Source organism: Sus scrofa, chromosome 15 (assembly GCF_000003025.6).
Source record: "Sus scrofa isolate TJ Tabasco breed Duroc chromosome 15, Sscrofa11.1, whole genome shotgun sequence".
Classification (NCBI taxonomy): Eukaryota; Metazoa; Chordata; class Mammalia; order Artiodactyla; family Suidae; genus Sus; species Sus scrofa.
In genome coordinates this window covers 39,991,617-40,063,705 of record NC_010457.5, presented here as the reverse complement: position 1 = coordinate 40,063,705, position 72,089 = coordinate 39,991,617, and the positions used below count along the sequence as shown (strand labels likewise).

General features: G+C 36.6%; 1 long non-coding RNA gene across 1 annotated transcript; it reads right to left on the bottom strand.

Annotated features, from left to right (window-relative positions):
- Positions 37,091-49,528, bottom strand: LOC110257176. The gene is made up of 3 exons (XR_002339440.1): positions 49,455-49,528; positions 49,322-49,365; positions 37,091-38,402 (listed from the first exon to the last, which is right to left on the bottom strand). It is a non-coding gene; the product is annotated as an uncharacterized LOC110257176 (long non-coding RNA).

Below are 72,089 nucleotides of genomic sequence, written 5' to 3'. Positions count from 1 at the left end.
GGCTCGGATCCCGTATTGCTGTGGCTCTGGCATAGGCTAGTGGCTACAGCTCCGATTAGACCCCTAGCCTGGGAACCTCCATATACTGCAGGAGCAGCCCAAGAAATGGCAAAAAAAAAAAAAAAGACAAAAAGATTAAACTTAAAAATTGTTCTCTTTCAATTGTGTCTTCATGGTCATCTACTAACCACCTTATTACCATGAACAAGTGAAGATAAGCACAGAAGCTAGCACACTGAGAGTGCTTCGGAACAAAAAGGAAAAGAATCTGTGTCTCTAATAATGTTGAATTGTCAAATTAATGACTTGTTAAGTCTAAAACACCATGAATTGAGGTTCTGTTATTTGTAACAGAAAGCATCTTAACTGATACAAAATGAAGCAAATGTTAGGTATATTATAGCAAACAAACACTTGTTTTTAGTCTTATAGAACTAGTTCAGAGGTTGACCAAATGTTATTGTAAAGGGTCAAAAAGTAAATAGTTAGGCTGTGTGTGCCATGTTTTCTGTTGCAATTCCTTAAATCCACCATTGTAGTGCACAAATATTACAAAAATAAATGATGTGACTGTGTTACAATAAAATTTTATTCACCAAAATAGACAGCAGTGACTAGATTTGACCTGTAACATGTAATCTGCTGCTAAGAACTAAGAGATGACTTAAATTGTCTTGGTAATTAGTTAAGAGGTGGGTATTACAGAGAGATTTTGTCTGTATGAAGAAGTAACAGGCTAAATGGGATGATATATACTTATGACGTTTCCTCAAGGAAAAGAATCATACCAAATTATCTAAAAAGGACATCGAAAAGAACAGATACTAGTTCAATCATTGTCTTTTTAGTACAGAAATCTTTGGCAGAGGAGCACATCTGCTTCTAGCAATACGGAGATGAAGATTCTTTGAGATTCTCTACAATACTAAACCACCAGATATTAGATTAAAAAGTGATGATAATATTTCCTGATATATTCATAGTGCAAGGAAAGAAAACACACTCCAGGAGAAAAATAAAGCTATCAAGAATAAGTAAATAAATAAATCTATCAACATATATAAACAAACTGAACCCAGATCTGGCAATGAAGAACTTAAGGACTATGGGGTATGCAGAAGCCCTCTGATCAGTGGCATTCTGTCAGTGACAAGGTGGGGAGGCTCCACTCAGAACCTAAATTTCCACACCGAGACATTAGTCTTAAGGTGGACTAATTTGCTTCAAGGTTAGTACCCCTGAATATGACCAGAAGTACACACAATTTATAAGTTATGGCCTTGAAAAAAATTAATATGTAAAATTTACCTTTATAACAGCAAAGATTAAACCAAGAAGGTGGCAAAGTATCTTTTTTTCCTCATTGAATCAACAATTGATTTACAATGTTAACATCGGGTATACAGCCAGGTGATATATCTATACAGGAACACATAAAAGTATTATATATATGTAATTATATGTATATATATATATATGTTATATAATCAATTTGCAAACCACATATCTGATAAAGGGTTAACACCAAGGAACTCATGAAAATCAGTAGCAAAATATCAATAACCCAATTAAAAAACAGGCAAAGGCGGAGTTCCTGTTGTGGCGCAGCGGTTAACGAATCCAACTTGGAATCATGAGGTTGTGGATTCGATCCCTGGCCTCGCTCAGTGGGTTAAGGATCTGGCGTTGCCGTGAGCTGTGGTGCAGGTCATAGACGCGGCTCTGATCCTGTGTTGCTGTGGCTCTGGCATAGGCAGGTGGCTACAGCTCTGATTAGACCCCTAGCCTGGGACCCTCCATGTGCCACGGGAGCGGCTCAAGAAATGGCAAAAAGACAAAAAAAAAAAAAAAACAAAAAAAAAACAAAAAAAAAACAGGCAAAGGTCCTGAATAGACATTTTTTCAAATACTATCAGGTACATGAAAAGGTGCTCAATACCACCAGTCTTAGGAAAATGCATCAAAACCACAATAGCACCTTCCACCTGTTAGTGTCTATTATCAAAAAGAAAAGAGATGAAAAGTATTAGAAAGACTATGAAAAACAATATGGAGTTTTCTCAGAAAGCTAAGGATAGAGTTACCAAATGATCCAGCAACTCCACTCATGGGCATATATCCAGACAAAACTATAATTCAAAAAGATACATGCACCCCTACCTGCAGCACTATTCACAATAGCCGAGAACTGAAACAACCTAAATATCCAGTGACAGGTGAATTTTAATATCACATCTTATAATATTTTTCTTAATGCCATATATATATATATATACACACACAAAAAAATCTTAATACCATATATATATATATATATATTGTGTGTGTGTGTGTGTGTGTGTGTATACACACAAAAAAACCCACATATATCTACACATACATGTTACAGTGAAAATTACGATATAAAGAGTGACAAACTGGACAATAGAAAAGAGTTAGTTACAAGAAATAGACCTATTCTGAGGAATTTGGCATAGGATAGCGGTGGCACCAGTGACTTCAGGGGAAGGAAAGAAAGGTAGTTCCATGAAGAGCTCTGTGAGAGTCGACTCACAACATGGGCAAATGAGGCTCCGGTCCTACCTCACAAACTGTAGTAATGATTCTGACTATTTTTGACATTTCACTTCTGACAACATTCGAGCACATCATTCCTCCTTTTCCTTTTGCCCCGAAGTGGGCAGGAAGTTTGCATATACACAGCTTGAATAAGGGAAGTCACAGTTCAGCCCCACATCCTAACCAAAATAAAAGCCTCACCATAAAAGGCTCTTATTTATGGTTCTGTCAAGATATATTTGGACCTGCACAGAAGCCATCCTGCTCATTATGTGAGAAATAAACCACTCCATGTGAAAAATATGTGTATAAAATCTAACAACATAATGAAAAATTTGCAAAAGGCATGAACAGACATATAAAAGAGAGATCACAAAGAACATATAAATTTTTGCTCCATTTCACTATTAATAAGAAAATACAAATTAAAATGCAGAAAAACGTAGTTTTGCACTATCAAATTTCCAAAGTCAGGAAATCTGAAAATATAAAGTATTAGAAATGATATAAGTTAACCGGAAGTCCCACATTCTCATAGTGAAGGTGTAAATTGATACAACCTTGTTGGAAATCAACATGGAATTATAAAGCTGAATAGTCACATACTGTTGTGACAAATTTCCAATGCTAGATTTATCTCCCAAGAACCATTTTTACATGTTAAACAGAATATCTACCCAAAAATGATTATAGCAACATTTTTCATAATGAAAAACAAAAGCCACCCAAGAACCAAAAATATCATTCAACAGAAAATTAATACACTGAGCTATAAGTATGTGATGCAGTTTTACAGTAAGAAAAATGAATGCTCTATAGCTACACATAGTAATGTGTGGGATTCTGTGATATGTAGCACAAAAAAAATCTAATCTAGGAGATAAAATACAGCATGATTCAATTATATAGATTAAGAGCAAGGAAAACATAATAATGTTTTATATAATATATATATATATGTATACACACATTATACCTATTCAATTAAATAGTGCAAGATGCAGCACAAAGCTCAGAACAGTGATTACTTTTGAGGGGAGCTAGGGAATGACGAACACAGAAATGCAGTAATTCTGGCTTTCAGGCTGACTATTGATATCATCATGCTCATTTCTAAATTGTGTTCTATTACATATATATCTTATTGATTCTCTTTTATATGTACTGAAGAGCACAACAATTAAAAAGAAACTAATTTAAAAAATAAGAAAACCAAAAGAATTTGAGAGGAAGTAGTAGGGTATAGATTTATTGGTTATAACAAAAAATAATTAAAATTATGAGATGGCTAAGAAGAAATCAAATCTAGTTTTAGCACCTAAGAAGTTAAAAAGAAAAAACAAAAACATTTAAAAATAAATGATTTGGGACATTAACTTCTTTTTTTTTTTTTTTTGTCTTTTTGCCATTTCTTGGGCTACTCCCTGGGCATATGGAGGTTCCCAGGCTAGGGGTCTAATTGGAGCTGTAGCTGCCAGCCTACGCCAGAGCCACAGCAATGCGAGATATGAGCCACATCTGTGACCTACACCACAGCTAATGGCAACGCCGGATCCTTAACCCACTGAGCAAGGGCAGGGATCGAACCCGCAACCTCATGGTTCCTAGTCGGATTCGTTAACCACTACTCCAAGACGGGAACTCCTAACTGCTATTCTTTCTTACTTTGAAAGTACATGTGTATAAATATTTCAAAGCTAAGAAATCAAAAGTTTGAAAAAGTAAGATATAAGACAGTAAACTTATTTCTGCTTCTCTCTTTTTACCAATTTGCTACTCCAAATATATAGCTTCTGATCACTTCTCTAGACAATATATGCCCAGGCTGGAGTTCAATTATCTGCCATTGACATATTATTTATGAGCAAAATAATTCTATCTCACTTAAAGCAAAACAAAATAAGCTATAAACCATATTGTGACAGGGAGGAAGATTAAAATTTTAAATCCATGTCAAATCCCCCAGGATCATAGACCTTCTAAGTATTGTGTTGTGTGCCATCCCATGCACAATTTTTAATGTGTGATTTTTTTTTTCTCACCGGGAATTGAATTTCTAGGCCACCATTCATCATATACATGCTATAGATCTCAAAGTTGCATTGCTTTTCTTTATCACTGGGCACCTGTTATCCTATGGATGTTACTCACAACTTCTTCCTTTCTTTTTGGCCTTTTGTTTCAGGATATAGTAGAGAAATTCCTTTAGAACAGTACTTGAACTTGAACAGAACTTGTTTTTAGCTCCAAAACAAGAACTAAGGCATACTCAAATGAAAATACTGACTTCTCCCTTGAGCTTCTGCCCACCAGAAAGGAAAAGATATTGCTGTCATTTTCCCCTCTTTTAGTTTCATGTTATGGTTCTCTTTCCTTTGATACAGTGGCTACATGTTTCTCTTCAGTTGGCTCTACCATGAACCATCAGCATCTGTTCTTTTTTCTCCTTCCCACTGGGTCCATCACTTTCCTTAGCAAGACCATTGTCAACAAACTCCAGTCTAATCACGTACTCCTAATCCTTTAAACTACGATTCCTTCGTATGGACCTGCTCTTATTTTCTGCTTCAATGGTCTTTGTTCAGCATTGGTTTAAGAGACTTTAGAGAAAACTAGACGTGTTTGTTCATTTTGCTGCATGAGTACATAATATTGTGAACCACTGAGAAAAACCCACATTTTAGCCATAAAAACCCGATGCTCAGAATTCTAGCAGTAATCTGATCATCAGTAGTCTAATCATCAGTTGGAAGTGCAGGTCTATTTAAAGCTTACCTAGACCCCATATGGTTTTCTGGGAAGAGATGATAACTAGCGACTTACTTATTCCTATCTGCCCCTTATGAATCGTTTTAGCGAAGGATTGGCAGAATTCAGAAATTCCTTTTAGGGTTTGTTTTTCCCTAAGCTCCCTTTGAAACCTGGTGTTCATACTGAATAACCTTCATAGATCATAATTGGTGCTATTATTGTAATAATACCAACAACCACAGTAAGCAGCATTATTGGCATCTAATCTGTGTGGTGTCTAGGATTCCTGAAACCATGAGGCATCATGGAAGAGAAACTAGACCTATTAAAAGCATCAGTCCTTCATTTATCTACCTCACAACTTTGTCTCTATTATAATATCTTTCCTTCTTTTTTTTTAAGTCTTCCTATCTTTAATACTACAGAGACCCATGCAGCCTGCTTCACCCAGGGCAGACTTGGCTTATTATACCCACTATACCCAATAATTTTATACATTTGTATAATTATTAATAGAGCCTCTTTTCATTATTACAAGTTTTCCAGTTTGGGGACATTATACAGTTACTTTAAGTTCAAGCAGTTGATCTTACATTTATGAAACCATCCTGAAATGCTGCCAAACTTAGGTTCCATTAAGACAAGGGTAGTCATGAAAGAAGATAAAGTGGAGAATTTTGATAAAGAGCATCATTGCTAACCTCGTTTCCATTTTTTAGCAGCAACATGGTTTAAAATAGTCTCCTCCTTCCCACCCTGCCACATTAGCGGTTAGGATTATATTTGGCTGCCTGGAACAGAAAGCCCAGAATATAACTGGCTTACATATACAAGCGTTTAGTACATGAAGTGAGGAGGTTCAATGAAGAATATCTGGATTTGATATTACAGCTTCTATTTCAGCAGACCAAGCTCTAGCTGAGTAACAAAACTAGCTTGGCTTCCACCCTTCACACCACTTTGAGATCCAAGATGACTGCTCAAGCTGCTGCCTTCCCACTTGCATTGCAACCAAAAGACAAAAAGGATGGAGCACAACAGAAGACACAGCTACATACAGCATGTGTGCCTACCCACAATTACTTCACTAATTACCTATCCCTTTCTTAAGGCCCCATTCTTAAATGCCAGCATAACTTTTGTTATCACAGGTCAGGATTTAGTCACACCTAAGAAGGAAGATCACACCTAAATAGAAAGGGGATTACACAAGTTCTCCTTTAGGTGGGTGTATTACATTCTCAGAAATGTAGAAGTCCTCTTAGCATGGAAGAGTGGCAAGATATATGCTGGGAAGGCAATTGGTCATTACAAGTATAGCCATAGCAGGGAGTTGGAAGTCACAGATTACCAGACCTACACAGGAAAGATGATTTCCATCAGAATGGTGCCTGCTGAATTAAACAAAATATGTTTAATATTGAAAGCCATCTCAACAAAAGCCACTGCTTTAAAATGGTGACATAGCGGTTGATAACTATACTTTACTCCCTGTTTCCTGAACAACAACTGGCTACACATCTTTCTGGGCTTCCCTTGCTTATCATGTCTTCCTTTGACAGGCATGTTCTTTCCTTAGATGCTCAGGACATTTAGTCAGGTTTTAAGCAAGCCTTGTACTTCTAGGAGCCATTCTGATTTTGACTGGGTGTGTCTGTAAAGTTCTACTTTACATGATATAAAATTGGCCATCCAATGTGTAAAAGTCTACCTACCAAAGAGAGGACCTCATTCCCTAGCTCAAAGAGATATTTCCCCAAAATAGGGGTCCAGGGCAGGCTTCCCCAAATAAGCTTCAATGACATGTTGATTATTTTGAAGTAGTTATCTGAGAAACAGCCAATGGGGAAAAGGTATATTTAAAAAATTTCTGACCTCATTCTTCCCCCCTAAAAGGAAATAAATTTCCTGCATGAAGTCATCCTCCCTATGCCAGAAATATAGAATGCATCCTTACCAACAATCAAAGAACTCAAGGCTAAGAAACCAAGTTCATAGAAAAGCTTTGTTAGTTCTTCACTTATTTGCTACACCAAGCCCAACCTTGTTGTGGTCACTTCCAGGACTCCATTTCTAGCAGACTTCCATGTGTACAAATTAAATTGTTTTTTTCCTCTTATTAATCTGACTTATGCCAAATATTAGACCCATCAAAAAAATTCACCAGGGTAGGTGGGGAAATTTTCCTCTCCCCAACAGGACACAAATAAAACACCAGCTCAAGAAATACTTACCCAACATTATATGGGCAACAAACCACGGTTAATTTGAATTTTCTAAAATGCAAACAGCAGTAAGTAAAAGAACTAGCATGAAACCAGATAAGATTCTGTGTGCTTTCTTACAGCAGTGTCTTTGCTAGAGATTCTTTTACATATGTTCCTTTGCTGTAGTTTATGTCTTACTATCCATCCACGCTACACATCCCTCTAAGTTTTGCCATTTAACATATATACATGTGTCTGGAGGGAAACAGAAAACCATGAGTGCATGATTTGGCAAAAGCATGAAATACACAGAATGAGTTATACACCAAGTGTTTATAGATGCTTCAGAAGGGAAGTGCATTTTTAATAACATTTGCTGCAAGATGATATTCCCTAAGGAGAGTAACCTCCATAATCATTCCTCCTCGCTCCTCTCCTTACTGTCTGTCTCAAAAAACCGATTCCCCAGCAAGCCTATTCTTGTTATCTTTGCTGTAAAAGCAGCTCTGCCTTGTGGTAAGCCAGGTGGTCGCGCTGAGATGATGCAGACCGTGTTCACACAATAGTAGAATCAGACATGATTGAAAATTATGGACAGTCCAATTTGTCACAGCTCAGGACAGTAGTCCCAGACTGGTATTTTAAGAACAGGGCTGACATAATCAAGATTCTACTTCTTGTGGGGCCTTGTAAGCGTATTTTACGGAATAAAATTACCAAATGCAATAGGCACTTCTAATTCCACCATAATTGCCTAGACGTCAAAGATAGTCTGTCATAAAGTTCCCACTATAGTGCAGTGGGTTAAGAATCTCACCACAGCAGCTGTGGTCACTGTGATGTCACACGTTCGATCCCTGCCCCAGGACAATGGGTTAAAGGATCCAGAATTGCTACAGCTATGGTCAGATTCAGTCCCTGACCTGGAGACATTCATATGGCGTGGATACAGCCATTAAAAAAAATTCTGTCATTTGGAAACATAATCTATAGGGTGCAAGGTAAAGGCAAGTTCAAAGACCATGAATCAGTGTACTAGACATAGGAAATCCCTAAAAGACTGCCTAACCATACTTCTGTATAAGATAGCACATCATTCTCCAAAAACTACAAGGAAGAACTCCTTTAACACAATCAGTAACAAGGACTTTATGAACACATGGAGTACTCCATTCTTTTATGATAGTGTCATTGATAGATCTGCCCTATGCCACAGCCATAGCAATGCCAGGTCTGAGCCACATTCTGCAAGTTAAGCCGCATCTTGCATTAACAAAGGAACTTTGGAGTTCCTGTCATGGCTCAGAGGTTAACGAATCTGACTAGCATCCATAAGGATTCAGGCTTGATCCCTGGCCTGCTCAGTGGGTTAAGGATCCAGCGTTGCTATGAGCTGTGATGTAGGTCAGAGATGGGGCTCAGATCCTGCACTGATGTGGCTGTGGTGTAGGTGGTGTCGGCCGCCAGCTACAGCTCCAATTCGACCCCTAGCTAGCCTGGGAACTTCCATATGCTGCAGGTGTGGCCCTAAAAAGCAAAACAAAACAAAACAAACAAAAAAAACCACCATGGATCCTTAACCCACTGAGCAAGGCCAGGAATCAAACCTGTATGCTCAAGGATACTATTCAGGTTCTTAACCTACTGAGCCACATTAGGAACTCCCTGATAGAACTTTATGTTGAAGCCAAACTTGAAATGCATATAAACGGCACTCTGTTCTATATGATAGTTATTTGGATCTTCTATCATCCTTAGAGGGTCTCTAAAGAGATTCTGTCCTTAAAAATGTCTCCAACATAAACTCATGTGACATAATTTTAAATCCCCAGGATGCATTCCAGTTTATATAAGCCTTTCTTAAAATATTTTTGCTAAAACTGTACACATAACCCCGGGTTCAGTGGGACTCGAAGTATAACTATTAATACAAGATAAGAGAATATTTTTAATGGGCTATCCAGAAGTCAAATGGATATCTGAAAATGTAATATCTAGCTTTGTTGATTGACTACTCTGAAGGCTCCATCTTACAATAGTTCTGTGAGCCAAGTCCTGGTATGAGACCCACTGTGCAGATCAGGGAACTAAAGGATAAGAGAGTTAAAAGAAACTCATTGAACATAAGCCAGCCAGCAAGTAATGGAATTCAATTGGCTTTACAGCAAGCCGACTGGTGACTAGAGATCCTGCTATTTACTATTACTCTAGTCCGTGGTTATCCAAAGGTGGGCTCTGGATCAGGAGTATCAAAACCCACTAGGAGCTTGATGGAAATGTAAACCTTCAGGACTAATTCCAGGTCTACTGAATTGGAAATTTCGGAGGGTAGATGGATGCCAGTTATTTCCACAAGATCACCCAGCAAGCCTGGTGTATGCTTGAGTTTGACAGCCGATGCCCCACACACCATCCACCCAGGTTCTTAAAAATGCTGTGTGCACATACATCCAATCAAGAAGACTAGAAACAAAGCAGCAAAGTGCCTGGATTGTGAGCTGATGTTCTTGTAAGACATGGACTAGGAGGCTCAGAAATCCTTAAGTGGTGATGCTGAAAACAGATTTTTAAAGAATAACTCACCAGGTAAAAGTTCAACATGACAACTTAGACTGAAGTACTGCATCAACGTAAAGAGTTTCTCTTTAGTTGCTAATGTTCAGTACTTTTCAGAAATTATCTGGGTCTCTTAAAATGGAAGACTGAACCAATACTTGCACCATAAGCATGGTTAATAATAAAGCTTAAACAATCTGTCTATTTATTGAGAATGTCCAGATTTCTCATTTATCTTTTAATTCCTATTAAAAAATTGGTTATCAAAAAAATCCAGTCTGGAATGGCCAGCCAGCTACTCTCTCCCAGATCTGAAGGCGTCCCTGTGAGCAGAGTGGATGTTGGGTAGCAGAGTCCAGTATGGGAAGCTCAAAGAAGAATTGTTTGTAGCGTCCCCATCGAGAAAACCAGAAAACCACAGTGAGCCCCTCACCTCCACGCCCACCCATCCCCACCAGCCCCATTGTGCCAGCCAAGTCTAAAAATCATGTTACAAAAATGTAGGAGATGGGATTAAGATGGCGGAATAGAAGGACTGAAGATCAACTTCTCTCCTAAAAAGAACAAAATTCACAACTAAAGGCTGAGCAATCTTCACCCAAATGGACTGGAAACCTTAAAAAAGATACCCTACTTCAGAAGAAAAAGAAGAGGCCACATTAAGAGGTTAGAGGGGCGATTGTGTGATATAAACAACCACATACCCCCTGGGTGGGAAGCCCCACAGACTGAAAACTAACTGGTTCACAGAGACTCACCTACAGGAGTGAGAGTTCTGAGCCCCGCATCAAACTCTCACGTGCTGGGATCTGGCACTGGGAGAAAGAGCCCCTGGAGTATCTGGCATTGAAGGCCAATGGGGCTTGTACACAGGAGCTCCACAGGACTGGGGGAAATGGAGACTCCATTCATAAAAGGTGCACACAGACTTTCACATGCACTGGGTCCCAGGGCAGAGTGTGGTCTCCACAGGAATCTGGGTCAAAACTGACTGTGGTTCTTGAAGGACATCCTCGGAAAACAGGGGTGAATGTGGCTTGTTGTGAGGGGTGGACATTAAAAGCAAAGCTCTCTGGAATATTCAGCAGCATGCCTTTCTCTGGAGGTGGCCATTTTGGGAAAATCTGGCCCCACCCATCAGTCAGTGCTGAGAAGCCCCAGGGCAAACAACAATCCAGGTGGGATCACAGCCCCACCCCTCAGTAAACAGGCTGCCTAAAGACCCCTCAGGCACCCAGCTGCCACTAATCCCATCCAGAGACTAAGCCCCACCCACCAGAGGGATTAGAATCATCCCCACCTACCAGTGGGCAGGCATCAGCCCCTCCCATCAGGAAGCCTACAGCAAGCCCCTATACTGACTTCAGCCACAAGGGGGGCAGACATCAGAAGCCAGAGAGGCTACAACCCTGTTATCTATAAAAAGGTCACCACACCAAAAACCTGTAAAAATGAAAAGACAGAGAACTATAACTCAGAGGAGGGAGAAAGGACAAACCCCAGAAAATCAGCTAAGCAAGGAGGAGATTCTTAGCCTCCAGGAAAAAGACTTTAGACTGTTGATACTGAAGATGATGCAAGACATTGGAAATAAACTGGAGGCAAAGATGGATAACTTACAGGAAACACTGACCAAAGAGACATACAAGATATAAAACTTAAACAAGAAGAGATGCAAAATACAATAACTGAAATAAAAAATTCACTAAAAGCAGCTAACAGCACAACACAAGAGGCAGAAGAACGAATAAGTGAGGTGGAGGACAGGTTAGTGGAAATTACAGATGTGGAACAGAAAAGAGAAAAAAGATTTAAAACAAATGAAGAGAGTCTCAGAGAACTCTGGGACAATGTGAAACGCACCAACATCCATATTATAGGGGTGCCAGAAGGAGAAGAGAGATAAGGAGACAGAAAAAATATTCCAAGAGAAAATAGCCAAAAACGTCCCTAACATGGAAAAGGAACCCCTCACTCAAATCCAGGAAGCACAGTGAGTACCACATAAAATAAACCCAAGGAGGAATACATCAAGACACATAATAATCAAACTGACCAAAATTAAAGACAAAGAGAAAATTTTGAAAGCAGCTAGAGAAAAGAAACAAGTAACATACAAGGGAACTCCAATAAGGTTATTGGCAGATTTTTTCAGCAGAAACTCTGCAGGCCAGAAGGGAGTGGCATGATATACTTCACCTGATGAAAGGAAAAAACCTCCAACCAAGATTACTTTACCCAGCAAGGCTCTCATTCAGATTTGGAGGAGAAATCAAAACATTCACAGATAAGCAAAAGCTGAGAGAATTCAGCAACACTAAACCAGCCTTACAACAAATACTAAAGGAACTTCTCTAGGCAGAAAAGAAAACACAGCAACAGGAAACAAAAATTCCACAAAAGACAAGGCTCACCAGTAAAGGTATATATACAGTAAAGATACGAAATCATCCATGCACATTTATACCACCAAAATCAGAAATCATGAGAAGAGGTGGGTATAAATGCAGGACACTGGAGGTGAACTTGCAATTAACAGAACAACAACTTAAAACAATCTCATATACATATAGACTCATATCAAAACTTCAGAATAACTGCAAACCAAAAATCTACAATGGATACACAAACAAAGATAAATCAACTCAAATACAACACTAAAGATAGTCATCAAACCAGAAGAGGAGAGAACAAGAGAAGAAGGAAAGAAAAATCAGCAACAAAAACAAATCCAAAGCAATTAATAAAATGGCAATAAGAACGCACATGTCAATAATTACCTCAAATGTTAATAGACTAAATGCCGCAACCAAAAGAGACAGACTGGCTGAATGGATACAAAAACAGGACCCATATATATGCTGTCTTCAAGAGACCCATTTCATTTCTAGGGACACACACAAACTGAAAGTGAGAGGATGGAAGAAAATATTTCAGCAAATGGGGATCAAAAGAAAGCTGGAGTAGCAATACTCATATCAGACAAAATAGAATTTAAAATGATGAATATTTTAAGAGACAAAGAAAGTTCACTACCTAATGATCAAAGGATCAATCCAAGAAGATAAAACAATTTTAAATATCTACGCACCCAACATAGGTTCACCACAATATATAAGGAAACTGCTAACAACAAAAAAGGACAAATTGACAATAACACAATAATAGTGGGGGACTTTAACACCCCACTTACACCAATGGACAGATCATCCAGACAGAAAAATCAATAAGGAAACACAGGCCCTGAATGATGCATTAAACCAGATGGACTTAATAGATATTTATAGGACATTTCATCCAAAAGCATCAGAATACACATTCTCCTCAAGTGCACATGAAAAATTTTGTAAGATTGATCACATCCTGGGCTACAAATCCAACTTAAGTAACTTTAAGAAAATTAAAAACATATCAAGCATCTTTTCCAACCACAATGCTATATGACTGGAAATCAACAACAAGAAAAAATCTGCAAAAAACACAAACACATGGAGACTAAACAACATGCTACTAAACAACCAATGAATCACTGAAGAAATCAAAGAGGATATTAAAAAATACCTAGCAGCAAATGACAACAAAGATATGACACTCCAAAACCTATGGGATGCAGCAAAAGCCATTCTAAGAGGAAAGTTTATAGCAGTACAAGCCCACCTCAGGAAACAAGAAAAAGCTCAAATAAACAAGCTAACTTTATATCTAAAGCAGCTCGAGAGAGAACAGACAAGACCTAAAGTTAGTAGAAGGAAAGAAATCATAAAGATCAAAATAGAAATGAAGAAAACCATAGAAAAGATCAATGAAATGAAAACCTGGTTCTTTGAAAAGATCAACAAAATTGATAAACCCTTAGCCAGACTCATCAAGAAAAAAGAGAGAGGACTCAAATCAATAAAATTAGAAATGAAAAAGGAGAAGTAACAACGGACATCACAGAAATACAAAGGATCATAAGAGACTATTATATTCAACTATACACGAATAAAATGGAAAACCTAGAAGAAATGGACAAATTCTTAGAAAAGTACAATCTTCCAAGACTAAACCAAGATGAAATAGAAAAGATGAATGGACCCATCACAAGCACTGAAATTGAAGCTGTGATTAAAAAACTTCCAACAAACAAAAGTCCAGGACCAGATGGCTTCACAGACGAAGTCTATCAAACATTTAGAGAAGAGTTAACACTTATCCTTCTGAAACTATTTCAAAAAATTGCAGAGGAAGGGATACACCCAAACTCATTCTATGAGTCCACCATCACCCTGATACCAAAAGCAGACAAAGATACCACAACAAAATAAAACTACAGGCCTATTTCACTGATGAACATCGATGCAAAAATCCTCAACAAAATACTAGCAAACCGCATCCAACAATACATTAAAAGGATTGTACACCATGATCAAGTGGGATTTATCCCAGAGATGCAAGTGTTCTTCAATATCCACAAATCAATGTGATACACCACATTAACAAACTGAAGAATAAAAACCATATGATCCTCTCAATAGACGCAGAAAAAGCCTTCAACAGAATCCAACACCCATTTCGGATTAAAAAACCCTTCAGAAAGTGGGAATAGCAGGAACCTACCTCAACATGATAGAGGCCATATATGACAAACACACAGCGAACATCATTCTCAATGGTGAAAACTTGAAAGAATTCCTGCTGAGTTCAGGAACAAGAGAAGGATGTCCACTCTCACCACTACTCTTCAACATAGTTTTGGAATTTCTTGCCACGGCAATGAGAGAAGTAAAAGAAATAAAAGGAATCCAAATTGTAAAGGAAGAAGTAAAACTATCCCTATTTGCAGATGACATGATACTATACCTAGAGAATCCTAAAGACTCTACCAGAAAACTGTTAGAGCTCATCCATGGATTTGGCAAAGTCGCAGCGTACAAAATTAATACACAGAAATTGATGGCATTTCTATACACTGACAATGAAAGAGCAGAAAGAGAAATTAGGGAACCAATCCCGTTTACCATCACATCCAAAAGAATAAAATACCTTGGAGTAAACCTACCTAAAGAGTCAAAAGACTTGCACTCTGAATACTATAAGACACTGATGAAAGAAATCAAAGATGACAGAAATAGATGGAAAGATATACCATGCTCGTAGACTGGAAGAGTTAGTATTATCAAAATGACTATACTACCTAAGGCAATATATAGATTCAACACCATCCCTATCAAATTACCAAGGACATTTTTCACAGAACTTGAACGAAATATTTTAAAGTTTGTTGGGAGGCACAAAAGACCCAGAATATCCAAAGACATCCTGAAAAAGAAAAATGGAGCTGGAGGAATCAGGCTTCCGGATTTCAGACTATACTACAAAGCAACAGTCATCAAAACTGCATGGTACTAGCACCAAGACAGAAATAGAGATCAGTGGAACAGGATAGAAAGCCCAGAATTAAACCCTCACACCTATAGTCAACTAATCTATGACAAAGAGGGAAAGAATATACAATGGAGAAAGGACAGCCTGTTCAATAAGTGGTGCTCGGAAAACTGGACAGCCACATGGAAAAGAATGAAATTAGAACACTTCCTAACACCAGACACAAAAATAAACTCAAATCGGATTAAAGACCTAGATATAAGACCAGACACTATAAAACTCTTAGAGGAAAACATAGGCCAAACCCTCTCTGACATAAATGACAGCAACATCTTCTCAGATCCACCTCTTAGAGTATTGACAATAAAAACAAAAATAAGTAAATGGGACCTAATCAAACTGAATGTTTCTGCACAGCAAGTAAACCCTAAACAAAATGAAAAGACAACCCAGAGAATAGGAGAAAATCTTTGCCAGTGAATCAACTGACAAGGGATTAATCTCCAAAATGTATAAACACCTTCTGCAGCTCCATACCAAAAAAACAAAAAAACCCATCAAAAAATGGGCAGAAGATCCAAACAGACAGTTCTCCAAAGAAGACATGAAGATGGCCAAAAAATACATGAAAAGATGTTCAACATCACTCAATATTAGAGAAATGCAAATCAAAACCACTATGAGGTACCACCTTACACCAGCCAGAATAGCCATCATCAAAATGTCTATAAACAAGAAGTGCTGGAGAGGGTGGGGAGAAAAAGGAACTCTATGGCACTGTTGGTGGGGTTGTACATTGGTGCAACCACAGTGGAAAACAGGATGGAGAGTCCTCAGAAAACTAAAAATAGAACTACCATTTGATCCAGCAATCCCACTCCTGGGCATCTATCCAGAGAAAACCATGACTCGCAAAGACACATGTACTCCAGTGTTCACAGCAGCACTATTTTCAATAGCCAAGACATGGAAACAACCTAAATGTCCATCGACAGAGGAGTGGATCAAGATGTGGTACATATACACAATGGAGTATTACTCAGCCACTAAAAAGAATGAAATACCGACATTTTTAGCAACATGGATGGACCTAGAAACTATCATGCTAAGTGAAGTCAGCCATACAATGAGACACCAACATCTAACGATTTCACTGACATGTGGAATCTGAAAAAAGGACAGACTGAACTTCTTTGCAGAACAGATGCTGACTCACAGACATTGAAAAACTTATGGTCTCCAGAGGAAGCAGACTGGGGAGTGTGGCTATGTGCTTGGGTTATGGGATGGAAATCCTGTGAAATTGGATTGTTATGATCATTACACAACTATAGATGTGATAAATTCATTTGAGTAACAAAAAATTTTTTAAAAATCCAGTCTGTAATTCCGTGACTGAATTTCTTTAACCAAAACTGATGGATGGAAAATGGATTCCTTGTCCTAGAAAGAGTGAAGATAACAAAAATGAACATATTTTCCTGAACTATTTAAGGGAATTCTATATTGAATGAAGTCAAGATCATAATCACATTTTGGGGTAAATCTCTGATCCTTCTAAGACTACTGCTGAATCAGTCACCATGATCATTGGTTATAAGTAATGTTCTTGTTGATATGAAATCATAATGTATGGATATCAGTCTCAGATATAGTGAAGTAATAACTATCAACACCCAATTACAATTTATAGTTGCCATAGGCACAGAACCAGTCAAGATATATCTAGGTGCTCTAATTGGCCCTATAATTTAATAAGACAGTCTCATCAAGGCTTAGGTATACCCGCCAAGCTGCTGCCTGTGGCAGGAGAAAAGTCAACCAGCAATCCCTGTTATCATACATTTTAGGCTGCTTGTTTGCTTAAAATTACTTAATCTAAAAATATCCCCAGGAAGGGTGAACATATTTATTATTTGATTTTAATGGCGGGGAAACATGCCAAGTTAGAATTCCAAGTTCGTGTAGATACACTAATGATAATGCCAATTATTTCCAATTATTCTCCCAACTGTAGATGGTGAGGTGGCAGCTCTGGTTAATAAAAATAGCACTCAGCGGTGGAGTCAGAAGACCTGAGTTGTTCACCACGTACCATCAGTGTGACCTTTGGTGACTCACCCCAACAGCTCTGGACCTAACTGCCTTTTATGTAAATGGTGATACTAACACATTCTCTTTTTACCTCATGGGATATGGCTGCGGATTCACCGAAATTTATAGGGAAAAATCTTGTGTAAAAGCTAAAACTCAGCTTCCATAAATGGCTATAAATTATTTTAATAAAACTACTAGTTTATTCACCTTTCTTCCTATGGATACATTTTCATTCTCCTTAAAAAATGGGAGAATATTTGAATTTTTCTCTATCTCAGGATGTCATGTTTTCTTTTCGATATGCAGAGAATTTTTTAAATTCCCAGATAAGCACAAATAATCAAACCTTTGATTTATGCCATGCTTTACTTTTTATAATATCTCTGAGATTAGGAAACAGATTAACACTCAACTTAGGTCTGTTTATAAGCAGTTTTATATGAGAGATTGTCTTTGCTTGGAATAGATTTAGGGACTCAAATATGACGCTGAGGAGGATTTGCATGTGTCAGATTGCACACGACAAGGTTTGCTTTATGATGAAGATGTTGTATAATGATACAGAATTAAAGGTGGAAAAAAGTCCATTTCCTTTTCTTATATGCATTTATGTTTTATGTTATTATACAAAAAGCTAAGAGTGAAAGAAAATATAAATGTCCTACCATTGCATTTCATCTCCATCACTAGACCTTGCACTTAACTGAGTTTCTAGGATAGCAATATAAAAAGTAAATAAATAAACCTCCAATTTGAATGCACACTTATCTGACTGAGAAGCATCTCCATGCACCTTTCTTCTTGCAGAAATGCTCCCAAACCATAGTGGGACTATTCAAGAAAATAATGAAATGTACTTCATCCTTTCAAATACAATTCCTTATACCATTACTGAGTTTCAGTCTTTTTACTCTCCTCAAATCATATACTTCTCATCTCATTTTTACATAGATATAGATACTAACCTTTTCTTTTATGATGCTATTATCACCATCACCTAAACTTTCTTGGAACATCAGTTGTGTAAAGGGAAATAGGTACTTCCAATAAAGAAAGGGTCTCACTCCTAAGGGAGCTGACAGCATAATGGAATGTTGTTTGTATTAAAAGTGCAATTCTAGCTGAGGTTTTATTTTTTAAATTCCTAGTACTCCAAATTATCACAAAAGTTGAATCTACTCCCTGGTGATGTGTTAGAAGGCAGTATTCACAAGGGCACTAAGTTACTATTAGGTAAGTTTCTACTCAGCAGAGGGCCAAGTTTCTGTTTTTAATTGACTGAATTAATGTTTTCCCATGGTGAGAAAGAAACAGAACTTGAACACTTGGAAATTAAAAAGGTGAGTTATATCTGTTGTACTATCTAATGCAAAAGAGGATTATCATAAGACCACATTTTAAAGGGATCATGTGACTGGCCATCCTTTATAGAGACAAACTTATTACATAATAAATTTGAATCAGAGAACTTACAACACCCAAGGTCATATTTCCTAGAAGTAACCACAGAGAAGAAAAATAATGTTGAGTGCTTTTTGTGGGGAAGTCAAGCATGAGGCTACAAGGCAAGATGAATAGGACACAAAGAAACAAAGATGATATCATTTGTTGGCCAAAGAGAAGTGATTTGGAAATAAGGAGGTGATCTTCATAGTTGCAAAATTATTGTTTCTGCCTGTCACTTTTGGTTTGCTTATTCCTTTAACAAAAATAATCATTTCAGGAGTTCCCATCATGGCTCAGTGATAACGAACCCAACTAGTATCCATAATGATCCCTGGCCTTGATCAGTGGGTTAAGCATCTGGCTTTGCCATGAGCTGTGGTGTAGGTCATAGATGTGGTTCAGATCCCACATTGCTGTGACAGTGGTATAGGCTCGCATGTGCAGCTCCCATTCAGCCCTTGGCCTGGGAAATTACATATGCTGCAGGTGCAACCAAAAGACAAAAACAAACAAACAAAAACCCTCATTTCAAGTCTGACTAAAATTTTGGATAAGAAGTAAGAGTGTCACTTGAGGATCAGGGGCAACAATACAAAGGATGTCAATGAGGTTTACCCTCAAGAATGCTAGCTTCTTTCAACATCCAACTGCCATTTCCCAGTTCCCAGAATCATGTTTAACCTCCTATCTAAGATTTCTCACAATGGAAGGCTAAATTGGGATCACCTTAAAAAATAGAGAGGCATAAAAATACTGATTAAGCTTCTGTGATTAGAAATAAAGAGAACATGTGGTACATATATATACAAAGGAAAGTTACTCAGCCATAAAAGGAATGAAATAATGCCATTTATAGCAACATAGATGGACCTAGAAATTATCACACTAGGTGAAGTTGGACAGTAGAAGACAAACATCACATGATATCACTCATCCATAGAATCTCAAATAAAAGATATAAATGAAGTTATTTGCAGAACAGAAACAGACTCACAGACTTTGAAAAACTTACGGTTACCAAAAGAACAGGTGGCAGGGGAGAAACAGACTGGGGGTTTGTAACTGGCATATGGACACTGTAGTATATGGAATGACTGGCCAATGGAGACGTGCTGTCTAACACAGGGAACTCTATCATGTGATAAACTATGTGGGAAATGAATCTGAAAGGGAATGGATGTGTGGACACATACAACTGAATCACTTGGTTGTACAGCAGGAATCATTACAATCTTGCAAATCAAATATACTTCAAAAAAACTTTAAAGAAAGAAAAAAAAGTTTAAATTTCTGATATACCCCTTGCCCCTTGCCCCTTGACTGTGAACTTCAGGAAACCACTTAACTTGACCAAGTTTTTTTCTTCATCTGTAAAACCTGAAAACCAATCCCAAGTGGGCTTTGCTTGGAACAATCCATAAGCAACCCTGTGGCTGATAGGCCTAGAGGAGTGAACTTCCACAAGGATGAAACGGTCACCAGCATCTAACTCTTGAAAGGGCCGAGTAAATATCGAAGACCACATAATCAGGACGATGAAACAGATCCTTAGAGACATGAATAACATTAGCAGTTATTATTTCAGAAAAGCGAGGATAAAAATAAACCCAGATGGGTATAGCCTGAATAGTATGTCAGAGGTGAGGTACTGGAGATGGGGCGTCTCAAAGGAACAAGAGTTTTAAAAAACAGGATGAGGGAACTGACAGCCTAGAAGGGCCTAGGAGAAGCAGGACTCATGGACAAGCCCAGCTCTAGACCCTACATGCCTTACTGTTTCAAAGCATGAAACATTTCCCTTTAGAGGACCATGTTGGAGAGTGATTAGCATCCTTGAAGAAATGCAGGTCTGGGGCAAGGCAAGGAGCGAGAACATCTGACAAGCAAGGCAATATATAAGAACAATTTGAAAAAGGAAAGGAAGGCAGTGCAGAAGAGAGGGAAGTGAGGAATGAGGGTCTGGGTCAAATCAAGAAGCAAAGTGCAGGAGTTCCCATTGTGGCTCATCAGTAACGAATCTGACTAGTATCCGTGAGGTTGTAGGATTTGATCTGGCCCTGCTCAGGGGGTTAAAAATCAGGCATTGCCATGAGCTGTGGTGTAGGTTGCAGATGTGGCTTGGATCCTGCATTGCTGTGGCTGTAGTGTAGGCCAAAAGCTGTGGCTCCTATTTGACCCCTAGCCTGGGAATTTCCAAATGCTGCAAGTGCAGCCCCAAAAAGAAAATGAAAAAAAAAAAATAGCAAAGTGGAAGCATCATGGTCTGGATAGTTCAGGGGAAGGTACACGGAGGCTGGGAGACATATCTTGAGTTATAGCCATTAATGTCAGAAAAAGGAGGTTGGTCCTAGGCCTAATGCGTAAGCATTTTTGCTCCCCTCAACCTTGCTTTTTGCCAGATGGTCTCACCTTCATAAAATGTCCAGATGCTTATCTTTTTTTTTTTTTTTTTTTAGGGCCACACCTGTGGCATATGGAGATTCCCAGGCAGCTAGGGGTCGAATCAGAGCTGCATCAGCTGGCCTATGCCACAGCCATAGCCACTCAAGATCTGAGCAGCATCTGTGACCTATACCATAGCTCATGGCAACGTTGGATCCTTAACCCACTAAGCAAGGCCAGGGATCTAACTTGTGTCTTCTTGGATGCTAGTCAGATTCCTTTATGCTGAGCCACGACGTGAACACCCAGATGCTTATCTTTATGATGAAGAATGTCCTGCTGCTTTTTTAACCACTGGTATGTCCTCCTTAAGATGTAACCTGTGTTTTACGTGCTGTTTTAGCAAGAATAGAACCTTGTAATCACTGTTTTTCCTCTAAGGGTCTTGCCTGTGAAGCATAAAATTTTCCTCTTACCCGTCTCTTCCAGAAAGAAGTTGAATTGCTCTGATGACTAAACTTTAATTAAAGCTTTATTCCCAGGAAATATAATGTTAATTTTCTATCTCTAATGTGGCATTTCTCAAAATTTGGTCCTTAGGCAATAGGCGTCTTTTCTAGAGAACTCATTAATGTTCACATTCCTAAGCTCCACCTTAAACTCACCAAATCATAATTTCTGACCAGGAAATTTGTGCATCTTCTAATAACTTTTAATAACATCTGAGGAATATTTTTTAAAATTCTGCCCCCCACCCTTAGAAACATAGAAGTATTAACAATATTCTTATTTTGAGACAAACAAATTGAAGTGTGCAGACACATAGCTAGGAATTACTTCTGTTCTACCTAGAGCACTCAGAGGTATCTTTTAAAACTTCAAGGCAGATAGCACTAATAGCCTGTTTAGATCTTGTGTGTGATTGTCATGGACTTAATAAAATCTGAAATCTGTGCCCTACCCCATAAAATCCCCTATATTTTTGAGCCTTCTTTCCATTGATCTCGTCCTGTATACACCTTCAATAATACCTAGCTAAACAGAACTCCAAGAATCCACCAAGTTTGTAACTGTCCTCTGGGCTTTTGCAGAGCTTTTCCTCCTGCTTGAACATTCTGTTCTTGCCGGATTGTCTATGACTTGTGTTATGTATCATCAGTATCCAGCTTGTTGCTTTTTGCTGAGATTTATACTGATCCTCTTTATATAATACTTGAATGGAAGTCCCCCTCCAAAAAAGGAATTTTTATTTATCCTATTCACCATGGCATCTAGAACAATATCTGGCATACAGGGAGCCCTCAATAATTTTTTGAAAAAAGGAACTATTCCAACTTCTTTCTTCTAAAGACGAATTTTCTTGTTTCTCTTCCTCCCAACAGCACCCCTGTTTAGAATGTGCACACAATGGGAGCAAGTCTCCATCCCTTATCATCTTATCCTATATAACTAATAATTTCTTAAGCATGCATGTCATTCAGAAGACTAGAAACACTTTTAAAAAACTAGTGTATTTAGATGTGGCAGAGGAAATGAAGATTTGCTAAGCCTCAGGGAGTATTCAAATGATAGTTGAGTAATAGCTGAACTATAATATGAACTCAATCATGAAGTTTTTATTATTTTTTTCTAGCCATGTTAGGCAAACCACAGCTGGTAATAAGGAAACTGGATGACATATTTCATCCAGACTTGAATGGAATTGTACAGGATATAAATGGAAGGGAAAAATCTAAGGATTGGTGAACAGTTTGATGAAATGTCTGACCATATAAGATGCAAAAAGAATCAAAGTTGCATTCACTGCTAGTTGAAATGATGTAAAGATGGAATCCTCCTAACATGAGAAAGGGATTCAATGAGACCAAATTGTTAAGAAAGCTATAAACAGTGTTTTAGTGATGTAGTCTTAAAGAAGGGTGTCATTACACTTGAATCTCTGAGCCCTAAGAAATATGAGAATAGAATTCATAAGCACTTGTAAACTTGCTGAAGTATGTTATAAGCCACTTTAGATGTAAGCTTTTTCTTTTTTTTTTTTAATTTTGAAAGAGTTCAGAGATTCTCAAAAGGGTCTGTGGCACAAAAATCCCTGGAGAAAATTATCCTAATTTATAGTCCTTTATAACTTAGTCACTTTTAGAAATTCATCAGTCCAAGGCCTTGTCTAAAGCTTCCATTCTGGTTCCCACAGCTCTCATGGTGTAGCCAGCCTCCCTTTGACCCAGTGAGTCACTCCTCCACAAGCCCTCACCTCTTTCCACAGAGCCCTGGGAAACTAACTCATGGTTTCCATCAGCAAAAGGTCCTCTCTGATTCTGTCCCTCTCCTTCCTGTTCTGGTATAAATCAAATTGGAGAGGTTTCAGTCCAAGATGGTAGAAATAGGAGGCCCCTGAAGACCCTGCTTCCTGTGGACCCACAAATCCTCAACCAACATGGAACATTTCCTTCCTGACATAAATGCAGGAACTTGCCAAGCAATTCCTACCCATTGGGTGAACAGGAAAAACCCACATCAAAAAAGCTGAACCACATGTGCCATAAACTTTATCCCTGGCAGAGGGATATATAATTGGGTGGATAATGATTTCCAGCTTCTCCCTGAGTGAAGGGTTTGGTGCCACCATACAGCAGCCAACTTTTAAGACTTCCACCTAAGGGATCATGTCCCAAATAGCTAGCGTGAAAGCCAACAGGGCTTGTGATCACAAGACCAGTAAGACAACAGCAAACAACAACAATAAAAAATTCGTAACAGGCTCCAGAACTGCTATGGCTACACCCACAAGGCTCAGTGGAAAGGCAGCAGGCAGAAAGGTCCAAATCCTAGGTTTTCCCTGTACAAAACCTATTTGCATATCTTAAGAGCTACAGCCTGAGGGTCAGGATTATAATTTAACATGATGAGGGGACAGCGGCAATCCTCTCTAGAAAGAGGGAAGGCTAACAGTCATCATCTTTGTGTTCTCCCTCTGCCCCACTCCTGTTCACCAGTGCCCACTGAGCTACATTGGGAACTTGGGAAAATTTTTTATTTGCAGATGACATGATGCTATATAGATAAATCCCAAAATCTCCACCAAAGAGAAGAAGCTGTTATAATAAACGAGTTCAGTAAAGTTGCAGGATATAAAATCAATATATAAATAATAGTAATGTCTCTAAACACTAACCACAATCTCAGTGTGATAAAGATAACAACTCCCTTTGTAACTACATCAGAAAAATATGTGGAATAAATTTAACAAAATAAGTAAAAAAATCTGTATCTGAAAACCATAAAACAATGTTGGGAAATAAATTTAAGCCATAAAAAAATGCTAATGGTTTGGGCAAATATTGTTAAAATGTCCCTACTCTACAATGCAATATACAGATTCATTGTAATCTCTATCAAAATTCCAATGGCACTTTGCACAGAATTAAAACAAGCAATCTTAAAATTTGTATCCATTCACAAAGGCCCCAAATAGTCAAGGCAATATTGAGAAAGAAGAACAAAGCTGAAGACAGCATACTTTGATTTCAAACTATTACAGAGCTGTATTAACCAAAACAGTATGGTACTGGGATTAAAAAACACTTAGATCAATGAAACAAAATAGAGAACCCAGAAATAAACCATGCATATATGAGCAATTCATTTATGACAAGGGGAAAAGAATATACAATGGGAAAAAGACAGTATCTCCAATAAATAATGCAGGGAAAACTGGACAGCCAATGCAAAACAATTAAAACTATACCTATAACTCACACCATATTCAAAAATCAACTCAAAATGGATTAAAGACTTAAACTTAAGACAGTAAACCATAAAACTTCAGGAAAACAGAGCTTAAAAGTCCTTGACTTTGGTTTTGGCCATGATTTTTTTGTACTTAACACCAAACACAAAGATAACAAAAGCAAAAACAAGTGAGACTACATCAAACTAAAATGCTTCTGCACAGCAAAGGAAATCATCAAAAAAATGAAAAGGCAACTTACAGAATGGTAGAAAATATTTCCAAGCCACATATCTGATAAGGAACTAATATCCAAAATATCTAAGGAACTCACACAGCCAAGTGAAAAGCAAAGAACCAAACTTTAAAAGTGGGCAGAGGTCCTGAAAAGACATTTCTCCAGAGAAGACAAATGACCAATAGGTACATAAAAGAGCTTGAATCACTAACCATCAGGGAAATGCAAATAAATACCACAATGATATATCACCTTATACCTGTTAGCGTATCTGTTATCAAAAAGATAATAACTGCTGGTCAGGATGGAGAGAAAAAGGAATCCTTGTATACCACTGTTGGCAATGTTAACTGGTCCATCCACTATGGAAAACAGTATGGAACTTCCTCAAAAAACTATGTGAGAACTACCGTATGATTCAGGAATTCCACTTCTTGCTGTATATTCTAAGGAAACAAAAATAAGATCTCAAAGAGATTTCTGTATTCGCATGTTCATTGCTGCATTATTTACATGGCCAGGGCATGGAAACAACCTACATGTTCATCGAACATAAAAGATTAATACATAATCTATATAGTTATAGACATATAGCTATATATATATTATAGATTGCATACATATAATTATATACATGTCTATTTTATAGTTTATTTTATGCACATATTCATTGTGAAATGAGTCCCACCATCTAGTTAATATAGCCATCACACTCCACATGTTTTTTGTATGTCAGAACAATTTAGTTCTCCTCTTAGCAAATAACAATTATATAATACACACACACCAGGGGATTATCCAGATATAAGAAAAAAAAAACCTACCACTTTTAAGTTTTCAAGTGAGTCCCCAGCCCTACTCAGTAAACTTAGGCTACGTTTCCCTAGCCAATTTTCTCTCTTCTCAAAGACAATTGTTTCACAGCTTCTCCTTTACTTATAAACTTAACAAAATTACCCTTTCCTCTCTTACCAAACTGCTCATTTTTAAAAGTATTTTTAATGTATCTTCACTTACATTCTTTGATTTCCTTAATATAATGTTGGATAAACTTTCCTTGTTCCTATCTAAAATCCAAACCTGCAATTGTGTAATTACACCTACACAAAGATTTTGCTCCTACATTTCCCCATATTTTTAACTTTCTATTTTTCTGCAATAATATTCCCATCAACCTTCAAGTATCTCCCATTTAAAAAAGTTGACCTTGTAACTCCCACTGTGGTGCAACAGGATCTGCAGCATCATCTCTGGAATGCTGGGACAGGGTTTTATCCCTGACTTGGCACAGAGGGTTAAGGATCCAGCATTGCCACAGCAGCAGCACAGGTTGCAGCTGAAGCTTGGATCTGATCCCTGGCCCGGGAAATTTCATTTGCCCTGAGGTGGCCAAAAAAGAAAGAAAAAAAAAAAAAAAAAAAAAGAGAGAGAGAGAGAGAAGAAAAAAAGTTGACCACACTTCACTATACAACAGAAATTGGCACAATATTATAAATCAACTAGACTTTAATTAAAAAAATAAACATTAGAAAATATTTTAAAAAAGTTGACCTCAATTTTTACCTATGGTGACAAAGACTTATTTCATTCATGTCAGGAGTAGTACCCCTGGAGTTCCCCTTGTGGCTCAGCAGTTAACTATTCAAAACCAAACATTACATTCACAAAAAATGGAAAGAAAAATACTCAAGCACAAAATAAATGGAGGCCATCCAACAAAAAAAAAAAAAAAAAAAAAGAAAGGAAGAATGGAAAATCATAGAATCAACTGGAAAACAAGGTTTAAAATGGCAATAAATAAACATCTATCAATTATTACCTTAAATGTCAATGCACTGAATGCTCCAATCAAAAGACACAGAGTGGCTGATTGGATAAAAAAGCAAAAACTTTCAATCTGCTGCCTACAAGAAATTCACCTTAGGACAAAGGACATATATAGATTGAAAGTGAGGGCATGGGAAAAGACATTTCATGCCAATGGACAAGACGGGAAAGCAGGAATTGCAATACTCATATCAGACACAAGAGACTTTAAAACAAAGGCCATAAGGAAATACAAAGAAGGACACTATCTAATGGTTAAAGGATCCATTCAAGAAGAGGATTTTACAATCGTCAATGTATATGCCCCAAATATAGGAGCACCTGGATACACACAACAAATATTAACAGACATAAAAAGGAGAAATTGACAGAAATACAGTCATAGTAGGAGATTTTAACTCCCCACTCACATCAATGGACAGATCCTCTAGACAGAAAATCAATGAAGCAACAGAGATCCTAAAGGAAACAATAGAAAAGTTAGACTTAATTGACATTTTCAGGACATTACATCCAAAAAAATCAGAATACACATTCTTCCCAAGTGCGCATGGAACATTCTCAAGACTTGATCACATATTGGGGCACAAAGCTAAACTCAACAAATTTAAGAGTATAGAAATTATTTCAAGTATCTTCTCTGACCACAATGGCATGAAACTAGAAATCAACCACAGGAAAAGAAATGAGAAAAAACCGACTACATGGAGACTAAACAGCATGCTACTGAAAAACCAATGGGTCAATGAGGAAATCAAGAAGGAAATTAAAAAATACTTTGAGACAAATGATAATAAAGACACAACCCCTCAAACTCCATGGGACACTGCAAAAGCAGTGCTCAGAGGGAAGTTGATAGCAATACAGGCCTTCCTCAAAAAAGAAGAAAGATTTCAAATTGACAAATTAAACCACCACCTAAATGAATTAGAAAAAGAAGAACGAAAAAACTCTCTGGATTTTTAAATGTCCGAAATGTCCCTATTCCTAGGCTCAGTGCTTCCTCATCTTCTCTCTCTTGCTCATTCTCATTCTCTCTGAGTTTCGCATTTTAAAATATCATTTCAAGAGAGTTCCCATTATGGCTCAGCAGGTTAAGAAACCTACCGACATGGTCTGCATGAAGATGTAGAATCCATCCCTGGCCTCACTCAACAGGTTAAGGATTAGGTGTTGCTGCAAGCTGCAGCATAGGTGGCAGATTCTTACTGTTTCTGGCATTGCCATAGCTGTGGTGTAGGCCATCAGCTGCAGCTCAGATTTGATCCCTAGCCTGACAAACTTCTATATGCCACCACTGTGGTCCTAAAAAGGAAAAAAAATTAAAAAAATATTTCAAAATATATTTGATGCATGAGTGGGAAAATAAGAAATTATGGTAGACTTAATCAAAAAGTCACAATTGTGTCTTTATTGTAGGTTAAGATCCTAGGAAGAAAGGATAGTTTAAGAAATTCTGGATGGGGAGTTTCCATAATGGCTCAGCAGAAACGAATCTGACTAGCATCCATGAGGACACAGGTTTGATCCCTGGCCTTGCTCAGTGGGTTAAAGATCTGGCGTTGCCATGATCTGCGGTGTAGGTCTCAAATGCAGCTTTGCAGCTCAGATCTGGTGTTGCCATGCCTGCGGTGCAGGGCAGCAGCTACAGCTCTGATTCCACCCCTAGCCTGGGTACCTCCATATGCCCCAGGTGTGGCCCTAAAATTAAGGCAAAAAAAAAAAAAAGAGAGAGAGAGAGAAGAAGAAGAAGAAAAATTCTGGACAAATCATTCAGAACTAGAAGTTTGAAACTTAAAGGAGTCAAATGATTGCATGCATATTATCTTGACTCCCAAGTTTGAAGTCATTTCTATTCATGTATGAAACTGTCTACTCAGCATCTCTGGACACATAACAGACATCTTCAATTTGTCAAGTTTAAAATAGAACTCTTGACTCTAATATTATATGTTCTTCACTATAGAATTAAAAAATAAAAAATCTGCCTAATCTATATTCTTCTCCTTCTTAATAAATCGTACCATCATTTAATCAGGCCAAATGTCTAGGAAATAGTATTTCCTTTCCTTCTTTCCTGCCAAATCAAATAGTTCTATTAGCTCTACCTGCAATGCAGATGCCAAATCTGAGCAATTCTCCCAACTTCTACAGCTTATGTCTGACCATTTCTCATCCTAATCCAAGGCATTTTCAACTAACTGTTGTACAGTTTATATAGACTCTTCCCTAGCATTTCTGATTTACCTCCTGCCATCCTATGGACAAAGATCTTTCAAATACATAGACTACATCACTACTCTGCTCATAATCTCCAAAACATTTCCATTGCTTGTAGAACAATACTCAAAATACTTACCAAGAGAGAGGAAACTCTGCTTGCCCTGGGTACTGTAACAAACATATCCTTGGTCTCATGATTTTAACTACTCTGGTTTATTCACTGTCCCATAAACACAAAGTTCACTTTTACCTAGAATTCTGCACACATGCTTCTTCTGATGCTTTATTTCTTCCTTAATGTCACCTCTTCAGAGAAACTATTCAGAGAGCATCCTATGGAAAATACTTGCCCAGGGTTTCAGTATCTCTATTACCTTGTCTATATCGTATTTATGTTACCTTTGTTCTTTATATCACTATATATATTTATCAAAATTTACTTTGTTATTTATGCATTATCACTCTTCTCCAGTAGAATATACACTCAATAGATTTGTTCACAATTATATCCCCAGTCCCCAAAACAGTGCTAGGCATAGAGGATATTTCCAATCAATTATCTGAAAGAAGCATCAACATGAGATTGACACTTTCTTCAGGTATCCTGCTAAAGATTCAGGTAGCAAGACTTCAAGATGCAGCCTTGTTAGTTTTTAAATATGAGCTATTTAAGGCTAAAACTCAAGGTTAGAGCTAAGAACATGATTAATCTCTTAAACAAAATGGGTTATTTCTGATACTACAGCTATATAATCCTGACATTGCTAATACATTACATAGATCATGTATACTCTGGACATGGAACTCCTGGTTGAATATATAATATGATTGTCATTATATATTAAATCAGTAACCTCCTTACTCTTTTGATTCTATTTTGTATGCATAAATGTATTTTAGCAGCACAAGAAAATTTATGCATAAGTTTGCATAAACACACATCATTGAAATTAAAGTTTACCAAATATTGATTCTATATTTATGTATTCTCAGCTTTTCTACTATATTGTATTATACTCTACTCTATTTTAATCTCAGTGTATTTCATTTCTAAAATATTCTTCCAAAGTAATTGACTATATAATGCAAAAATGTTTCTCAAACCATAGTTTACAAAGCACTGTTGGTTACAAGAGAGTTTAAATAAAGGAACAAAAACAAGTAAGTTTCGTCTCAAATCTAAAGAAAGAACTCTAAAGACTTCTCTACATCTCCACCACCCCTAATCCTTTAAATTAAAAACAAGAGATGATGTCTTGTATGCTTGTGGTTTTACTCATCTTTCAACTACACATTTTGTTTGGTGGACCTCAACTTAAATCAGGTCAAGGAAATACAGGATCCAATATGCTTATTTTTTTAGCTCATTACATTCAATTTAATCACCTATAAACATTTTAAATCTTTATTTTAGTTCAGGTTTCTAAGAAACAAAGCTATGGAAACGATGCTATAAAAGCTGCAGGTGCTGGAGGGCAAGGACTGAGCATAGGCTTGACTACTGGACAAAGCCTCTGTTGGTTTATTTAGAAGCTCAGAAAGGAAAGAATTGTCTGCCCACTTCTATGCAGATTTGAAGAAATGTCAAAGTGAACACTGAAGGCCTTGAAAAGGCCAGATGATTGTTGAAATTAAAACAGTCATCATCTGAATTTGCCTTGAGTATCTCTTAAAAAAAAAAAAGTCAATGACAAAGATGATTCAAAAATCTAAATGCAAACATATCACCAGTTCCACAGAAAGAAGAGAGTCATTTGAGATACAGAATAAGGTTTTCTTTTAATTTTGAAATAAGTTGAGGGGGGAGGGGTTGAGTGTCAGAGGGAAGCTGTAGTATTTCTTTTTAAACTAAATTTATTGCATGTTTATAGATACAGATAGAGTTTTAATACAGAGAAAGGGAATCATTTTGAAGGGCTACATTTAATCATCTCTAAGAGAGATTCATTTAAAGTTGACAGTCTCAAGATTTAGTAGTGAGAAAATGAACTGATTCTCAATGCCTGTCACTAAGTTCATTATCTAGTAACAACTCACGAGTTATTAGAAATTTTATAAATACAGAATTTTCATAAATTAAATTTTTGTACTTTTTGTTTCATTATTTTCTCTTTTGAGCACATTGTCTTTCAGAAAGGCGAAGCACAGTATGTAGATTAAAATAATTCATGTGTCCTATGTAAAATAGTACAAAGTCCACATAATGGACCTACGAACACACTCAAGGTAGATATACTTACACACTAAAGCTTTTGGAATGTTTAAGCAATAAATGTACATCTAATTTTTGGACATGATTAAAGAAAAAGCCAAATTATACATACTCTTTTCCTTCAAGAGAAATCACAAATCTTGATGTCCCAAAAAATATTTTAGCTACACTCTGGCAGGAAAGTATTGATGGATAGTTACAAAGGAATCATACAATCCTACTACAAACTTCTTACTAGTATTTAAAACAGTAAGAGCAACAGAACACTTTTCCATCCAGACAGCTCTCCTAGTGATCATTTATAAAAAGAGAAAATGTACAATGTGGTGCAGGCATTTGGGTTTTAGGGATTTACATTGTGAGCTTTATCTTGGAAATATTAACGTGATTTGCTACACATTACATTAGTGCCTCCACACATGTGATCTCTTGAAATTTAATACATGATTTAACTAATAATCTAATCTGCTAATAAGTGACCCTAGTAACACTGCATTAGAAATTTTATAATACTTAAACTTTGAACCTCAAGTTAAGAGGGATGATGTTTCCATGGCTTTCCTTAAATTGGTATTACTTGGTAGCAAAGGAAAAGCTATGAGAGGGCAGCAAAGATGACGGATTTAAATGAGATCAAGCAAACCTCATCCTCCTCATTCTCTGGTTGAGCCTATACATTCAAAATTAATGCCATTTTCTATGATTCATTACTCTCAAAATTCAAATAAACCTAAGATGATTAACACTTTAAGATGGCATTTGCCATTAAACCTCATATGAGTTTTTAATCCTTTCCTAAGTGAAAATAATTGGGGGAGGAGATAGGACCATGAGGGATCCTGCATCCTGAGAGAATATTCTAAGTGTTCCAATTAGGACGTCTACGTAATCACCATGAAACTTGGCCCTTAGTGGTTTCTGGAGATTGAATTTTGAGGCTAGATAAGAATTAAAAAAAAAAAAAAGATTTGAGCATCTTAAAGGATTTTCAAAAAAAAACTCTCCTGAAATTCTTAAATAAGACATAATTCACAAGTATTATGTTTATCTTACAGCAGACAGGTATAAGTATGTATTTGTATTATACTGGTGGGAAAAAATGCATATATCTTCATTTTCCTAAAGAAAGCTTCTTACAAAAGCAGGCAGGCCAAATGTCAAGCAGACATCATCAGGTTTACTGTGACTTATATTTATCGCTCACTTTTATTGGTATGGGGTGGAGGCGTTTCCACTGGAAAAACACATTCATTCCTCCTGCCTCATGAGTTTTTCTTTTCTCATGAGAGGAGGAAGGACTTGGGTCCTCTATCTGGGTTGGTCCTGTTCGGGCATCAACCCACTCCGAATACACTGCTATTTAGTGCATGCTCTCCAAGTTCAGGCTTTGCAGACAGAGTCCATGCTTTCTAGAGATGAAATGGGCAACTCCCTGCATTGCCTGGGTTAAGGACTAGAAAAGCCATCAATTCTCAACACAGAAGAATCATCTTTCCCCCCAACCTAATCTGCAACATGGTGATTTGTTGGATTTTGCCCATTTCTTAGTTGATCCAAGTGTAGGTAGTAAATGTGGCTATCAAGCCCACACATTATGCATAGGATAGGATGCTTCCATATTAGATAAAGAGTTAAATTTTGGATCAAAATAGCCTACAGGGTGTCTTTTAGTGGGCCCAGGATTGGTCAAGCAGGCTTTAGCATTGGACATTTGAATAGAGTCCTTGCAGCATGTGTCCACCTTCTCCAAGGTAAAAGCCTGTGTTTTCCCATGTGTATGGCTCTTCCACAGAAACAGAGATGAAAGGTGTGCCACGTAACAGCAGGTGGCCCTTGACAACAGAAGCAATGCTGGTTTTAAAGTAAAGCTTTAGAAAGACTACAATGAAAAGGAAAAACATTTTAGTTCCTCTACAGACTCTCCTTGAGTAGCAGATCATGACCATGCCGGCTTATTTCAATGTGTTTTCAGTTAGGTGGGTAGATTCTGGAGAGACTGTAGAGTAGAGCTATTTTCATAGCAAGGTCTGGGAAAAGATGTCTGAGTTCAAATTCCAGTTCTGTCACTTTGACCTGTGACCTTGGGCCAATGAATAAGACTTCCGTATGTTAGGGTTTTTTTTTTTTTTTTTTTTGTCTTTAAAATAGGAATGTTGATGATAATATGAAATACCCTCCTAGGCTGCTTTGAGACATGTTAAGCCACATATGCAATTTTAAAAGTGATAAATAGGAAAGCCTTACTAAGCAGTAGCTATTGCATTTCCACTAATGCTAGAGAGAAATAGTAAAGTACTAGTTTATACTGTTCACATTAAGAAAAAATAGACCATTCTAGATTGTACAGAACTACTACCATTATTTTTAAGTGATGTTCAGAATTTCCTTCAGGGCTGATACACAGCAATACTAAAGGAGGAACTGAATTTACAGGCGATGACCTTTAGTCTCCATCTTACACATGGTCTTAAAGTAGCTTTCAATTTATTCTGTAATTTCTGCCCACGGGTTAATATTTCAAAGACCCAATCTATATATTCATCGAAAATTGTGGTCAAATAAAAAGAAATAGGAGTTATCTAGTTCTATTTAGGATATAGATAGATAGATATTGATATCCCAGTCCCGTAGTAAAAAGTAAACCCCAGAGGAAATAAAACTCATTCTTTTTAATGTGGCTAGGAAAAGGCAGCAGATAAAAATAAGCCTCGATGCACTGAAATCCAGAGGGAAAAATCCTCTCATTGGTAAGCAGAGAACCAGGGAAGTTTTTCAACCTGTGAGTGTGTGTACGCATGTCTGTTGTGGACACAGATAACAGCAATAATATGAAATCAACCAAGTCTTAGAAGACACTATGGGATAGCAGGATGAATTGGAATCTGGAAGGGTAGAAACACAAAGGTAAGACAGCCCAACCAGACACACACATACACCCAAGGGCTGAGATGACAAGAAAGCCGCAGCAAAAAGAAATATTAGGTAGAGAGAAATATCATCAACAGTCCTACAATGGTTGGATCAGGGCAACCTTATCAAAATAAAATCCAAAAGTGAACCAAAAATATTGGAAACAGTAGCCAACCCACCCCAGTTTAAATACCAATTTTATAGAGCTGAAGCCTTAGGCAAGTGAATGACGAGCTCATCACAGGTGAACTAAATTTAAGACACAACTGAGATCCACAATATTCACTGTAAATACCAGATGGTATACAGAGAAAAAGAATTGTCCTCTCTTGGAAAATAACAAAACAAGACAAAAAAATCATACTTAACTTCTTACTATTCTCTTATAAAATAAATAAAAACAAAATGACAGCAAAATTTTATTCCCTAAAAAATAAAATTGATAAATGTATTAAAACTGATGAATACTTAAAAGAATGAACAATACAGAGAAAACACAAATTACCAGTACTTGGAATGCAAGAAAATATATCAATTCAAACTTTATGTAAATGAAAACAATATGTGAATGCTACAAGCAAATTTTTTGCCAGTAAATTCAACAATTTGATAAAAAGAACAAAGTCAAAGGACGGTACATATTACCAAAACTGGACCTGCAGATGCCATCCTACTCCACGGCAACATCAGATCGGAGCCACATCTTCAACCTACACCACAGCTCATGGCAACACCAGATCCTTAACCCACTGAGCAAGGCCAGGGATTGAACCCACCTCCTCATAGATACCAGTGAGATTTGTTAGCACTGAACCACAATGGGAACTCCCAAGAAATACAAAATCTTAATCATCCTATATTTACTAAAGATAAAAATAACTTCTAAAGAGCAAAATTACATATCCAAATAGCTTTACTATTCAATGTTAGCAAACATTTAGTGAAGAAAGCACACAAGTTTGATAAAAACTTCTTGAAAAGTAGAAAATACCTCTAACTCATTTTATGATAACAGTTTAAATCTCATATCAGAATCCAACAAGATTATAATTAAAAAAAAACAATATTCACAAGAAAACAAAATCCCTAAAATATTAAATCAAATCCAAAAATATATGCAACATGTACATCATGAAAATGATTGTTTATCACTCAAAGAATATACCACATTACATGGAGGAAAACCATATAATAATTTAAATAGATAAGAGAAAATATATGATAAAATTCAACCACCATTTTTATTTTAAAAACACAGCAAACCAGTGTTGGAAAAAAATTTCATCAGAATTATGGTGAAAATCTTTTAAAAATCAAATATACATATTGAAACAGAGCAAATCTGAGAGAACAGTGCTCAGGGGAAAAAAGAATAGAAAGGAATGGAAGGAAGAGAGAAAGTAACAGCTGAAACTCACAAGTATTACATTGAACAAAGTAGGGTAGACATGGAAGAATATGCATTTGCCATGACTCCTTTTATTTGAAGTTTAGGAATAGGCAAAGTTATTGCTTGGTGATTTAAATTAGTACCACTAGTTCATTCTGAGGATGGAAGATTGACCAGAAAGGGCATAGTGGATTTCCTGGGGTGATGGAAATTATACGGCTGATCCTTGAACATTAAAAATTTAAACTGTGAGTGTACACTTATGCCATATCTTTCTCAACAGTCAACATTAAAGTATATGATCCATGATCTATGGTTGGTTGAACCTGAAGATATAGAACCATGTATAATGAGGACTGAGTTATAAATGTACAAGTTATATACCTCAAGAATGAATAGATGAAAGAGTTGTTTCAACAGTGAATGGTTTTGCAGGCCCAAAGGTCAACTGATTTTGAGGTCAGTGAGCATAGGAATCCCCACAAAATGTAGTACTGTAAAGTATATTACTATGCCAGAAAAAGAAGGAAAAGGAAGGGCAGCACTCAAGTCCGGAAGTCCCATCAACCCCATAACAAGCCACAAAGTTATTGGACAAAGTTCAGAAGCAGATTAATGACACTAAAGAAAGAAGCAATAAGGAACATCAGATAAAACTATGCAGGAATATCATCCCATTAATGTATGGCCAGGGTGGTTTAGTTTCACAAAAATCACGGACAGCATTGAGTCTACTGGTGATAATCTGATCATTGACATGAATGCAAGGACAAGGAGACAAATTTCTCAAGAAGTTAGATTTTCAAGAACCCAATATTTCCACACCAAGAAGCATTAAGCTATCATGGCCCTGGGGTCCAGAAATGAAGGGCTCAAAGAGAAAATGGAAATTGTGAGACTTAAATGTGTTCCATGAGAGAGAGGAGGACCAGAAATAAGTTCCAGGTTTGGGTGGCCAATATTTCAAGTTTATAAACTTTGCAAGAGGACAGCAATATTTCAAAGGCCATTCTCTGAGAGATGAGACAGTACACAATGGATGGGTTTTATTTCAGATACAGTAAGTGTATGGCATTAAAAGTAAACATTCAATGAAGAATTTTTTGAGTTCTCAGTTCTCTGAGCATATGGTACAGACTGACCAGCCTTCTAGCCAAGAAGGCTTTTCTTTCTACCATCCCTTCCTCAGTAACAGTCTATGCTGTGGCCTTCAATAATTCCAAGCCACAGGGTTTGGGTACCTCATTTTATTAGGGGTAACACATTTTTTTGGCAATTTTATCATTAGGAATTGGTAGGTTTACCCTTCATGTTCTATGAACTCTTTGTCCTCCTTAAAAATTGAGGATGAAATGATATTTGACCTAAGCTTCTGAATTCTAAAGAACTACATGCATTCCCCTGAGATTCCAAGTGTAGGTTCAGCTGCAGGAGGATGCTAGCCCAGCCATACATGGAATGACCTTCAGGGTAAGCCTAAGCAGAGCATGACATAGGAATTTGGAAGGAGAGTTTATTCTAGGTCAAAAGTTGCTTCTGGATGTTAATTTCCATAGTCTTTCAACTTTAATGTGCAAAGCTTGAACTTATAATTGCATATCATTGCAAAAGTGATGAGCATATTGGATTATGTATCCAGACAAAATTTAGGTAGGAAACAACACGTGCAATGAATTTTCAACCTTAAGTACAGAGTGGCCTTTGAGATCATTGTAAGCCATTTTACCACACTTCAGGACCTTTTAACAAAATCAACACTGCACACCCAATTAATCAGGAAGACCATGGAAGAAAGGAGCAGCCTCAAGAATGTGGGATTAGGGCTACAGTTACATGCCTGCCACCTCTGCTCATGAGAAGAGCACATAGCTGATCATGCTTTATAAGACAAAGGATGTCAAAGAAAACAATAATATTAAAAGAACTTAATCCATCTCTGGAAGGTAGATGAAGGTCCATTTGAATATCTCCCCTTTTACTCCTCTCCATGGAAGGAAGAGGGATTCATTTGGTGAATTTAGAGGAAGGTCCAGAGGAGCATATGTGCTTCAGTCTGTTCCCTTGACTCTGTTTTGGGAGTGGATCCTGATTCTTATCTCTCTCTTGATTGAAGTTTTGTAGCCATGGGATCTGCCATCTCAGGAAAATCTTGGGTGCATGCAGCACAACCTCTGACAAGTTAGGATAATCTATCCTATTATGATGTTACCTATCAGACAGCACATCATTGCCATTCACCCAAGCTATTCTCCAACCTAACATTAGCGAGCAATAAAGGTAAGATTTTTTCCATATATCTGGCTCCATTTCCATTTCTCCATGGTTTCTAAACATGGTGGTGAAGAAACACATTGATTTATCAGCCCCCTCAAGCCTTGACACAGATGTGTTTGAGTAAGAATCAGTGCAACAGCAGATTTCATCAGGAGAGATTATGCAGACTCCCCTGACCCAGATAATTTTGAAGGAATTATAGATCTTTTCTTCTAACAATTCTCTTGTCATCTCTGTATAAGAGAAAATTGGGGATGGTGTAACTAATGATTCTAAAGTTAATAAAATAGAGATGGACAAATTTGGGCAAAACAGATGTTAAAAAATTGAGTGCCAGTGGAAACATCATCTTATACCTTCTGGGATCTTGAATCATTTTGAGCTATTAGACAAAGGCAAAGGAAGAGAGAAAAGCAAGCAACATTCATGAAAGAATAACATCTCCTCTTTCCTAAGCTACGTGCTGTCAACTCAATAGCGTCAGTGTCATGGTTAAATACATTTCATCATTTCAGTGTCATAGTTGAATACATTTTAAGTATCAATTGAACTGTTTTTTTAAAAACTCAATGGGTTTCCCGTTGTGGTGCAGTGGCAATAAATCTAGTATCCATGAGGATGAGGGTTTGATTCCACAGCCTAGCTCAGTGGGTTAAGTATTTCTTGTTGCTGTGAGCTGTGGTGTGAGTCACAGATATGGCTCAGATCCTGTGTTGCTGTGACTGGCAGCTACAGCTCCGACTGAGCCCCTAGCCTGAGAACTTCCATATGCCACAGGTGTGACCCTAAAAAATAATCATGGTTACTGAGTGGCAGAGTTAACATTCAAACCTGGAGTCATGCTCTTCCATTATCTGATAAAGATGGTAGGACCATTTCATGCTGTCTTCTTCTTGCTCATTTTATTAAGGCATTTTAAGATTGAAATACTTATCTGTCATTTACATTTTTCATCCTGATGGCAAATGGGAACAGCTCTGTTTCCCAGAGTATATGATATCATCAGAGCAAATAAGCTATTATAAACTTGAAGTGAAAAAAAGATGAAGAGTTTTCTACTTGAGACTAACTTTGCTCAGTAAGGTGTAAATTTGTACCTGGATCAGTACCTGACACTTGTTGTTGTCCCCCAGTTGAGGAGGGGACATTAAGCAGATGCAGTCTAACCATTATCTGAAATGTTTTTCTCTTTATTACATTAGTTCAGTTTTTTTCTTGTTTTTGTTAAATCATTCTCAAGAGACAGTTTTAGTCATGTTTATCTTAGAGGGATTCCACTATTTCATATAGTTTTTATCTTTTCATATCACATGAAGAAGAGAGCCTACTAATGCTGTCTGTTTGATTAACTAAGAGAACATGTGCCATATGGAGTAATTGACAGCCAATGCTTGTGATAATTGATTAGTAACTTCACTTCAATTTGTGTAGTATATACATTAATTCCCTTTAGGCTTTGAACAGCCAAATAAAAGGAAGAGGGAAGACATTAACAAATGAGCAGAAGTTTGTGTTCATTCCTCTTAAAACAGAAAAAAAAAGAAGTCCTATGTGATAGGAAAAATTACCATTAAAATTTCTCCTAAGGGAAAAAATATATTTTGTTTTCTCTGTTTAAATAAATCTCAGTTACCCAGATTGTGCATGCTATGAAATTTTCATCCACTCAGAGAGCACTCATTTCACATCTCATCTGTTCTGTGAATGGGATGAGAAAATCATTCTCACTTTTTTCTTTAACAGCACAAAGAATCTGTGGTGAACTGAACATTCTCAATCCAGGATTATCCTGCCTGTCATTTTCGGGATTTCAACTCATTGCAGTACTTTGCATTATAGACTCATATTGAAATTGCTCCATGACCATGCCATCCTCTCCATATTTATTTCAATAAATTATGATAGTTCAAGCAGTCTTCAAAATCTGAGAGCCAGAAACTTAAAAGAAGGAAAACTTAAGTCTGAAAAACAAACAAAAACAACCTGTTCATCAAATTCAAGACTATACAATCTCTTTGAAGCATTCTTTATTCTCAAGTGCTATGTTTAAAAACACCACTTTGCCACAGTAGTTAGAATTTCATCCTAAAATACTACCGTAAAAACTATTTAATTTTCCACTACAGGGAGGGAGGGTTTGATCTCTTATTAAACATTTTATGGAAAAGTCTAAAAGTGCTTTCAATTATTTATCAAATTGAAATCTAGGCCTTGGAAACTGCTGGCATCACACACACAAATAATATTATCAGCCCACTGAGTACCATTAGGTCATAAAGCGCTGCTGTAGCAACATCTCTGGTACAGCTGCTGGTGCTCATGCAACTTTTACGACAGTTATAAAGTCATTTATTACATTTTCTTTATGATGCTAATGCATTGCGGTCTGTTATTTTATTGTTCCCACTGTGATAAAGACTGAAATGTATGATATTGTGCAAAAAAAAAAAAAAGTCTGTATCCATCTATCTTTCTAGACTTAATAACAAAGCTTGTTGCATTAAAAATCTCTTCGATCAACTTAAAATGTCCATAAAAATATTAACAAGGGATATCGAAAAGGAAATATTTTTATGGGACTTTTTTTTTTTGTCATTTTGTATCACTGTTCCCGGTAGTGTTGTTTTTTTTAAGTTTTTCTTTGCCAAAATATATTAAGGACGACATGAGTACCTGACTGGGCTCCCCCTGCTTAATTACAATTATCACCATTTTGTTAGAACATAATTTGCAATTCACCAGGAGAAACAATGTCTATATAATTTCCAAAGAATCACATGAAAAAGAACAAAGTCATTAAAAGATAATCGTGTCCATGGACCCAAAGGTGCCCATAATTGATAATAACATCTTATTCAAATTGTCTAAACTGAACTCTCCCTATGATACGATTGTACATAAAGAGAATACAGTTTTCTATTGAGGAAAAAAAATATCAATTATGTTAATTAACCACTACCCTGTGCTAAAACTGATTTAGTAGTCGACACCCACGGCACTGTAACTCTAAGGGGAAAGTCGTTCTCAGCCTGGGGTCCTTCAGTGCCGCTGCTACTACTGCTTCTCCATTTCTTCTATTCTCCATCCTCTTTCCCTTCCCTCTTTCAGCAATTAAAGAAAATTTCCAAGAATGAGAAAAAGTCCAAGGGAAATAATCATTCATTTAAGCAGTTCTGGAAGTGGGACATTCTATTTATGAATGTTTTTATACTCAATTTTGCACCTGAAGCAGTCAGAATCAAAAGATAGATCACATTTGAGGAAAAGCTTCACAACATGTTTCTAAAATCAGATGGAATTTTTATTCTAGTTTCCATTTTTTTTAATGGCCACACCCAAAGCATACAGAATTTCTCTGGCCAGGGATGGAATCCCAGCCTCTGCTGTGATCTATGCCCCAGCTGTGACAACACTGGGTCCTAAACCCACTACACCTCAGCCACAACCCAAGCCACTGAAGAGACACCACCAGATCCTTAACCAGAGGCACCTGAGCAGGAATTCCTCTTGTCTCCATTTTTATCTTTATAATTTAAATGCATTTCCATTCTACCATAAACATTATTTATAAAATTCTTACAGCAATGAGCTAGTACATTTTTTTTTTTCTTTTCATGACCACACCTGTGGCATATGCAAGTTCCAGGCTAAGGATCAAATTGGAGCTACAGCATCATGGGATCCAAGCTGCATCTTCTACCTATGCTGCAGCTTGAGGCAATGCCAGATGCTTAACCGGCTGAGCAAGGCCAGGGATTGAACCCTAATCCTCACAGACACTGTGTTGGGTTCTTAATGCACTGAGCCACAATGGGAACTCCAAGCTAGTATAATTTTAATAGCAATGGGTCTAAGTACCATTAGAGTACTAAGATAACTTATTACGGATACTGAATTTGGAGCTGGCTAGGCTTTAAAATGTGGTTTTCCACATTTAACTCAGAACTACAAAAATTCGTCTCGAGAAGTTTTATGTACCTGCATACTACACATTTCATGTCTTTTCACCCATTTTTAGTCTCAGCGTGAGCATCCGGAAGGAAAAGGGACCATTCTCTTGAAGTTTAGACTTCCTCCCAGAAATGAAAAGTGGAGTCATTAGGTCATTTGACACCTTTCTCCATGGCTGCGATGTGAAGCAGTAGCCCAGACAGAGCTGCTCTTGTGTCTTGGGTTGCAATTTGATTACAAACAGAGGAATTTAAGACTCCTGGTCTTTCATGTTTATTTCCAAGTGAGTTCAGTACTTTAAATTTTGTCTTACAAATTCCTCCCCAAGAAGTACAAGTTGGGAAGTTCCCATTGTGGCTCGGCGGTTATGAGCCCAACTAGTATCCATGAGGATGTGGGTTCGATCCCTGGCCTCACTCAGTGGGTTAAGGATCTGGCATTGCCAGTGAGCTGTGGTGTAATTCACAGATGTGGCTCGGGCCCTGCGTTGCTCTGGCCGTGGAGTAGGCTGGTAGCTGTAGCTCTGATTAGACCCGTAGCCTGGGAACTTCCATATGCTTCAGGTGCAGCCCTAAAAAGCAAAAAAAGAAAAAAAGGAAGTACAAGTTGGGGTAAATTAATTTAGAAAAGCTTTATGTGTATTCAAATTAGATGAAAAAAGAAATACGAGTGCATTGGATCAAATGCTTTTTAAGCTTGTCTCTAACTGCTTAACTCTGGGCTATTAAATGCATTCCAAGTGTCTCTCGAGTCAATGTCCACTACGTTTTTATGCATTACTAATAAGATTACACTAACTTAGAGGGTGCATTTATTATACCATGAATAATACATTTTAAATAAAATGCTGATCTTAGAAAATGAGACCAGGAGCACATTTCCTTGTTCATCTGTTAATTAGAATTACCCTGAGAGAAACATTGTAGAAAGAGTGTCTAAACTTGTTCAGAATTGACCATATGAATTCCCTAAATCATATGCTTAATATGTAAGCCTCTGAGAATCAGTGGTAGTCATGTGAGAAGAGTTCTTTGCCAGTGGTATCTATTTAGTATAGATTCAGTACATTTTATCTAATCAGTGCCTATTTATTTTTATCACTCTATATTTAAATGTAATGTGACATTTACCAGCCTTATGCACAATAATACTGTTTTCTGAACCAAAAAGCCAAAGAAGGAGAGGTAGTCCTAGGTCTGATGTAGTATTTTAAAATCAAAGTATATATTTTACATACTATTTGAAACACACTATTTTATACCAGCTATTGCTGGTCTTCTTTACTCTCCTAAATGTGTGAAAAATGAGTTAATTTTATGTCTCTACTTAGGTGAAGAAATCATATAGAGTTATCAAAATAAATGAACAAAATAATATCAAAGCATTTTGAATGTGGTGAAGATGTTTTAAATGAACACGGCATTGCCCATATAATGAAATTGTTTTAGCGTTATTTTAAACAGAAATGGTGATTAATTTCACAAAGTACAGTAGAGTGTTTCTGTAGAAGGGTGACTCTCTGTCAAAAGGCTTCTTATGGCCCACACTGGGGGGTGGCTTACTTCCTCTCTCAGCACTGAAATGCAAGCCCCTAGCATCAGAACAGAGCTCCAAGCCCACAATTGTCCACCCTGAGACTCTTACCAGACCTATGCACTCAAATTACTTCCATTTCCACAACATTGTAAATCAACTATACTTTAAAAGGTATAATATATATAATCTCCAGATGGTGACAGATTATTTATTCACAATACCTACCATAATTTATACTTAGATATTTGTTGTTTATTGTCCATCTTCTGCTCTAAAGTCTAATTTTAACTTCCTGAAATGGGAGGGAACCATGTCTGATCTGGTCTTAGTTACAACTCCACTGCCTGAAGCATAGTTCACAGATAGTGCTTGAGTGAATGGAACAAATCAATGGACATTCACAATAACTAAGTTTTAAAATATGGGCCCTAGGACTTACTGTGAGGTACTTCATATTTTCAAAGGACTTATAATGAACATTACTAAGTTATATTTGATATTTATTAGTACTTTGAAGGATACTTTATTAGATTTCAAACACATTCATTTGTGTACATGTTGCTTTGTGTGTTATGTAATTATATGTAGAATATAGAGGATGGCAAAAGAAAAATCCCATAGGATGACAAATGAATGTTTCTAAATCAAAAGATCCACTTTATAGACATTCACATGTTAAAGGAAATGTGTTAGAGAATACTATAAAGGATTAAAAATGTTACAAACATCACAAATACTGACTAGAGCAGATTTGATCTTTTTTCCACTGTATAAAGCAGTGTGGTTTTTTTGTTCTCAGAAACTTAAGATAGGTTTCATTGTACACTACAAATTTTCTTTTTTGGTGGTCTATTTAGACAAAGTCCTGCAAAATGTAATTGTGTTAGCGAACTGGAAACTCTGCTGGTTGTTTGGGTCAGAACACATTAAAATATGTCGACCCTTAAAGTGTTTCAGCCTTAGGAGAGACAGGGGTGAAAGCCAGACAATTTACTAATCAACTGATAGACTATGGATCATATAAGAAAATATGCTATAGACCTGAATAAATGTAGACATTGATGGGAGGAAGGTAAGGGAGTGTCTATTCTCAATTTATTGCCTCCTGTTAAAATTAATTTAACCTTGTTTAATATCTTAAAACATATCTGGGTTTAACACATGCATAATTCAACTTTGCTCATAAATCACATGTGTGAAAAATAGGTGAAAGATGCCTCTAGAAATACATGGGTGAGTTAAAACCCAGTTAATTGGTTTTCCTACAGTCCAAGAGAAAGAGGAAAATTGAACCACATTAAAATGTGACTCAATCTCAATTGAGATGTTAATGAAATCAAGTTGGGCTGATAAGAGAAACTCCACCTGCTCTTTACTACATTAAATTTTTAAGTTGTGCTTTTAGAAACTGGATGGTAAGTCACATTTCCTCCTATGCTTCTTAGCAGGCACAGAGAGTTCTTAGTGCTTTTCAGGCAGACTGAGCCCTATGATATGACTCATTATCATGTGTAAGTCTTGTGTTATTACCACATCTTCACCATTTAGAAAACGGTGCCTACACACTTGATATGAGGTGATAGATTAGAACTAGATGTGTAGAGTTAACTATAGGCTTAAAAACACAGTGCATTTACAGGATCATAAGTAGATGGGAATTACTGAGGATTAAATCCCCTGTATGAAACTAATTTAGGAAGCAGATGGTTCCACACAACTTTGATGGTCCTTCAGTTTCTTTATTGCAAATAAAATACTTGCTAGGTTTAGTAAAACAAAAGAGCACAGCTGTCTTATCGGCACATCTTTTGATAAGGACATCTAATCAGGCTCTAAGTGATGTGACACAGTTTCAAAAAACATCCTTGCATTTGTCATTAATGAACATAATCTGTCCCAGTGATAAGGCACAGAGTTCTGGGGCTTCAGGAATGATTCACTGCAGGAAAGTGGAAGCCATGGGGTATTTTTAGGAAATACAGGGATGAAAGGGGGTGTTGAAGCACAATGGTGTGCTAAAAATTATAATTAACTGCTGTGAACCATTATTTGTTTCATAAAACTTTGATCCTATCAGGTTATTTCTAGAATATATAAAGGTTGGTAGTGCCCTGTCTAACCTGGCAAAATTAAATTCATTCTATAATTCATAGTCTCCTAAATACAGTATTTCCCCACTCCAGTGGTATTTTGGACCCAACTGTCCTAAAGGATTTATCACACTGTAGTGATCAATTGTTTAAATACAATTCTCCCCTACAGCACAGAGATGTCTCTGTATGCAGGAGCCATATATTTTTTTTTTTCTCTTCTGTAACACAAGCACATTGCACAGGACTAGTTGTTTAATTATCAATTATTAATAAATTTATTATTAATCTAACAAATGAATAACAGACTATAGTACTGAGTCTATGGTTAAAATAAATGAATGAAAGATGACCATGGCAAGAACAGGAAAGGGATAAAACCTGTCTATAGCTTTTTACTTGTGGAGGGTAAAAAAGATAGGGGTTGTTCCAGAGACAGCCAAGTATGTGCTAATACTTGACTGTGTGACTATACCAAGGATCACAAACCCAAATATGAATTTACAGAGAAGGTGTCATACTGTTTATTTTCCTATCAAGAAGGTTACTTTCCTAAAATTATTTTTCAAAATATATGCACCAGTGTTTGAGCCCTAATCTGTATGGTACTCAAAAAGGTAAGTCATTTGAATACAATATACAGGCATTTCAAAGGAAAGGCACAAAATACAATTAAGAATTTCTGAGTGGGAAAATGTATAAGGAGCTATTAGCGACTTGAAAAACAGCTTGAGGAAATATCATAGAAAGAATAATCAAGCCAATATAGGAGGTCAGCTAAATGAAGAAAGAATAGAAGCAAAGTACATGGTCCTATCTTCACATATAAAGGAAACTGCCTGGTACACTAAGATGGTGATGTCCAAACTTGTTACTCACACACCTCTTGGGACATTGTTACATGATCTATGATAAAGGAATAATTTTAATTAAAAAAATTCTTTTATATCAGATAATTATGATTTACCCTATATACACCATTCATAATCTGCTTAAGTTATTTGAACGATACATAAACTTACTGAACAGTACCTTTCTTTTTTTTTTTTTTTTTTTTTTTTTTGTCTTTTGTCTTTTGTCTTTTTGTTGTTGTTGTTGTTGTTGCTATTTCTTGGGCCACTCCCGCGGCATATGGAGGTTCCCAGGCTAGGGGTCCAGTCGGAGCTGTAGCCACCGGCCTACGCCAGAGCCACAGCAACGTGGGATCCGAGCCGCGTCTGCAACCTACACCACAGCTCACGGCAACGCCGGATCATTAACCCACTGAGCAAGGGCAGGGACTGAACCCGCAACCTCATGGTTCCTAGTCGGATTCGTTAACCACTGCGCCACAACGGGAACTGAACAGTACCTTTCTAAAAGGAAAATAGTGTTCCATTTAAAAGTCAAATGAGTATTAAAAAAAAGAAATGTGTCCATTATGACATACCAAATATTAAAACCATTCTTCCATCCTAAAATTTGTAATTCTTATATTTTGTGTTATTTTTTTTTAATCTAGTGATTTTTATGAAGATAGACTTTTCAAAAGGCAAATATGGTCCTGCCATTCAGCCCTTCCATCCACTCACAGTGTGACGCTCCATGGCTTGGCTTTGCACCAGGATGGCACCAGGACTCGTAGAGTGTGTGATATCCTGTTTCATAACTCCATCAGCCCCACCTTCCTTTAGACTCCCTTGAGCCTTCTGGTTATCCATCACTTCCTCATACTTTCTCATTCATTCCTTTTGTGGGAGGTCTTCTCATAGGCTTCCTTTAGGATATGCAGCCTCCCACATCCACTGTATTGAGATCTCAAGTATTACTTCCTAAGGAAAACCATTTCTGATCCAAGGGTTTTCACTGTGATTTTTTTTTAAAAATTGATTGAAGTAGAGCTGACATGCAATAATGTATTAGATTCAGGTATACAACATAGCAGTTTGATATAGATTACACACTGTACAAAGTTACAAAATATTGACTACATTCCCTGTGCTATATATTACATCCCTTTAACTTATTTTATAACTGGTACCTCTTTATGTGTTTGTACAAAACAACCTGGTTTCTTTCTTCGCAGCACTTGCCTGTTGTAATCAGACTCTTCTTTGAATGTTTCTCTGAAGTATGTCTCCTGTACTAGCACCAGGTACCTGCCCTTTTAATCTCATCATGCGTGTCTATATATTTAAGGCAATCCTTAAATATTTACTAGTGAATGCTAGCTGTGTTATTTTTTTCACAGTTAGTAAAGCAGACATTTTATGAATAATTGGGGGGAAAAAGTAAGAGGAGCAGAAACCCTGAAATCAAAGTCTCAAATTAATTGAATGAAGAGGAATAGATAGGACGTTAGAAACTAGGAGGCATTAATATTGTTAACCACTAATTGTAAGATTTCTTCTTATGACTGTACCTGTGGAATACGGAATTTCCCGGTCCAGGGGTTGAATCAGAGCTGCAGCTGAGGCCTATGCCACAACCACCACAACAGTGGATCTGAGCCACATCAGTGATCTATACTGCAGCTTGTGGCAAGGCCAGATACTTAACCACTGAGTGAGGCCTGAGATGGAACCTGCATCTTCACAGAGATGTAGGTCCTTAACCTGCTGAGCCATGAGAGGAACTCTAAGATTTCTTTTTTGAAACTTTCTACATTGAATGGAGAATAGGAGAGGAAATGAAGTGTCATACAAAACGCAGGGTAGAAAAAAGATGGGGAAAAAAAATCCAGGTGACTAAAGGATGAAATCAGGCCCAGTTTCAGAGTTCAGCAAAGCATGGCACCAGGATGGCTGTTTGGATTTTCATAATGCTTTTTAAAAAATGTACCTCTTTTTCTCTTTTAAGACCTTACCTCTGGTGGGCTGTGCGGGGTGAAGTATTTTAAGACACTGGAAGTACTTCACTATGAATTACAGACACATATAGAAACTTCCTTTGAAAAGATATTCATTCCTTATTTTTTTCCACTATTTCACTCTTTTCCTCTTAGCATCTAAGCGTTTTACAGCTAACCTACTTAGAGATGTTAATTTAAATTTGCTTTCAAAGTAGTTCCATTATTTTTGTGGTGGAAAAGCAACTTGTTAATTAACAGAACTGCCCTCCTCACCCCCTTTTTTTTTCATAGGTTTGTTAATGGAATTAGGTGATTTACAATAGCTCACCTGATAAAATTATGTCAGGAGTATAATGACTCTAAGGGAAACAGTGATGGTGTGAAGATGAAATAGCTCATAATGAAAGAGTGTGATCTGAGTGGGAGTTGAAGATGTGAAACTATTATACATCAGAGGTCAAAAGCCAGTGTATAATAGAGTAGTTTAAAAAGTGAGTTTCTAGGTGAAATATTCTCCACTACTGGACTGTATCTAGTTGATATATATATATAATATTCTATTTTGAGTTGTCCTTAAGAGGATTGGTAATATTATTTCATTATTTAGTTTTCCTTGAATGCTGGGTAAAGGGTGTAAGGCCAGGCCTACTCTTAAAACTTTATGGGAAAATTGTAGCCAAGATATAATTAAAAGTTTCACACTCATTTCATTCCATGTATATGAAATACCTCATATTTCACCCACCTCCACATGATCAGAAAGGATGTCACACCCACCACATGGAGTGCCTGAGAAAGTGGAAGAAAACATGAAAATAAGGGACAAAAACCAAACCTATTAAAAAAAAATCAACTTGTTCTCAGAAGCTGAGACTTACCTAATATATCATAGACTTCTTGGAGGCAATCCTATCCTAGAAGCTCAGACCATGTGATTCTTCTACAAGGGAAGGTCACATTTTTGTCACTTTTGATTCCATGGAGTCACAGTTCTTAGGTTGAAAGTATGAAAAATATGCATGACTTGGCTAATAGGTGCTACTCCTAATACACACTGGAGCCTCCCACCTGCCCAGACACACATTTCCTGTTCATCCCACTGCCCCACATTGCTCTTAAGTTCACCTTCATGGTGGCTGCTTGGGTGGCAAATTTTGAGTCCTTACCTATACACAAACTATCTAGTTCACTGGGATGTGATATTCTTGCTCCAACCCATGATTGGGGTCAGGCTAAAATGAATTAACATGTGAAGCATACATAAAGAACTTGGTATAAAAGAATTCACCCTAGGTTGAATTCTTGACCCTTGAGGTGAGAATATACATTTGAACACGCCGTGTATGAACTCTATGACTTCCGCTGAAAACACAATCTCTGTTTAGTCAATTTCCACATGAAGCCGGTAGAGTCAATTTTCATTATTTACGGATTCAGTATCTGCGAATTCACTGACATAGAAATTTGTAAACCCCAAATTAATACTAGTGGTGCTTTCATAGTCATTCATTGACACACATGGAGGTGATTTGAGGTGCTGGACACACATGATTCCAGATGATGTCAAACCAAGCGGTGCTCTGTCTTCTCTTTTCAGCTCTCATACTGCAAAAGAGGTCCTTTTGACAGGGAAATTTTTAATACACATGTTTCTCATATTTGTGATTTTTGATGGTGATTTCACCATGTAAAACAGTTCCCAAGCAGAGAGATGAAATGCCTTGTAGGGTTTCTAAGAACAAGAAGGCTGTGATGTGCTTTATAGAAAATAATATATTATTAGATATGCTTTGTTCAGGCCAAGTTATGTTTGTCAATGTAATGTTAATGAACAAGCAATATATATATAAATATATTAAATAAGGTGTTTTTGGAGGTAACTCAGAAAACTAATTACAGAATTACCATTTGACCCAGAAATCCTACTCCTGGGCATATGTCCAGGCAACACTTTCATTCAAAAAGATACATACACCCCTATGTTCATTGCAGCACTATTCACAAAAGCCAAAACATGGAAACAGCCTAAGTGTCCAACAACAGATGGATGGATTAAGAAAATGTGGTACTGATACACAATGATATTCTACTCAGCCATAAAAAAGACCAAAATAATGTCATTCTCAGCAAAATGGATGGAACTAGAGACTCTCCTATTATGTGAAGTAAGTCAGAAAGAGAAAGACAAATACTATATATTACTTGTATCTGGAATCTAATATATGGCACAAATGACCTATCTACAGAAAAGAAATTCATGGACATGGAGAACAGATTTTTGGTTGCCAAGAGGGAGGGAAAGTGAGTGGGAGGGACTGGGAGTTTGGAGTTAGTAGATGCAAACTATTGCATTTGAAATAGATAAGCAACGAGATCCTGCTATATAGCACAGCAGGGAACTATATCTAATCACTTGTGATGAAATGTGATGGAGGATATTGCAAAAAAAAAGAGTGTATATAAATGTATAAGTGGGTCACTTTGCAGTACAGCAGAAATTGACAGCAGATTGTAAATCAACCATAATAAAAATTTTTAAATAAATGAACAGAACCCACATTAAAAAAGTATGCTTTAAAAGTTTTGTGACCAGAAGCTTGCAGGAACAAACCTTGTATTTTTCTCTAGGAGCAAAAGAGGCTAATTCAGGGTTCATATCAATTCTTTATGACTTTATCATGAACAATGAGAACTGACTGCACTAAATGTGGAAGAGTATATTTGAAAATGGTTAAATTCTTTAATGTTTCTGGAAAAAAAATTTGGAAAATCGATCTGGGCAAAAATATGGTTTTGTATGTCACACAGAATGCATTTTTTAGGCAATTTAAAAATCCATTAAATGTTTTTGTTTAGAATGATTATTAGAACTGACCCCCAAAATAACAAACCAGAATGAAAAGAATGCATCTAAGCCTTCATACCAGGAAAATATCCTAAGGATGGGGAGGTGGGAATCAGAACTGAGAAGTCAAAGTTTAGTTAGAAAGGAAACAGAGATCAGAGGCTGGCAAGTGCTGGATCTGACATCAAGTTGTATGGCTGAATTGAGGGTCAAAAGGGACACAGAAATGAATAAAGACCAAAGTCCCGAGACCAATATGCTCTGGATCTAAATTTTCAAATGTGAGGAGTGCATTTTAAAAAGAACCATGAACATCTCCTAGGATTAGGGAGTGCCTTAAAGAAAGAAAACTGGGCTACAGCATATAAAGATCAATATAGTTAATACAGCATTATATCAAAAGATTTCAGGATCATTCTTTAGGAGGTCATAATACACAGTCATCCCTCAGTATCTGTGGGGAACTGGTATCAGGACCCCCACGCACACCAAAACCCTTGATGCTCAAGTCCCTTGTGTAAAACGGTATATAAGAGTGGTGACCTGAATATAGTCAACCAGGCCCGTTTAGCACCTGTGGATTCAACCAACCATGGATCGACTTTTGAAGTTATGTAGCTTTCCATCCAGTTGAAAAGAGTCTTGAGGGTAAAAACCACCAGTCCAACCATCATGTTTGTGTCGCACTCCCAAAACTCATGAACTCATGGTTCTAGGAACCCAAGAGGTGTCTATTGAATAACTAGATGTTAGAATAGTATCTTTGATGGGAGTTCCCACTGTGGCTCAGCAGGTTAAGAATCCAACATAGTATCCTTGAGGATGAGAGTTCGATCCCTGGCCTTGCTCAATAGGTTAAGGATCCAGCGTTACCACAAATTATGGCATGAGTTTCAGATGTGATTTGGATCCTGAATTGCTGTAGCTGTGGTGCAGGCCTGTAGCTGCAGCTGCAATTTGACCCCTAGGAAGAAGTAAAACTGCCACCATTTGCAGATGACATATTACATATAAAATTCCTAAACTCTCCACCAAAAAAAAAAAAAGAAAAGAAAAAGAAAAAGCCAACGTGTTAGAACTAATAAATTCAGTGAAGTTTCAGGATACAAAACCAATACATAGAAAACTTGTGTGCTTCTATATACTAATAGCAAAGCTAGTTATGCCTATATTCAAACCAAGTTTTGTGCACTGGGCACATTAACAAGAAAAGTACTCCTTTGGGGATGTTACTCATATAATTTTTATCACAAAATAAGAGCTTGAAGACCATAGGAAAGAAAAACTAGCTACTTCAGTCACACGCTACAGGATTTTTGACATCTTAAATGGTCTCAAGTCAAATAATGAGGCTAATCCTCTTTCCTAGAGAATAAAATAGCCTCTAACAAAGTAACATGGGGAGTATGGCTACACAACAAATAACGAAGGTATTAATGATAATAGTGCCTCTTTCGAAGGCGGCCAAAAAGTTATTTGATTGCAAAAGGCTTCTGCACAAAAAAATCCTCTAATTTATGTATTTTAAGAAAGTCCTTAAAAGTCATCAACTCTTTTTATATCTTAGTCTCCAAATTTCTGACATCTAATCATTGTTATAATTATATCTGGCGTTATATGTAACAATGGAAAATCGTCTAGTAAGGTACAATTACGTGCTATGGTAAATCGTGTTCAGAAATAGAGCCAAACATAGTCATTCTCAAAATAAAACTTAATCTTTATCAGAAAGTCCAGAAATAAGAAACTATTCTTACAGCATTTTTCAGGTGTCATTCAGTTCCACTCCTATTTATTGGCACTTATTTAGTTTTGAAGTGTACACACATGAATTATAACTCAAATCCACTAAAGAAAAAAGTAAACAAAAGAAAGAGCTCCATTAAATTCTACTAAATCTAGTATAGCTATTCCAGAGAGGAAAAATGCTCTCAAACATGTAACAAGCTTGTTTCTCCAGAGTGATGTGGTGATAACAAGCATATTAGTTCCCTCATTAATTTATTCAGCAGGCACATATTAGGCTTCAAGAAGAGATAGTCACTTTCCTCAAGGATCTATAAGTCTAATTACTCCTAGAGACACCTAGACACATTACAAATTGCTGAATTGTGCTTTAACTAGGAGCTAAGCAAGCTAAGAGATAAAGAATCACATGTATCTTGAAGGGTAAACAGGAGTTTACCTAGTGAAGACTAAGACATTCCTGTTTTGAGAAAGTCCATGTATAAAAGAGAGGTTTAAAAAATACATCTGTCTAGAAATATGAAACATTTGCAGTGGTTGGGAGCTAGGTGGAAGGTAAATGTTGGAGGGAAATCATCTAAAAAATATAGGGTCACATCATGGAGGACCTAGCTTACCATGCTAAGTTTTGAGTTTTTCTGTAGTCAATATGAAGCCATTACAAATTCCTGACAGTGGGAATCTGTCTTAGTTTGCTCAGGCTGTGTAATAAAATGCCAGACGTGTGCATACTGTGGTATATGGGGACCTGCTGTATATTGCAAGACTCTACCCAATATTCTGCAATAATCTATGTGGGAAAAGAATCTGAAATAGAATGGATGTGTATAGAACTGAATCACTCTGTTGTAAAGCAGAAATTATTCCAACCTTGTAAATCAACTATACTTCAATAAAACTTTAAAAAATGAGAAAAAAAAGTCAGAAATCAGGTGGTCTACAAATGCCTTTCTCAGAGTTTTAGGGCTAGGAAGACAGTTCTGGCTACAAATTCAAGATCAAGATGCTGGCAGATTCAGAGTCTGCTAAGAGCCCACTTCCTGGCTCATCTGTTTGCCTTGTCCTCACATAGTGGAAAATTAGAGCAGCTTTCCCTAGCCACTTTTATAAGGGCAGTGATCCCATTCACAAGGGAAGAGCCAATCATCCCCCAAAGGCCCAACCCTGTAATACCATCATCTTAGGGGTTAGATTTCAATATATAAATTTGGGGAGTGAAAATAAACATTTGGACCATAGCAATATCCTATTATTAGGATTGTCTTTGGAGAAAGTAGAATGTAGTATCATTAACTTGAGTGTGAAATATTGAACGAACTAAATAGAGAAAGACCATCCTCTGTGTTATTAAGCCCCCTCTTTCCTTAGCCAGGTTCTTCTGGTGTGGGCATGATGTGCTGATAGGGGACACAACTAGAGAGGACAGACTCTGACCTCCCACCTGTCTGGACTGTTCCATTACCTCTGCTAAGGCTTTATTACAATTCCTTCTTCCTTGTAGCAGGCCATCTGCTTTCCAACTACTCTATCGCTAATTTAAAATTTTGAATTGTCTCCCAGCTCAATTCCGGCACTTTACACTCAACTTTTCCCATCATAGTACACTGGTCTCTCTTGTCCTAGCAAGAAGTCATTTTATTAGACTTTACCCTAAAATGATAATGAATAAATTTCATAGAAACATTTGAATTAAAGAGAAGAATCTAGGAAGAAAACTACCCTGTGGTAAAAGAGATACCAACTGTATAGCACAGGAACCGAGGCATGAGGGGTTCCTGGCTAGAAGCCATCTCAGAGCAGTTGAAAACATATCCCATACTGGTGACTTCCTACCTGGGAAAAGCTATACTGCTTGACCTACAGATGTCCTTGTAATGTGATAGCCCATTCTTGAGACTTGAAGGACTGTATAAATGCCGAACTTTTTAAAGCATATCTTGAGTTTTACAGCACACCGACATAGTTTCAAGATCTGATAAATTTGAGTTCCTGATTGCTGACCCACATATGCCCTGGACAAATGGAATCATTGAGAAGTCCTTTGGCAGTGTAAACAGCATGGGTATTTATACGCATACACATTCCCATTCTATAGTAGAGGAACTTCAGAGAAAAAGGAGAGAGAGGAGCTTTTTAATAGAAAATACATTTAGCCCCTTCAAAACCATGTAAGGTATTCAATAAATATAGACTATGAAGGAAAAAAATAGCATATTACAGGATCAAAGAATTTTATAGCAATAATTTCTTTATATTGGTTTCAGGTCAAATGACGTCTAGCTAACTGCTGAGTGTATTTATTCATGGCACCATGAATTCTTTGACTATGCATATTGCTGCAAATTGCAACATTATTGTGTTGGAGCCTAGACTTGTACATGGACACTTTTGTTGATTAAGATAATTTTTTATTACCTGCACTTCACAGAAAGACCTGTTAATGCTACAATCAGTTTTTAGCAATTGTATCCTGTGATATTTTCCTAATGTGTGTATTTATGCATACTGCTGTGTGAACTGTTATGCTTTAAGCATTTTTAAGAACTCTAGCCTGTGATATTTTCCTAATGTGTGTATGTATGCATATCACATAAAACTGTTAACATTATAAGCATTTTAAGGACTTTATCTAGGGATATTTTTAACAAATGTTTATAATTACTCAGAAATCCAAATGTATCTTGTTAGAAAAATATGGCTAGAAGTCACTTTGTTTACACAAGGCACATGGCAATCCTTTGTGCCTTTCTCAGAATCAGATTTTTCTTTCTTGGTAGGGTATCTCTGAATGAGGATGTGTTAAACAAAGAAGTGAAATGTTTAGGGAAAATAAAATTGATAAATCCCTAGATTCTGCATTATTGAAATTTATCTGTTAACTGGGCAGCTGATTTAAAGAAAATAGATTATACAGAAGACAAAATAAAAAATACTCCTACTCACAAGGAGATCATAAATGGATATATACAAAAATTAAAACTTAAATTGTATATACAAAATTAATTCTATTAAAAGTAACATGTAAAAAAGCCATGGTGGAGGTAGAGTGACATGGAAAAGCCAAATAAATAACAGCTCTGTAATATCTGCTGGTCTCTAAACACACTCTACTCTTATTTTCTTGTAATTGCCCTAAGGTTTGTTGTTTTTCTGCCTGGAATGCATCTCCCTCTTTTAGTTCAACCGTCAAGCTTCTACCCAGCCTTCAGTGTTTTACATCTACATTCCTAACATCTACAGACCCTGTAGAATTTTCTGATTTATTAAACCACTTTGAGATATGATTGATATGTAAAAAGTTGTACATACTTAATGGACATAATTTGATAAGTTTGGGAATGCATATACACCCATGAAACCATCTCTACCATCTTGGCCATACACATATCCACTGCTTCCCCAAATTTTCTCCCACCCACATGATGATGATGGTGATGGGCAGGGGAGTACATACATCTGCAAAACTGTGCTGTGCCAACAAAACCTAAAGTCTCATCAGCTTAATACACAAACCGTACAAGTCAATCAAACCCTCAAATGCAATCCCAAAAGGATTTTGCTCCAGGCACTTGTGAACCAGGTAGATGGTAACCCCACCATGTTATAACTAAACCTTATGTGGCCTTCTTGGTCACCATGCAGAATATAGAGCTGGAATCCTAGACTGATTTTTCTAGAGTCATTCTGGAAAGGATACTCTTTACTTTTATAGCAGATAAAAGAGCTTACTAACTAGTAGCAGTCAATGGTGATGGTAAAACTGAAGAACATTTACATTTCTTTAATTGTAGGTTATCTCTAGGCCATTAGATGAATCTTTGGGATGGCCATGTAATCCCATGGCAGAGAAGGGTCTTAGCCCTTGTTGGACCATGGTGGTATCTGTTCATGATGGATGTTGCCTCATATGGACTTCAGTATCTACCTTCAAGGTCACTGAGTCATTGCCTTTCACTCTCAACCTTGTGACCTTCCTAAATTCTGTATGTTTCAGGCAATTCTGGGCTTCTTTGGGGATACCACAATTCAGATGCATTTCCATGAAATTACTAGAAACACTTGTGAGGCTGTATCAGGGCCTTCTGCTCCAAAATAACATGAAATCCTTCCTAATCTGTGCTTTCTGCTTTTCCAATACGAGTGGGATCTTAACACTTTCCAAGGTTAACCAAAAACTAGAACAACAGGTCACTTTTGCTCCCCAACCCCCATTACCTTATCTTAGCCCCTCAAAACCTGCAAATGAGATCCACTGGAATATCCCCCTCTGGAATTCTATCTTGTTCTCCTCTTTACTCCCATCCCAACCTCATCCAGCAAAGTGAAGACGGCAAAATGTCTAACATATTCCTCCAAATTATTTTCTTCTTACCCCTGGACCTTTTCATAGTTCAGGAAAAAATCCAAAATTTTTATCCCATTGTTTTTAGATTCTGCTATAGCAAACCTCCCATGAGCTGATAAATGCTCAAGTACTAAAGCCCAAATGGAAGAGGTACCAAAATAACAGAAAATACTACAGAAAAAAAAAAGAAAAAAATGTATTAGTGAAGAACTTCAGGTAATATCCTAATACAGGTTGACAGAAAAAAAAATGTACTGTAGCTCTTTTCCTTTGCTATTTGCATCTTCTAGCAGGACACTGTCTAGTATACTAAGTCCAACTCATCTTACAAACACTACTAAAAGTTCCACTGAGTTTAGTTCACAGGAATCAAACAGCCTAATATCCTATATTCACCCCTCTAGTCAAGCAGACCATTAAACAAACTCCAACTATCCTGCCTCCAATATGTTTTCTGAAACAAGGAAATCATTCAGATTGCTTTTGAGAGGTTTTTCCATATTTGTGTAATTTCAGGGAAATTTCATAGGAAAACTTTGAGACTGAATAAGACACTTTTATTTAAACCACAGTCTTCATAGAAGGCTGAGTTGGGTTTCTGTCAGAGCTAGCACAGTTCAATAGAAAATCCCATTTGCCTTTTGACTTGGGTTAATATTTCCTGAGTCTAGTTCTTTTTATCCATAACAAGACACTTATATTTCTCTGGGTTGAACAAATCTTTGCTGTGTATAAGAGAGTAGACTTTTAAGCATTATATGAAACACCTTTCTCAGCTCAAGTGCAACTACAGACAAAACTGTGTTTTATTTCTTTTGAACACACTGAAAGAATATAGCAAAACAATTCTGATTCTGAGAGCTTTTTTTTTTGTTTTGGTTTGGTTTTTTTTTTTTTTTTTTTTGTCTTTTTTTGCTATTTCTTTGGGCCGCTCCTGCGGCATATGGAGGTTCCCAGGCTAGGGGTCCAATCGCAGCTGTAGCCCCCTGCCTACACCAGAGCCACAGCAACCTACACCACAGCTCACGGCAACACCTGATCGTTAACCCACTGAGCAAGGGCACGGACCGAACCTGCAACCTCATGGTTCCTAGTCGGATTCGTTAACCACTGTGCCACGATGGGATCTCTCTGAGAGCATATGTTTAATAGTATGTACTTAATAAAAGAATGAGTTCAAAGAATCAAGTTTTCTAAATAATTATAATTCTTATTTATGTAATTTACATTTTTATTAAACATGCTCATACATCTTAATTTTGCTTCATGCATAGTTCCATTTCAAAAATTCTAATTTTTCTGTGAAGCTAAAATAATTTATGCCCATAGAGAACTATTAAAACAGAATAATAAAGTGATTAATATTGTCCTACTAAATAGAAGTCACCATTGATATTTTTGTAGTCCTTCCTTTTTTATAAATTATTTTATTGATTAGACATTATGGTCTATGTATAAATCTCTATATATTTAATATTTATCACAATATTGAATGAAATTAAAATTGTTTATTATGATGGACTAACAATATACTTATCATAATTGAGCTATTTCCTATTATTAGACATTTTGGTTGTTTCCCATGTTTTGTTAATTTTTTTTTAATGTGTAATAAATATAATTCTGCATAATTTCTATTTGGTGTTCTGGATTATTCTCTTACATCACATATCCAAAAGTAGGATTACTGAGCCTCATACTAAGAATCACCCTTGAAAATATGAGCCACTGCACATAATTGAAGGTAATCATGACCAGTTCCCCAGGAGATGTTAATACAAGGTCTTGAACCCCCTTTCCCCAAGGGATCAAGATAGGTAAAGACCTTTGAGCCCAGAAGCTTGTGGCCACCAGGCAACATTCCTCTTTTATTGAAGGTAGTATAATTTTCATTTTTGCCATTTCTTTGCAACTTTTTGAAGCTCCGCTGAAGCTGTCTTATTACTTTATAGATATTACCCAGGGCTGCACTCTGTTTTACGCCAAAATGTTAGTTCATTATCTTCAACACCTCAGATTCTATTTCTCTGTTTTTTCTAGTGTATGGCCTTCTCAAGATTGCTTCCTGGTCTAAGATGGCCATTGAGTTTCCAGCTACACATCCGTGTTCTTAAACAGTGAGAGGGAAGAAGAGGATAAATTAAGGGACACCACTTCTGGCTGAGCTAGTTCCCTTGAAAAATCTTCTCAGACCACTGCTTTCAAGGAGATCCAAAATAAACTTCACATTCTCTTAAAACCCTATTGGTCAGAACCTAGTTCTGTGCTTATGCCACTACAAGGTAGGCTGAGAAATAGACTTGAGGCAGCTTTATTGACAGCAGTATACATAAGCTGTCAAGCTTCTGTTACCAAGTAAGAAAAGAGGACTGACTAGGCAACCAAACAAGCAGTAATCTGACAAATTTTCTTCATGTTTTGTTAATCTGTCAAACATGCAATACAGAGCCTCATTAAAATTGTCAAACAGCTTCCTCATACATATCAAGTGGATATATTTTGTTGCATTTATATTTTTAATTACATTTTTCATTAATTTTTTTCAAATTACAAAGTTAATATCTCCTGACTCCATATTGTGATGGTTTTTGTTACAAAGTCAGATCCGTGATCACTGTATTTTCATTGAGATTGACTCCAAACACAGTAAAATAAAACATTTTTACAATATAATATCTTAACCTTGAATTTAAGTTTGTCTGAAACTAATGCTTGGCTTTGTTTTTATTCCTTAATAAATTGTTGCCTAATCTCTCATTGTCAACTTGTGGTAAGTAATTCTGCTTCTGAGGTATCTCACAAATAGCTGTATTTTCTTTTTAAACAAAGTTGAAAATAAATGTCTAACTTTCAATATAAGAATTTGTAAATTGATTCTGCTATGAGTAGTAGCTGATCTTCTGCTCTTTTGCTTAATGCCTTGGATTTTATGCTTTCTCACTTTGCTCATCCTTTATTTTATACATCATAATCTCAATTATCCTTGCTTTGTGTAGATCTTTTCAGTTATTTTGAGGTACATATCATGGTTTTAATTTTACTAGAGCATTTTACAAAAGAGTATTTTAACATGAATTATTACTTATATTCAAGCATCAGATTTTTAGTTTTAAATGAAAGATGGGCATGCTCTCTCTCTGTTCAACTATTCCCTTCAAAAAGTGTTTTATGTAAGAAAGTTGAATTATGTTTAAAATGAAATACTTTGATATATAACTTCTATTATCTCATTTCTGCAATTAGATACTGGTATAATTTCTGAGCCTCTGCACTTAGAGTATTCTTCTGCTGCCTTCACATATTGATAACAGCTTATAGAAAATTCTTACTCCATTCTCTTTTCACCTTTAAAATATCTAGTCTATTGTTGTCTTGTGTTTCAAATTGCAAAAGGTAAGTTGAACATTTTTTGACATTTTATTAATGCACTGAGTATGGCATATGTTAAATTTTCCTTTCTTCAGATTCCTTTATTATTTGAATATTAAGAGTTTATGCTAACATGTATACCTTTTGGAAGAATTAACTTTTTCAAAAAATTTAATCTTTTACTTTACAGCATTTCCATTACAAAAGAATCTATTCCAATATAAAACTAAGCTGGCATTAAAGTATGTCATAAAAATGTTATTTGTCAATACAGCAAATTCAGATTTTTAGCTTAGATTTTTTTTAAAAGAAGAAGATTTTTTTTGCATGTCCTTTTTACTGTCACCAGTTGTATTCTTTTTTCCAACCTTCCATATATCCCAAAAGTCCAATAAACTGCACTGATGGGCACATGATAGGCTGGCACCACTTGTCACTTGTTTTAAGTTGTAGACAAGAACAGGCCCTTGTGGATCTGAAACTTCCAAATTTCCTTCTTTCATATGATCAAAATATCATACATCAGCCAACAGCTATGGTCAGAGAAAGGCTGAATTCTCTTCCTAAATTTACTCCAGGATAATGGCTATTTTGCTTCACAAAAAAAAAGGTGTGTGAACCAGTGCACATCATTGTTTCAGTTTTCCAACTTAACCTCATGAATCGCCATGCTTCTGAAAAATGACAGAAAACTGAGTTTAAAAGTATGGACTCTTGGAGTTCCCAGAGTGGTGCAGTGGAAACAAATCCAACTAAGAACCGTGAGGTTGCGGGTTCGATCCCTGGCCCTCGGTCAGTGGGTTAAGGATCTGGCATTGCCGTAAGCTGTGGTATAGATCACAGATGTGTCTCAGATCTGGCATTGCTGTGGCTGTGGGGTAGGCCAGTGGCTACAGCTCCGATTGGACCCCTAGCCTGGGAAGCTCCATATGTCATGGGTGCAGCCTTAAAAAGACAAAAAATAGGAATTCCCTTTGTGGCTCAGTGGTGAACGAACCTGATTAGCATCCATGAGGACTCAGGTTCGATCCCTGGCCTCGCTCAGTGGGTTAAGGTTCTGGTATTGCCATGAGCTGTGGTGGGGGTCATAGATGTGGCTCAGATCCAGCATTGCTGTGGCTCTGGCATAGGCCGGTGGCTACAGCTCCAATTCTACTCCTAGTCAGGGAAACTCGACATGCCACTGGTGCAGCCCTAAAAGACAAAAAGACAAAACATTTTTTAAAAAAAGGACAACAAATAAAATTAAAAAATGAAAGTATGGACTCTGGAATCAGATGCCAAACTCTCCTCAAAGTCTTTGTAAAGTAGCGAGAGTAGGTTGTTAAGTCTCTAGAAAATGTCCATTTCTTCTAGGATGTCAAATTTGTTGGCATACAGCTGTTCATAGTATTCTCTCATGGTTTTTCATATTTCTGTAGTATCAGCTGTGACTTCTTTTTCTTATTTTGTTTATTTGGATTTTTTCTCTCCTCTTCTTCTTGAGTCTAGCCAAAGGTGTGTCAATTTGGTTTACCTTTTCAAAGAACAAGCTGTTGGTTTGATTGATTTTGTCTATTGTTTTCTTAATCTCTACTCTATTGATTTCCTCTTTGATCTTTATGATTTTCTTCCTTCTGCTGACTTTAGATTTTGCTTGTTCTTTTTCTAATTCATTTAGGTGGTGGGTTAAGTTGTCGATTTGAAATTTTTCTTCTTTTTTGAGGAAGGCCTATATTGCTATGAATTTCCCTCTGAGCACTGTTTTTGCGGCATCCCATAGGTTTTGAGGGGCTGTGTCTTCATTATCATTTGTCTCGAGGTATTTTTTAATTTCCTTCTTGATTTCCTCATTAAACAATTGTTTTTTTAGTAGCATGTTGTTTAGTCTCCATGTAGTCAGATTTTTCTCATTTCTTTTCCTGTGGTTGGTCTCTAGTTTCATGGCATTGTGGTCAGAGAGGATACTTGAAATAATTTCTATACTCTTAAATTCATTAAGGTTAGCTATATGACCCAGCAATCCCACTCTTGGGCATATATCCAGACAAAACTTCCCTTAAAAAAGACACATGCACCCACATGTTCATTGCAGCACTATTCACAATAGCCAAGACATGGAACAACCCAAATGTCCATCAGACAGATGATTGGATTAGGACGATGTGGTATATGTACACAATGGAATACTACTCAGCCATAAAAAAGAACAAAATAATGCCATTTGCAGCAACATGAATGGAACTAGAGACTCTCAGACTCAGTGAAGTCAGTCAGAAAGAGAAAGACAAATACAATGTGATATCACTTATATCTGGAATCTAATATATGGCACAAATGAACCTTTCCACACAAAAGAAAATCACAGACATGGAGAATAGACTTGCGATTGCCAAGGAGGAGGGGGTGGGAAGTGGGGTGGATTGGGAGCTTGGGGCTAATAGATGCAAACTATTGCCTTTGGAATGGATTAGCAATGAGATCCTGCTGTGTAGCACTGGGCACTATGTCTAGTTACTTATGATGGAGCATAATGTGAGCAAATAGAATGTGTACATATATGTGTAACTGGGTCATCATGCTGTACAGTAGAAAAAAAATTATATTGGGGAAATAATTTAAAAAAAAAAGACTGCAGTTACTGGTTAAAAAAATAACAAAAAATAAATATCCATGACTGCAAAAAAAGAAAAAATTAGGGCGAGTAACTACTTCACTGAGTTACTGTGAGAATCAAACAAGCTATTACAGATAATAATCTGTGGTGCCCATCATGTAGAAAACCTGTGCAAGTGTTAACTGTCATTACTAGTTAACAAAATGTCTCTCCAAACCAAACGAATTACTCATTCAGCAAGCATATCATTGTCCAAAATTTCTAATTTGCTTTCACATGTATCTCTTTGCAATTAGGAGAGATTTCCAATATTGCTAACCAGACAGGATACCAATCCAGAATTGAGACGCTGCCTTTACTTGTTCTAATGATGTCAACTACCCTTTCACTTATATTTCATCAAGAAAAAATACAATCCTTCTCAAATGTTTGCTTTCTTAATATAATTCACAAGGCTGTGGTCAACTTACTGTGATCAGAGTGTAAATAACCTGATGGCAGACACTATGACTTGAGTTTTTATAAATATTTAATGCAGCCTCTGATACAGCTTGTCCCTTTATTCAAAAAAATGAATAGGTTAATAAAAAAGTGATAAAAAGAATCCATACAACTAATAAAGGCTATTTTCTACCTTCTTTGTATCTAAAAATTTTTATCTGAAATTGGCAAAGAATAGGTTGAGAGAAAATACAACTAACTTGAAAAAACTTCAACTTCGACAGAATCTAAAAGTAAAAATAGCAAACATATGGATTTCACTTCTCTTAAAATATACAAGGATTAAAATTAAAAGGATAAAGTACATGGAAAACATGTTTTTTAATTCAACAGATGGATGGTTTTATACTTTTGCTGACAAAAGAAATTAACATAATGAAAATGTGTATTCTGCCTTAATTTTTGCATTTCCTTGCACTTCAGTGAGAGTGCTTAAAATCCCTCTGGCCTCTTCAGGTGTTTCGGCAATAAAGATTTTATTTTAATGTTTTTTTTTTTTTTTTTGGCACACAAGACAGTCAGACATATCCAAGTATGTCTTTTATTAGCTTATAGAGATCTTCTAAACTTAGGTTAATGATCATGAAATTATAACAATCACATTGTTATATACTTACCAGTCACCAACGCATTGCTGATACCTACACATTTTACCATATTTCAAAAGTGACCTAAGCCTCTTTTATTGAAGTTATGACTCCATATACTATTTGGATTCTATAGTGTTGAAGTGACAAAGCTATTTTCATTATCTGCTCTGAGAACATTAAGTTAAAAATTCTTGACGCTTTCATAATATTTTTGTAAAGTAACTTGAATTTATGGAAAAACGTTTAAACAAAAATGTGTGCAAATATGAAAACAAGTATTTTCAAATATCTTATGGGATGTATCATTACTCTTAGTTTTAATAGTCTCTTTCAAAATAGTTTTGTTTTGCAGGTTCTCTTTGCCATCAAAATAAGCATACTTCCCGTGGAACTTGAATATATACAATTTTTATTTGTCAAGTATACTTGTATTGAAAGCTTTGAATAAGACTCCATTTTGAAGTTATGTTGAATTAATGCAAGCATCTACTTGTTGACTGACCAGTAGACTAAAATGTGTTAAATTATATGCAAGAATTCACAGGTATTCATGATATAAAACTTATTTTCAAAGATAATATTCCTTTCCATGTCACATATTCAAACTTACTAAAAATTCAAGTGTTAGAAGATATCTTTATCCCAGAAAATTAAGAATTTAAGCAAAATGATTACAGTTAATATTAGCAATGGTACATGAGACAGAAATAATCATAAATGGTGAGATTTTGCCATGGTGAAATCTCTTTTGGAAATCAATTTAGCAGTATGTATTAGTAGCCTAAGACACTTGAGAATTTAGCAATTTGGGTAAAGATACAGTTACCATTGGTAATAGTGTAAAATGCCTGTAATTAAGTGTCTACAACTTTATGATGGTTAAATTATACTACAGTCTTATGACAGTATTAAAAAGTCATGTTTGTATAAGAACAGCTTTAAATGTTTATACTCCTTAAATTATTCATCCTGCTAAGAGTCTACCTTAGCTATAATGATGTGTAGTAGGCAAAGGCTTATATACAAGTGTATTATAGTATTATGCAAAATATCTAAAAGAGATTTTTTTTTAGATAATGTATGTGGACATTCTATGTAATAGAATAAAATCCAGCAATTTAAATATTTAAAAGTAAGTGATACTGGGGGGAAAGTTTAATAAAAATGCTAAATGAAAATTCCAGGATCAAAACAGCCATCTACAGTTTTTTTCAAATTTTGTAGGTAGGATATATAAATTATAAATGCTCACAAATAAAGAAATGCAGATGCTGTGAATATACTTATTAGAAATCAAAGAAATGTACTTAAAAACCTGACTGCATGTATTTTTTTCTTTATATTTGTGTGCATTTTAAAAATTTAGCAGTGAATGTAAATAAAACATTTGTACAAATAATAGCATTTGGATTAAATACTAAGAACACTATGCAAAATGGCTCATATTTGATAACAACTGTATGAAATATGTTTTTGGCAGATATTAAATTGGATGAAAATCATTAAATTATATCTCACACTGACTTTCTGTTTTCTTTTTTGTCTCTACATTTAGTCGTTGGAATTTTTTCTATAAGCAATGTTTGCCCTTTTTCTCCCATTTATTTAGTCAGTTTTATCACCATGGATTCATGGATATTCATTTTATTGGAAGGGTTATAATCCACTAATGCCACCACTTCATTGGCAAAATTGTTACAGCTTTGGGTTGGTTTCCTGTGTCCTTTTAACATGCCCCCATCTCTTGTTTTGCTTTCACTTTTAACAGTTATTTACTTTCTGATATTGCAAGATGTTCTAGTTTTTTCTCATGTTCCAACCCCAACTCAGCTGTTTTTTTAAAGAGTATGGATCCTTTTATTGAAGAATGGTATTTACAAATCAAGATCTTAGTTTCTTATAATTACAGGAACATCACTAGTTCTGGGAACACCACAGTAATAATTTATGCAAGCAAGATGCATAGACTGAGGCTAAAATGTGGTTAAAACTAAGTAGGATGTTTGGATACCCCTCAAATACTCATAAGATGTTAATTCTAATGTGTCTACCAATCTTTAACACCACTCACCTCAAGAGATGAAATTTAACCATCACCTCTATTCTCTCCAGTGTAGGCTGAACTTAACTTCACTACATTAATTAGGGAATGAAAAGGAGAAAAGAGTAACTTCCCACTGGGGAATCCTGGAAGACCTTTCTTTACCCAAAGCGCCAAGGTTAACTCTTCAAAAGTAGATCAGGTTGATAATCACCCTAATGTGATAATACCTCCATGGTATTCTCCCATAAAATCTACAGCGTCAAGTAAATTATGAGAAATACCAGACAAAGTCACATTGAAGGGCATGGACAAAAATAGCTAACCAACAGTCTTCAAAAGTGTCAAGGTCAGGAAAGACAAGAAAAGACCAAAAAAACTCTCATAGATTGGAAGAGACCAAACAGATAGAGACAAAATGTAAGGAGGTATCCTGATTGGACCTTAGAATGGATAACGGTATTTGTGGAAAAACTAGTGATAGTCAAGTGACTTTAGGTAGTTTTGCAAATAGTATCATACCAACTGTTAACTTTATAATTCATTTGTATTTGTCTTTTTTCATGGCTTTGCAGCATATGGAAGTTCTCAGCCTAGAAGTCAAATTGGAGCTGCAGCTGCTGGCCTGCACCACAGCCACAGCAACACAGGATCCAAGCCCACTGAGCAAGGCCAGGGATGGAATCCACATCCTCATGGATACTAGTTGGGCTTGTAACCACTGAGCCACAACAGGAACTCCAATTTATAGTTTTGATAAATGTACCACAGTTATGTAAGATGAAACCATTAGAAAAAGCTCAGCAAAAGGTAGATGGGAACTTTGTACTGTCTGCAATGCCTCTGCAAGTTCAACATTTTGAAATAAAGTACCAAGTGCAAAGGTAGGATGTAGTTCCAAAATTCACAAGTCTTATGAACACAGAGCCACATAAAGTGAGGACGACTCTCATGTTTGTTTCATCCCTTATCAGAGAGACCAGAGCAAAACAGATACTGAATAAATGGAGCCTTCAGTTAGTAGCAGTGTATTAGATTAACAGACACAGTGTTAAAAATGTAAAGTTAGATTCCATTGGAAGTTAAAACTGGGAGGAGGAATTTACTTTTAAGATTATAGGCAGTGTGTAATGATTGAAAACTTGAGATTAGATTGAAGTGCTCCCAGATACACAGATGGGAGTCATATATAGTGATGCTATCTATCTAAAAAGAAATTATAATCTTCAGTTTATTTTTATGCAGCCCAACTTGGGGAAGGCAAAGAGGCTAAGTGTTGTTTTATGGGAAGAGATGTCTTGCTTCAATACTGGATCATCCATCGTGCATGTCTCTAGGATCCGAGTTATGTCTTTGTTTTCTCTTTTATCCCTGGGATGACTAGTTCAGCATTCTTACCTTTGAAGGCTCTCAATAAGTTCTCTGACTGAATGCTTTTTGTGATTCTTTTATCTTCACTCTGATTTACTGTACTTCATTGAACCAACAATGAAATGTAGATGGGGAAATTGATGCGGTGCTTCTGAAACCTGTTCTGTTAATAGTTAAACTATATTTTAAAAGAGAATGTGCATCTGTCAGTATGGGTGCAAGAAGAAAGTATTTTTAAGAGTCTGCATCCATTTGACTGATTCTAGTCAAATGGAAGAGGTTAGCAGTGATTCTGACTTTAGATGTCAGGTCTCCCAAGTACTTCTGCTTAACACTGTGGAACACAAGCATTTCTCCTGCTTCAAAGAATTATGGACACTTATCCATGCTTTTAAGAAGCATTCAGTGGTGGTGATCTGATACATTGGTCCCATAAACTTCACTAAATATGTAACACTTGGAAAATGGGACAATTTAAGTGTTTCAGGTCTCATGATAAGAAAGTTCATCTGGTTTCTGATTAAATAGGCTTGGAAAATAATGTGCTTGAAGCCAAATTAAGATTCAATAGTTATTAATGTTTCAACTTTCTGTATCATTGTCAGGGGAAGCTCTAATACTATTAAGCAACTACTTGACTTTGTTGCAGAATTATTTATAGAACTATGTTTAGAATAAAGATGGATTAACCTGCAAATGAAAAGTTTACGTTAGGTCATTCATTAAACCAACTGACTACCTTCCTTTTTCTAAGTCTCCAGCAGGTAGGTCATAGAAGTTTTCATGGCTATACAAAATATTTAGCAATGACTAAATATCTTGGCTCAGAAACTCAAATTTTAAAATGGACCTTAAGAAAATAAAGTATTAAAAACCCAATAGATAATTGTAGTTCTTTATAATTAAGCCTGAAATGTAAATCTAAATAAACAGAACTCAAAACTTTCATGTAAAGACAATAATAAATCATACCTCAAAAAAAAGAAATTTTACAGAAGTAAAATCTCACTATCTTAGAACACAATTAAGCAGATGTTTGGCAATTAATAACTTATAACCAGAGAGGTCCTTGGATTTCCCATCATAGCACAGCAGAAACGAATCCAACTAGGAACCAAGAGATTGAAGGTTCAATCCCTGGCCTAACTCAGTGGGTTAAGGATCCAGCGTTGCTGTGAGTTGTGGTATAGGTCGCAGACAAGGCTCAGATCTGGCATTGCTGTGGCATAGGCTGGCAGCTACAGCTCTGATTCCCTAGCCTGGGAACCTCCATATGCTGTGGGTGTGGCCCTAAAAAGACAACATACATACATACATACATAAAAGCAGAGAGGTCTGTTTTCTAAGAGGAAGGCAGAGCACTAACACAATGGAACATTTCAAGAAAATATATTTAAACTTGAAAGATCAAAAGTGCTTCATACACATTAGAGGCATCAGTGCAGGAAAAAATGAGCAAATCAATTCTATTTCCAAGATAGTATTTGCATCCTAGCGGACCATATTTGTCCATATGACACATATTGAGATTAGGTCTTCTGCATCTCTCTCACTCACCCTTACTTTCTGCCTTAGGAGTCTACCTCCCATGAAGAAAGTCCTTTTGCATGTGGAAAATCCCAGGGTTTTAACTCTTTTGGCATCCTAATCAGGGATGGGGTCCAAACTTCTTTGCAATGAACACAACAATACCTATAAAAAAAGATTCCTGCTTCTGCCATCTTTAGACTGTGTCAACAATGGAAGAAGTTACTGGAAAAAGCTCAAATAACACATTCTGCCTAGATATATTCCCTATATCTAAACCCAGGCAAAACTGAAGGCAGCTTAAGTATCTTCCATTGAACGACATCCAGAAATCACTTATTACCTACTTTAAACATTTGTGTTACAGTTTTCCATAAAGCTGAAAACTACCACACCATTTGACTCATCTTTCAGTGAGCAATTAAAAAAAAAAAAAAGGCTTTATCTTAGCCTATATACTGAGCAATAGAATCAGATCTTTTTTGAATGGATTCATCCATATCTTTTAAAAATCAGAGCATGAGATGCTAGAAAAAAATAAACCCCATCAAGTCTGGCAGTGAAGCCAAGCTACTGGTACTGGAAGCTGTGCACTGTGTGGTTAATTCGGAGATGTCATGACTGTGCAGGGGTGGGGGTAAGGGTAACTGTTGGGCAGTAAGCAGCTTAGGAGATGAAAGGAAGCCATGTTAGCAGGGCTATGTACAATAAACGTCCCCAATGTCCTGTTGACATGGAGCATTTTAGTTATGGAAGCTGAATTTAACAGCTAAGGTGACATCCTGCTTGAGTGAGCCAGCTTTTGCAAGTAGCCATACAATAAGACCAGCTTCACATGTACCAGAAAATAGTCTGTAGCTCCATGGAAGTCATTTTAGTTTGACATACAGCACTGTAATAGCAATAATCATCTTTTAAAAATAAATAAGTTGCAAGAATGTAATGTACAGCACAACGAATGTAGCCAATATTTTATAATAACTTTATATGGAGCAGAAACTATAAAAATATCAAATCACTATGTTGTATACCTGGAACTAGTATAATATTGTAAGTCAACTAGATTTCAATTTAAAAAATGAATAAAAATAAAAAATGTACTGGGTAAAAGTTTCAGTGACCCCATAGAATTCAGAACATTAAGAGTTTGGCATGGAGGTCTGATGGCTTTTGTTAGTATTTACTAGAAGCCAAAACATAAGTTACATTTAGTACATATACTCTGAGTTAATAGTTCTTTTTTGAACTATACCAGACCCTGAACTTAGTCTCAACATCAATGTTGTAATTGGCCAACTCTCTGGAGGTTTCAAAGCAAGGATGACAGCACCAGTGTAGACAGCTCCAGGTGACAATTCGGGAGTAACCTCATCTCGGCCCACTGACATTGTGATGCTTTCAGTGTGATCTCGCCCCCACCAAACCAAAGCATGTATTTACAGGACAATACCCACATTCCACCCCATGTCAAAAGCTCACAGCAGTTTTAAAACATGTATTGGTGAGCGATGCCCTATCTGCTGGATAGAAAAAGAGAAATGGTGTAACTGCTGTAAAATATACTTTAAAATATGTTTTATTCTTTGATTTTCTGTCACAGTCATTGTTCACAAATACCAGTTTTTTTCTTATGACAGCTCTAGGGGTAATAATGTGATTGGTAGGGGGGCAGGTTTTAGTCTCTGGTGGGCTAGCAAAAAATAGGAATTATGCCAAATGTGTATTTCTATTAGAGATTCCAAAAAGGAATATACAAAAAACACAGGAGTGGAAAGTCTTTATGAACTGAAGTTATAGGTGTTTTAAATGGTGAACTATTGTACTTGGAAAAATGTGTTATAAGCCACTTGACAAAAAAGAACAACTAGACTCTAAAACTGAGCAAATAAAAAGAGTGTAAAAAGGCCAGGGTGAAGTAAGTAATGAGAGGCTTTTAGTACCAAGACATTGACTGGAGTCCATTAAGAAGTGGAAATGAGATTGGAGGTGTATTTGTAGAGTTGGTCCCATGCAGTATTCCAATTCAGTAATTTATATAAGCATGAAAAAGAGTAGATGAGCACAATTTCTAGAAAAAGTCAGTGATCAGCAATGCAGAAGAATGTAAGAATTAGTGATAATCATTGCTGAAAATAAAACTTTTCAGCTGTAAGCTCTTCCATAGGTGCCAAGTGGCACAGAATTTCTATGCACAATAAAAGTGCATATAAAATGTGTTAGTGATAAATAAGAGATCAATTCCTACACATGGATGAAAAACACAGAGCTTAATGATGGACATTGTGAGTCTTGTTACGTGTTTGTAAGACCAGAGAAGAGACTAAAAAGTGAAGAAATAAACACTAAGGCTAAAAATAGCTTACATTTAAAGTTACATAGTTCAAAGACAACATGATAAGTGTTGGCAGGCATTTTAATTACCAAATAGCGAAAAGTAAGCAACAGCACCAGCTTTCAAGGTTCTGTGTCTGTCTAGCGCTGCATAAATCAACCCACAGTCTGTTTTGATTCACTAAATAAGATCTACATGAATAAATAAAGAATAGCTCAATCACATTGCTATAAAAACTAAGTTGACACAG